The sequence below is a fragment of the Sceloporus occidentalis genome, unplaced genomic scaffold (assembly GCF_023333645.1).
Source record: "Sceloporus occidentalis isolate IW3139 unplaced genomic scaffold, rSceOcc1.0.p SCAF_29, whole genome shotgun sequence".
Classification (NCBI taxonomy): Eukaryota; Metazoa; Chordata; class Lepidosauria; order Squamata; family Phrynosomatidae; genus Sceloporus; species Sceloporus occidentalis.
Window position 1 is genome coordinate 11,279,418 of NW_028317009.1, and position 71,266 is coordinate 11,350,683.

General features: G+C 47.8%; 3 protein-coding genes across 6 annotated transcripts; all 3 read right to left on the minus strand.

Annotated features, from left to right (window-relative positions):
* Positions 1-1,446: 1,446 nt before the first annotated feature.
* Positions 1,447-25,439, minus strand: LOC149299354 (protein MTSS 2-like). Of its 4 annotated transcripts, XM_089486379.1 has the most exons (15): positions 25,371-25,439; positions 13,859-13,920; positions 13,320-13,393; positions 12,945-13,029; positions 12,494-12,585; positions 12,271-12,345; positions 11,466-11,474; positions 10,525-10,682; positions 10,137-10,244; positions 4,111-4,208; positions 3,629-3,824; positions 3,309-3,383; positions 3,037-3,198; positions 2,511-2,676; positions 1,447-2,201 (listed from the first exon to the last, which is right to left on the minus strand). In XM_089486379.1, the coding sequence occupies exons 1-15, from the start codon at positions 25,437-25,439 to the stop codon at positions 1,447-1,449; spliced, it is 2,184 nt and encodes a 727-aa protein (XP_089342505.1). The 4 variants fall into 4 exon arrangements, with proteins under 4 accessions (XP_089342505.1, XP_089342509.1, XP_089342508.1 ...); XM_089486383.1 differs by lacking the exon at positions 11,466-11,474 and having other exon boundaries at positions 3,629-3,755; XM_089486382.1 differs by lacking the exon at positions 11,466-11,474 and having other exon boundaries at positions 3,267-3,383; positions 3,629-3,755.
* Positions 25,440-28,492: 3,053 nt separating this feature from the next.
* On the minus strand, positions 28,493-42,005 carry LOC149299355 (protein VAC14 homolog). The gene is made up of 18 exons (XM_089486360.1): positions 41,902-42,005; positions 41,293-41,443; positions 40,581-40,748; positions 40,321-40,383; positions 40,005-40,112; positions 39,809-39,918; positions 39,509-39,615; positions 38,894-39,028; positions 38,549-38,692; positions 37,208-37,377; positions 37,042-37,107; positions 35,452-35,572; positions 32,163-32,325; positions 31,913-32,087; positions 31,608-31,726; positions 31,406-31,485; positions 30,752-30,902; positions 28,493-28,652 (listed from the first exon to the last, which is right to left on the minus strand). Exons 1-18 carry the CDS (start codon positions 42,003-42,005, stop codon positions 28,493-28,495), a joined length of 2,295 nt encoding a protein of 764 aa, XP_089342486.1.
* An 11,234-nt stretch (positions 42,006-53,239) lies between these two features.
* On the minus strand, positions 53,240-59,982 carry LOC149299356 (phosphatidylcholine-sterol acyltransferase-like). The gene is made up of 6 exons (XM_089486361.1): positions 59,820-59,982; positions 58,050-58,206; positions 57,384-57,499; positions 56,889-56,984; positions 54,445-54,669; positions 53,240-53,766 (listed from the first exon to the last, which is right to left on the minus strand). The coding sequence occupies exons 1-6, from the start codon at positions 59,980-59,982 to the stop codon at positions 53,240-53,242; spliced, it is 1,284 nt and encodes a 427-aa protein (XP_089342487.1).
* Between the last annotated feature and the right edge of the window lie 11,284 nt (positions 59,983-71,266).

The window sequence follows — 71,266 nt, forward strand, 5'->3', positions numbered from 1 at the left end:
GCAGCACATGGAGTGAAAGGATTACAGGAAAGAGGAGGGAGCCACCGAATGTGGTAGGCTCATTGGGTTGGGGGCAGGAAAGAGATGCTTAGGCCTCCAAAGGCATATCTGAGGTTCTGTGCATCTGCCCACTTTGTCCTTCGTCTTGGTTAAACTGCAGAAATGCAAGTTTCTGACCCTTCCCTGCTGGTGTCGGCGGGAAGTTCTCTGAGCGGTAACGTCACTGAGGTGCAGAGATCCGGCGGCCTGGGACTGTGTCGCATTGAGTAGTCTGGCACTGGAGCCATAGAGGCAGTGTTTGCGGGCATTATGCATCGCCTCACTTTACTTCTTAAATCAGGGGTACACTTCAAACAATAATAGAATAAACCCATTGAAGCAAGAATGTACTTCCACCCTTTTTAGAGGTAAACTCTTGGGTATCTGTAAAGGACATAACATCTGGGGTATTATTTATGTTTGGGGTACACACTTTCTTAAAGCGTGAATGCTGTTGTGTAGCAGAGGATTTTGTTTTGCGTGGGGTGGCACGTCTTATTATCCGGCCTTCCAGATTTAACAGAACTGATCACGCTAGTGCTTCAATGGAAAACATTTCATACAAGAAAAGAGTGATCCTTTCAGGCCAAGCGGGGTCCCAGATTGGAGGGCATTAGTTTGTCACTCCAGGCTTAAGGCAAATTTCCTGACATAGATGTTGACAATTTTGTGGTGGTCTCAGCGTTACATAAAGATTGCACCACTGTTAGACTCTGGACTGTTACATATTTTTGGAACCGTAATAAGCCTGGTTAAAAATCCATTTGGGAAGGATATTATAGTGGAAGAAACAGAGCCTGTAGTACTGTTATATACATTTGGACCATAAAGCACTGTAGACCCCAAATGGATATAGGTTATTTTCTCATTGGTTCTCTGTAACCAAATCGCATAACATTTCATATTGGGATCCTCTGTTTCTGTTGCATAAAATGATTGTTGCACATTATTTTTAAGGTCTAGTCCGCTGTTTCTTGTATATTCTGGTGTGCTGCGCATAGACCTGGACCTCTTGTAGTGTGAAGAGCTGTGAGACACTCGAGAGGTGGCGTTCATCACAGAGAGTGTTTGACTTGGTCCCACTAGCTGGGCCTGCCTGGATCTACAAGTATCAGACCCCTAGAGATCTGGATGATAATGTGATGGGCTTCCTGTCTACAGGCTACATTTACTAAGGACACACTACTGCACATAAGGGAAAGGACTGCAAGATGTCTCACATGTACTATGGCCTGGTGTTGTGTATATTTTTCCAGCATGGAATAGATTGAATCCATGCTCCTGCATAGAAAGGGTTAAGCACTCCCACACCTCTATATCAGATGTCCCCTCTATCACAGTATTTGTCACTCCCCTCCCCCTCGGAGCACCAATCCTCCATCGCATTACTAACCACACAAACCCAAATCACAAGATACGGGGTGCTGAACGGTCATTAGTGAGGGTCCGGCGTAACCGCACGCCTCTGCGTATGGATGCCAGCATATCACCTGCTGGGGGTTCAGATCCGGTTCTGCCGCCCCCTGGTGTAGGGCCTAGACTCCGATCTGGGGCAGAAGGGAAGGGGAACTGCCCATCTCCTAGAGCATGTGCTCCAGCTGCTAATTCTCCAATCTTCTCCACAAGGCTGTGCCGATTGGCGGCAAGGAGTCCCCCTCCCATTTCTTCTTCGTCACATCCTCCACCACCGTACACAGACATTTCTCCGTCTCCTCCCCAGGCTGCATTGGGAAGGCTCAGACGTTTTGGGGATGACTTGGCATAGTCAAGGGAACTTTGATCATCGGCTCCCAAATAGAAGACACACTCTTCACTTCCCACTCTGGAACGGCTTCCAAGACCTCCTGGAGAATCTGGAACTGTGGGTGTCCTCACTGGCACTATTGGAGGCCGACACGGAATGGGACCGGCATTGGACAGTGTGCGTCTGACGGTAGGCTTGGTGGAAGGGGTGCGTCTTATTGTTGCGACTCCGGGAGTGGAGCCAGGTGGAGGTGTGGTGCTGGGTAGACCTGCTGTAGAAGCTGGGCGCTTGGTCTGAAGCAGGCGACGATAATTTTGGGCCAGGCTACTGCTCCTGGGGACTGTGGAAGATCTGTCAAATTCGCCAGACCCCTCTGCGTCCCCATCGCCATTAACAGAGTAACAGTCGTAATCGGAACCTGCGAGAGGACCAGGAGAACAGCTGATTACGATTTGGCAGCTTAAAAAGAAAATTTGGACACCTTTGCATATTGTGAGTGATCCTCAGCAAGTCAGGATAGTCTAAAAATAACTTTTGTCTTTTTAAAAAGCGTTTTTACTTCTCAAGGAAAAGATATTGGCAAATACTCTGTGGGACATTTTAACAGCCCTTCAAATGACAAGGCAGGTTTGTGGTCTGTCTGTAAAACTGATGTAAAGTCCTGTATCCATCAGCGAATGTAGTTGGAGTGTTTGGCTAAAATGAGATAAAATTACATTTTATGTACCTTGGGAAGGAATGGTATCCTCCGAACACGAAGGAGTTGTGGTCTGTGTGCTATATCCACTTGAGTATTGTAAGGAATCTCGACTGTTCTTCTGATGCTCTAAACTCAAGCCTCGTGTTAAAACCATCGCCAAGTCGCTCGCTGCAGGAGACACGACTTCTCCATGCTGCAGAAGCACATGCAAGTGCATTAAAAATGCGTCACCTTTAAGATTTCAATACAGTGCATGATATAGACCAGTGAGTCAAAAGGATTTCTGTCTTATTTACTGTGTAAATGTGTGAATCCACTTCTGACACATTTAGCATGTGTGTAAAATAATTAAAAGTGAAATTCTGAAGATTCTGAAAACCCTTCTTATGACTTTGCCTGCTATATGCCCTGAAATATGCCAAACATCTGATTAGTCCTGCCTGGTGGGATCCAACCGCACACTGCAAATGGCTTTTACGTTAACTTTTGGCGTAACAGACGTGACTCTTCTTTTCCCATTTGTACTGGTGCCTGCAGTACAGAAAGAGCCTACCTTGGCTGCAATAACTGCGGGGGACATACGAGGCCGGTATGGGTCTTCCAGACTCTGATACCCTGGGCCAAGCTCTGCCTCACGCAGATGTTCCACGCGGTCCTTCCTACGTTGTAGAGAACTGGCAGGAGGTGTTTCGTAAGGACCGGAGCGGGACCAGTCCTGTAAAACAGATATGGAATTTGAAGGCTACAACGTATGCACACTGTTTATATAAATGTGCATTTTACTTTCAATGGCATACGATTATAACAGAAGAAGGAAGTACTCACTGAAGTGGGCGAACTACACTCACTGACAGACTGACATGTCTCAGACGCTTCTGAAGACGCAGAGCTGGAGGATTTCTGAGGTAAGCCAAAGGCAGCGAATATGTTAATAGGATGTGGAATAACGAGAGAAGGATCATATCGCAAGTAAAGGATAAACAATTATTCCTATGAGGACCATCAAGCGGAGCATCTTTGATGGTGCTCAGTTTGACTATGCATCATGCTAAATGCATGTTGTCATTGTTTAGCCTGTACAGGAATTAGGAATTTACTGAATATCTATTTAAACGCGTTTGAAGAAGACATAGATAGTTATTTACCTGACTGGTGATATCCGATGGCATTGGTGATGGAGGCTTGGAGTAACTGGCTTCATGTGAGCTGCATCCGGAATCGTGGGAGGACACACTTATTAATCGATGAGGGCCCCCAGTGGGCTGCGGGAGGCTGCGATAGCGACACGCGGAACCCGGTGAGTGGGGTTGCGTGGCAGCTGACCAGGAAGGGGTCTTTGTACTGTGATGAATGGGAGGGGAAGGGCACAGGAGTGAGGGGGTGAAGTGGTCAGATGGAGGGTTTAAGAAGACTCATGTGGAGGAAGAGACTGTTTAACGCAGTGTGGATGTGGTTAGGTATGTGCATATGCTTTTTATACGAAAACATTTAGTAATCTGAAATCATTTATCTTGAACGCATGTGCTAGTGACATTGTAATAAATCCTCATACACTGTTGGTCACATGCAGTGGAGCAATACTGAATAGGAAGTGCATAAGAAGTACCTACAGGTACCAACTACTTACCTACACATGCTGGATTTGCGTGAACAGGAGCTGTTGGGAGATGATGGTGGTGTCTGATAAGACCAAGAGTAATCGGATCCTTTCAGGTCCTTGATGACCTGGAAGAAAAAAAAAACATTGAACACGGTCATGAATTTGGCTTCGATGCACTATATTGTTCTGCATAGTTTGTAGTATTATTGGAATTAGTATGTTGGTTGTCCATTTGGCCTGGATTTGGGTACTGTTGGAACAGATCAGGGCATAGTACCATGTTGGGGTCATTGTTTGGCTAGGATATGGTACTACCGCGATGGGCTGGGTTGTTGATATTGTTGAGCTGAAGTATAGTAATGTTGGAAGGGGCTTTGTCCTAGAATCACACTAGGACCGCATCTAGGACTGGACTGAGTTGTGTTGGAGATTTCTAAGCCAAGTTGTTATACAGTTAGGCTGGGCTAGGTTGACATCATTTGCTCTCTCAAATGTACACTATGGACGGTTGTCGCTGGCAAGAAGCGTAACACGTCAGAGTTGATGATGATTTGGTGCCCACTTTTTCCAACACATAAAAGGCTTCATAGAGGACCCATTAACTACAACACCATGCTACTTCTTCCAGAAGTCCTGCCAAGCAGCCTAACCAAGATGAAGGTAGGAGATTTTGTGGGTCTGTATTGCTGCACATGGATGTCACCCGCACACCAGCAGTTTCACCCATACAGCTGGTCGTGGCGAACACTGAGTGAATAAAAGACCCCCCTCGACTTGCATACAGACAGGGGAGGCATCCCAGGGAGCTCCGGTGCCATCTTGGATGTCCGCGATGCTCTCTCCAACCATCCCCAACCTCTGACAAGCCGCCAGAATGAATGTGCGACTGAAGGAAGAAAGGTGTGGATTGGCCAGAAACACACAGTAAATCTTAAAGGGGCCTTGCATATAATTAGTACTTTTTTTGTTCCGTCTCATGGAGGCGGGGAGATCCTTGGAGAGATATTTTAACCTTATTTACGATCTAACCAGTGCCTTTGATTATTTGATTCTTCTTTTTTGACTGTGCTTGACCTCACTGTTGGATTTTCCTATGGTAAATACACCCACTGCCACTTTATTATGTACACCTGTTCAATTGCTTGTAAGCACAAATAGCTAATCAGCCAATCATATGGCAGCAACTCAATGCATTTAGGCATGTAGACGTGGTCAAGACAACTTGCTGTTTAAACCAAGCATCAGAATGATGAAGAAAGGGGATTTAAGTGACTTTTAAGGCATGATGGTTGTTGGTGCCAGACGGGCTTGTCTGAGTGTTTCAGAAACTGCTGATCTACTGGGATTTTTACGCACAACCGTCTCTAGGGTTTACAGAGAATGGTCAGAAAAAGAGAAAATATCCAGTGACGGAAATGCCTTATTGATGTCTGTCGAAATGACAGAAAGGCAACAGTAACTCAAAGAACCACTCATCACAACCAAGGTATGCGGAATACCATCTCTGGATGCACAACATGTCGAACCTTGAAGCAGATGGGCTACAGCAGCAGAAGACCCCGCCGGGTGCCAGTCCTGTCGGCTAAGAACAGAAAAACTGAGGCTACAATTCGCACAGAATCACCACAATTGCACAATGGAAGACTGGAAAAACGTTGCCTGGTCTGATGAGTCTCGATTCCAGCTGCGATATTCAAATGGCAGGGTCAGAGTTTGGCATAAACAACATGAAAGCATGGATCCATCCTGCCTTGTATCAATGGTTCAGGCTGGTGGTGGGGGTGGTGTAATGGTGTGGGGGACATTTTCTTGGAACACTTTGGGACTCTTAGTACCAATTGAGCATCGTTTAAACACGGCAGCCTTCCTGAGTATTGTTGCTGACCATGTCCGTCCCTTTATGACCACAGTGTACTCATCTTCTGATGGCTACTTCCAGCAGGATAATGCAGCTCATATCGCACGGGTGCCTTAATTCACTTTGGTGGCAGCGTTTTTTTCTTCCCTGTCTTCTCTTTCTTCTCTATTGACAACCACCTGCAGGTACCCTTGAGGCTCGAACTATTGGCTTCTTATTCCACACAAGCAAAAAACAGATTCTACCTCAGATGGAGCAATTCTTCACCTGGATCCAGTCCTATATGCAGATGTCAGTAGCCCAAGCTGCTCTCAAGACAGACTTTCCATTCAGCTAACTTTTGCCTCAGCACTTGTCCCCTTTGGCTTCAACCACCTCAGAACAGTGTTTGACAGACAAAAGAAGAAATATTGGATATCAGAGGGAGGGGGAAGCCTCTGCTTTGACTCCTAGGACTTTGAAGAAAATCCCACCCCAGCACAGACCTCAGTAAACATAATCCTAAATCAGATGTTGTCAACCCTGGTAATATCTGGACACCCTTCTTTTGTTTTGAAGGCAGGGAAGATCCCTACATCAACTGCCCCTTTCCAGTACAGAACTCTCGCCACAATCTGTTAGAGTGACCTTAGGCTTGTCATGTTGGCTAGTTTAAACATGTGGTAAGGTTTAGCTGCTCTGTGGTTGTAATGTTGGGCTGTTCTAGGTCAGTGGTGTTATTTGTGCTATTTTGGATGGACAGTACTTTCTTTTTAATATTGGTACAATTTGGCTGGGCTTTGGTACCATTGCACCTGGTTTCGTTGGTTGTACTGTTGTGCCGTGTTATGAGAGATTTTGTCGGCTGGGGTATGTTATTGTTGAGCCTCCATTCACTACATCTCCCCACTTTTCTCAGGGCTCGGCCGGTTTGTGTTCTTGGGCTGAGCTGAGTATTTGTTGTGTTCCTTGGGGCTATAATATCATTATGCTCCCTCCTGTTCTGCGGAATGTGTACTTTCAGCACTTCTCCTCTCAGTTTCGGGGAAGCTGCTCCCGCCGGTGGGGATGGTGGTTTTAAAGCTGGTGCCTCCGGCATGTGAAAGGCTCCACAAAGGACAAGACAGCTACATCTCCCAACATTCCTGGCAGGATGCCTCATAATCGATTCCGTTGAGGGGCGCTAAGGCAAGATAAGGGAAAAAACAATAATAGTGTAGGGTGTATACAAAAACAACAAAAATTTTATATAGCGTCAGTTGCACTCACAATAGTGCCGGAAATACTCTTGCATTTCATAAAGTGTTGTGTAGCTGAAAACAGAAGAGACACAACCAATAGGGTAATATTGTTGATTACAAGCTTATGAGAAGGAATGCAAAAGAAAGCGCTCACAAGATTCCATGCACATCCACCTATGTGCAAAGGAAAGGGTTCCTATATCCTCCCCCCTGAGCGCCCTTTGCACATAGGTGGATGTGCATGGAATCTTGTGAGCGCTTTCTTTATGAAATGCAAGAGTATTTCCGGCACTATTGTGAGTGCAACTAAATAAAATTTTTGTTGCTTTTGTATACACCCTACACTATTATTGTTTTTTCCCTTATCTTGCATGAGCGCCCATCAACGGAATCGATTTTGTATTAACACCTGGAGACAGGTGCTTTTAAGCTGCAAGAGATAAAAAGGAAAGTATTGAATTTTAATTACATTTTTTTCTCACACTGGAACGTACTAAGCTTTTCCCAAACCACTCTTTAGATTTAGGATGCATCATAATCCAGAAAAGGTAGGATATTTCTGTGGGGCAACCCATGTGGTCTTCCTGTGGTACAACAGTGACTTCTCTTACTTCTTCCTGCAGCTGCCATCTTAGACAAACGCTCCTCTGTGTCTCTCACCTCTTGTTTACACTGGTGTCTTGGTAAATTTTTGTGATCGTCATTTTCCTGCAGTGTTTTATTGAGGTTTCACCTTTTTGATAACTACGTGTCATTATGTCTGCAGGTACCATTGAGATGTCACAGAGAAAAGAACCTGCGGATCTTCCAGGGCTTGCGTTCTACTAGGGATTTTGTTGTCTTTGCTGTATCAGTGAACTCGGGGCAACCCCTTGAATTTTTCCCACAGAACAATGTGACTTTGTCACCCATCATCTGGCATCAGCCATGTTACGTGCAAGTGGCAGTCTTGCTAAATTCTGCGTTTATTTGGGGTCTTGACATGTTTTTTTCTCTTCATTTTTGGCCACGTTAATCTTCCTCTTTGTTGTTTTTTTCATTCAGGTTTTATCTGTCAATAACTACTTGTTGATACAATTGCAGGTACCCTTAAGGCTCCAAGCACTGGACTATTGGTTGCTTCCAATTAGGAGCCTACAGCCACAATTACACAATTACAAAGGTACAAACCTGCTAGACTTCTTGCAGTAAAGGTTCACTTCTTGTGCTCATGGTCATTACACACATGCCCCTGCCTCCTGATTCTGCCAATCTGTCCTCCTATACCTGAACAGGCAAAACTAATTCCACCCCAGATGGAGCAATTGTTTGGCTTGTTACGTTCATTAGCTGAGTTCTTCTTCACCTTTTCAACTGCTACAGATCCTAACTGACTTCTCTTTTGCCTTGTACAGTTTTACCCAGAACTGGGTTTTGCAGTAGCATCAGAGAAAGAAGCTACTTCTTCCGAGTTGGAAGCCATTGACTCCAAACGAAAAGAGTTAACCTCAACACACGCTTCTGTAAATAAGCTCCTGCATTTGATGATGGCAACTTTGGACATATAGTAGAAACACAAAAACTTTCAAGCAGATAAGATCCTCAAAGGTCAGCAGCCTTACACCAGTCGTTTCTTGCTGTTATATGTGTTGGGTTGGGCTAGGGTAGCACGTGCCTAGACTTAGTTTTATTACTCTTGGGCTGGACTCTAGTAATGTTGAGGTGGTTATTTTTATGGACTGTGGTTTGCTTTTGTTTCTGATCTTGGCCTAATTGCTTGGATTAGTGAGCTGTGGTAGGCTGCATTTTACTTCAAGCAGGTGCCACTGGGATGCATGGGAGCTCGAGACCTGCTGCCCCTGCATATAAAAGACTTTGTGAACAACTTCACAGCAGCCTTTGTTTCCTTCAAGTTGATTTTCCCAACATTCCTGCTTTTAAGAACAACTGTGACTGTTGTGTTATTCATTCAGGTTTCCTCTGTTCATAACTACATGTTGGTATGTCTGCAGGTACACTTGGCATTGCGGTACAGTCCATGTAACCATGGCCCCTAACATGAAAGCTGAACCACAGGTGTTTCTCCTTCCAGAAGGGACCTAATCTTCCAGCTGTCCTCGGCTGCACCAACAGGTGAGACGCTTTTCATCCCATCACTCTGAGCTTCATTTTTTTGGTGCTTGGACCTCATGGGCTACAACAGCCAGGACCTATTTCAAATCAATGAGCTCTGAAAGCTTCACCAGGCCCTAACCTTCATGAACTAAGGAGCTTTGTATATGATTTGATCCCTCTAACTATTCCTGTTTGGTCTGAGCGCACATCTTCGAGTACACACTTCTAGTATTTCCCTTGGTTATCAAGCTGTAACGTCGGTTGACATTTGGTCCTTAGCACTGTCCTATGGTTCTGTTGGGATGGGCTAGGGTAACTTTGGGCTTTGGGTGGTACTACTGGGCTGGGCTATAGCAACTTTAGACTAGTTTCAGTTGCAATTGTTTTTTAATCCGTTGTAATGTTTGAATGTGTTGGATATGGTATTGTTGGGCTGTTGTACTCAGCTGTAGCACTATTGGGTTTGGCTAGGATAACTGGGCATTTTGTCTCCGAGTTGGATTGGGCAGGGACAACGTTGGGCTGGGTTCATTTTCTGTACTGTTGGGATGGATGTGTATCACTTTTGGCTGGGCTCAGTTGAGATGGACTGGATATGGTACACTTGGGATAAGCTGGACTACCTTAACTTTGGGCAAGGCTCGGTTGTTCTGCTGTTAGGATGCGCTAGCATAACTTTTGTCTGTGTTTGGTATGTTTGGGCTGGTATATGGTAAGTGGTGTGGTGCTGTTAGATAGTGGTAACTTTTGGGCTTTGTTTGATTGTTAAATGGTCCTGACATTGTACTGTTGGGATGAGCTAGGGTGTCTTTGGTCTGGGCTTGGCTCATTTGGGTTATGGTGCCGCTGGGCTGTCCGTACACTGCTTTCACGCTGCTCACCTGTTCACTGGCCGGTGGCAGTTTATGAGGTTCCTTTGTTAGCACCATCAGATCCTCAATGATTGCTTGCAGGTGGGTGACCTCTCCCAGCATGTGGATCTCTCCGGTCTGCAAGGCGGAAAGCACAGCATCACAGGGCAGGTCAACAGAAGAAAACATGGCGGCCATCCTTTAGCACTATGTGCTGTGTTCTCCAGTCACATGTTTGCTATGAGATGAACTTTCTGGTGTGTACTCAGAACTGATTACATCTAAACACTTGGTAAAACTGTGCTAAATATATTCAGTGCATTAAACTTTAATTGACTTAACTGATTGAGCTATTTGGTTTGTGTCATCATACAACAGGGGACATCCTGCAGGCTGTCTACTACTGGGACCCACTTACCACCACGGGCTGGAGTAAGGCAATGAAGGTGCAGAAGCGTCCTCGCTCTTCTATCAGAGCCCTGCGCACTGCCTGTTTCTCTGTCTCTTCGAGGAGCAGGTACATGTCATTAACGTCCTGCAGAGCATGGTCCAGCTGGGGCTGCAGTTCTCCCTTACCTAAAAGAGAGGAAAGCTGCCTTTGGTACGGGGTAAGGCATGTGTGCAGCGTTTAGGGTAGGTAAGCACAGGACAGTTTATTAGCCCTCTAATATTTACCCTGCCTGACCTCTAGAGGGCAGTATAAGTCATGTAATGCTTTCACACTCGAGGGCACTGTCTCTATACCCCTGTCTCAGTTGCAGTGGTCTGCTTACCAATGTTCACTCTGCGCACACGTTTTGCAACCAGCATACAAAGGAAATGTATGTGCGCACAAACGGTTGGTTTAGCGTACGGTAAAGTTACTGTATTTTACGGGAGAGTGTGTTTTTTCTAATTTTGTTTTGCTCAAATGATAATGATAATTAGAGGAAACATTGCGGCTCACGCTTTGGAACAAACTGTGTTTTTATCATGCTGAACTCCAGGTGTCACTGCAATGAACCAATAGCAATTCCTACTAACACAAGACTTAGAAACGTCGTAAGAGATAAAATTAAATTCTAATTAAGATTTGTAAGGATAAAAGCTACAATTTCATGTGAATGCCTGTAAAGTCGTATTCTGTGTATTTAGTGCTTTTGTAGTCACACTGATTGCAGTACCCTACTGTGTGCCGATGTTCTTGGCAGGTGTGTATTTGGCATGGAATTGACTTATTTCACTTTTTTAAGGCAGGTTTAAAGGGTAAACGTGTTTGGGTAACTGCGCTGTTTCTTAATTCAGTAACACATAGCATCTGGTCGCTGTCCTGTATTGCTTTTTGCGTATCTGTCTTCATGGCTGTTTGTTGCTACTTACCGAGGACTTCTACAGGAATGCAAGAAAATCATCGAGGTGATTAAGGGATGGAGGAAGGAGAAAAGAAAATGAGAGACATTCCATGAGAGATGGTAGAGGAGAAATACCATCCACCCCCAGCAACCCAACACTATCTATTCCCACCAATACGATCATGCAGTAAGTACTTGAAGCTATTCAATCCTTGCAGTTAGCAGCTCATCTCTTATAAATCTTTTACATTACAAAGAAACCACATAGCTATCTCCATATAACCCTTAAAATGTAATGTTTTCTTGTAAAATAAGTAAATCCCCTCTTAAACTGAACATGAAGGAAGCTGGCAGGCGAGATGTTGATGAGCCCTGTTTACATTGCATGGAGGGCCCCTGTGCATTCAGTATAAGTGACAGGACACTTGCGGTAAGTCATTTCTGTGTTTAGCTATCAGCGGCTAAAATGGCAGGCATAACACTTAGTACCCGGCATCATCACGTGTTTAATTTGTTACTCCCTGTGTTCTCATTTAACAATTTTCTGATTGTCACGTGTATCATGACTTTCAATGTACTGTACCCATACTCATGACTTTTAACTGACCACCTTGTGGTGGCATGTGCTACATTTTGCTACGTCTTTTAATATTTATTAATCTAATTTATTTAGTGTATGGTTTTGACGTATTCATTACAGGGATTAAAGTCTCAACCCCTTTCCTATTTTAAGGGTTTATTTAATTCTGTCTTGAATTCATGCAGTTCTGAGAGGTTTGCAGATGTTAATGTCTCAGCTTATAGGCTCTGTAAAAAAGGAAGGAGAAAAGCACCTTTGCGAGCTTTCTTTTGCAGCTTCAGCGTATCTGAGGATTTTTTCTTGATTTCATGGCGGGCTCTTTTATATTCTGCAGGGATTAAGAGGAAAACGTTTTTGAGAGATGCGCCGGCACCAGAGGTTATTACGAGGTTGGTGTTTGTCGGGTCCAGCAGTACGTGTTAAAGTGTATACTCTGGACATGCTACTGTACAGGCACAGAAGGCCACGTGTCTTACCTCTCGCATGCTCTTTGTCGAGTGTGTTTGCGGTCTTCTTCCAGTCCTCTATTCTCTCCTGGAGAGGGTTTATTAACGTTTCCATGAGAGCACTATGAGGAGATAGGGAGAAAATTGAGGTATCGCTGGACAAAAAGCTAAACATAATATATCCCTTATTATTCCATAGCTTCAATGGAGGAGCAGAGTTCACGTAGCAGGGTTTGTCCTGACTTTACTCTTGTCTGTGGGAGCTCAGTGTTTGCGCATGCTTTACCCGGTCATAACTGATTTAAGCTTGGTTTATTCTAAATTAGAATCGGTGGTGGATAAGTCACAGATAATTCAAGCTTGACCTTAACAGGCACATGTTATGGCAGGTTAGTGCTTGACTGCTGGATAGTTATTTCCTTTCGTGACATTAGTACGTTTCTGGATTAATATGGATCAGATTGACACACTCCATACTCACTTTGTGAAGTGCCTCAGTTTGCTCTCGATGCTCCGATGTCTCATACACATCCTTGTTAGTGCTGATCCAATGTCACGTGTGGCTCCTGCAAAACACTGCAGAGTTACATCTGACCCACAAAGGACAAAACTCTACAGCCTAGCTTTCAGCTTGTCCCTCCTTCGTTGGATTTCTTGCATGGTACTCATGCTTATCCCTGTACATATTCTGGTTTCTTCATGGGATCTGTTACAGGCCAGATATATTTGTAGTCCCAGCCTCCAGACCAACTTGTATTGTACCAGTCAGCCTGGAAGGAACAGCTCTATATCTATATGACATCTAAAATTATATAGAACATTGCTTAAGAAATGGCTCTCCATATCTAAATCTTACCTCTGGTATTGGTTGCCATGTCTGCCACTTTCTGGAAGGCATCAAGAAAAGCGACTGCTGCCAGCACAGTGGTCCTAAGGTAGAGAAAACACTGTGTCAGAAGCAGGTCCAAGTCACTGAGCAGGTATTGGCAGGTGCAATGTTGCCCAAACTAACCCTTCTGACTAATGGATCTTTGCTCTACTTGTGGGGGCGAGCCTTCTGACTAAGGGATCCTTGCTGTACTTGTGGAGGTGAGCCTTCTGACTAAGGGGTCCTTGCTCCACTTGTTGTGAGCCTTCTGACTAAGGGGTCCTTGCTCTTCTTCGCTCCGCCTGTGTTGGGCCGCTGGACTAAAGAATCCTTGTCCCACCCAACATCATCTGCAGGGTTCTACTGACAAATAGGTGTATTGGTAACCGCCGTAAAACTGACCAGGATGTTTTACAGACACGAAAACAGGTGATTGCATTTTACTTGTTGAGTCCAATATAGTATGTTTTACAGAAAAACCTAGAGAATACATTCTATTCAAGTCATCCACGTTCTAGCAAACTCACCTGAGCTGCGAGTGCAGTTTTGTGGCTTTAGAGTTAAAATCCTCCCAGATTGGATAAGAACTCTGTGAATGGCAAATAGTGACATTGTTAGAAAAAAATCTTGCAGCCGCGCTTCATTCCAGAACCTGACTTAGTCCACATGAGCTACTCATTTTCTACATTTTATTTAACCCAATGCGGGTGGGTTTATGTACATTGTTTGGAAGGGTTGGCACATCTATATTATGGATAACCAACGTTATTAAATACTTCTTCATATATAGGAAAGGCTGAACTTGATGGACGCATGTCTTTTTTCAGCCTATATAACCATGTAACCATGTAACTTAATACTCTCCCATTTATCTTCTGCCATTACGTTCAGGGTTAATCATCTGTTCTTAGATTATCGCATTGTCTGGTGATATCTTGGGGTTTGTATTTTGGGCATCTCCCTTACACAATGCTTTCATTTAAAGGAAGCAAAATATCACATGATTCCAGTCACCGATATAGTATGACCAAGGCGCCATGCCTTATTCTAGGGGCCCTGAACCGATCCACTGCTCCTTGGAGGCCAGCTGTAGGACACTGACTGCTCTTATGGGTACAGTGTGTGGGACCACATCCTGAATAGTTGGGCAGCCTATGGTACTATTGTACAGATCTAATTTTCTAACAAAACAATTAAAGCTCTTTTAAAATGTGGTTCACTCTAAACATCTAAGATCTCATCTTCATGTGTATTTTTCCCTTAGTTATGATTATTATGCTTTATCTGTGCCAGTAGTAACAGATGCCTTTATGTGCTAATTATCTGGCTTGGCTGTGTATGCAGAGACAGGACAAACAATGCATTATCTGCTAGTGACACATACTTGGTATTGGCGGCTAGATCACTGCACACATGCATAGCTGCAGGGGAAAAAAACTCTTCCCATACCCGATCCAATGGCTAGATTGAGCTGAGGACTCCTTAAAGGTTCAGTGTGATTGTCGGACAAGCGGCGGGAGACGGCCTGAAGATGCAGTGTGGGACAGACGGTGAGGGGGGTTTCTTGAAGGAGCAGTGTGAGCGCGGAATAGGCAGCTTGGGATTTCCTGAAGATGCAGTGTCGGACAAGCAGTGGGGGAATTCCTGAAGATGCAGTGTCAGACAAGCAGTGGGGGATCGCCTGAAGGAGCAGTGTGAGTATGGGACAGGCGGGGGAATTCCTGAAGGGGCAGTGTAAGTGGATGACAGGCGGCGAGGGACCTCCTGAAGGAGCAGTGTGTAACAGACAAAGAAGGATTTCCTGAAGCTCCAGTGCGAGTATGGGACAGGCGGCAGGGGAACTTCTGAAAGTGCAGTGTTAGTGTGGGACATGCGGCAGGGGAATTTTCTGAAAGATGCAGTGTCGGAAGGCAGCGGGGGAATTCCTGAAATTGCAGTGTCGGACATGCAGCGGGTGAATTCCTGAAGATGCAGCGTTGGACAGGCAGCAGGGGAATTCCTGAAGATGCAGTGTGAGTGTGGGACAGGCACCGGGATCGCCTGAAGGAGCAGTGTGTAACATGCAGCGAAGGATTTCCTCAAGCTCCTAAGCTCCAGTGTGAGTTTTAAGTGTTGGTATTTACTGCAATGTGAGTATGGGACTGGTGACCTGGGATTTCCTGAAGGAGCAGTGTGAGCGTGGGACATGCGGCGGAGGATTTCTTGAAGATGCAGTGTGAGTGTGGGACATGCGGCGGGGGATTTCCTGAAGATGCAGGACAAGCAGTGGGGGAATTCCTGAAGATGCAGTGTGAGTGTGGGACATGCGGTGGGAAATTTCCTGAAGATTTAATGTGAGCGTGGGACATAAAGCGGGGAGTTCCTGAAGATGCAGTGTGAGCGTTGAACATGCGGCAACGGATTTCCTGAAGAGGCAGTGCGAGCGTGGGACATGTGGCAGGGGATTTCCTGAAGAGGCAGTGTGAGCGTGGGACATGCGGCGGGGGATTTCCTGAAGAAGCAGTGTGAGCATGGGAAATGCGGCGGGGGATTTCCTGAAGATGCAATGTGAGCATGGGACATGCGGCGGGGACTTCCTGAAAATGCAGTGTGAGCGTGGGACATGCGGCGGGGGATTTCCTGAAGATCCAGTGTGGGCGTGGGACATGCGGCGGGGGATTTCCTGAAGATGCAATGTGAGCATGGGACATGCGGCGGGGACTTCCTGAAAATGCAGTGTGAGCGTGGGACATGCGGCAGGGGATTTCCTGAAGATCCAGTGTGGGCGTGGGACATGCTGCAGGGGATTTCCTGAAGAGGCAGTATGAGCGTGGGACATGCGGCGGGGGATTTCCTGAAGATGCAATGTGAGCGTGGGACATAAAGCGGGGAGTTCCTGAAGATGCAGTGTGAGCGTTGAACATGTGGCAGGGGAATTCCTGAACATGCAGTGTGAGCGTGGGACATGCGGCAGAGGATTTCCTGAAGATCCAGTGTGAGCGTGGGACATGCGGCAGGGGATTTCCTGAAGATCCAGTGTGAGCGTGGGACATGCGGCAAGGGATTTCCTGAAGAGGCAGTGCGAGCGTGGGACATGTAGCAGGGGATTTCCTGAAGAGGCAGTGTGAGCGTGGGACATGCGGCAGGGGATTTCCTGAAGAGGCAGTGTGAGCATGGGACATGCGGCGGGGGATTTCCTGAAGATGCAATGTGAGCATGGGACATGCGGCGGGGACTTCCTGAAAATGCAGTGTGAGCGTGGGACATGCGGCAGGGGATTTCCTGAATATCCAGTGTGGGCGTGGGACATGCGGCGGGGGATTTCCTGAAGATGCAATGTGAGCATGGGACATGCGGCGGGGACTTCCTGAAAATGCAGTGTGAGCGTGGGACATGCGGCAGGGGATTTCCTGAAGATCCAGTGTGGGCGTGGGACATGCGGCGGGGGATTTCCTGAAGATGCAATGTGAGCGTGGGACATAAAGCGGGGAGTTCCTGAAGATGCAGTGTGAGCGTTGAACATGTGGCAGGGGAATTCCTGAAGATGCAGTGTGAGCGTGGGACATGCGGCAGAGGATTTCCTGAAGATCCAGTGTGAGCGTGGGACATGCGGCAGGGGATTTCCTGAAGATCCAGTGTGAGCGTGGGACATGCGGCAAGGGATTTCCTGAAGAGGCAGTGCGAGCGTGGGACATGTGGCAGGGGATTTCCTGAAGAGGCAGTGTGAGCGTGGGACATGCAGCGGGGGATTTCCTGAAGAGGCAGTGTGAGCATGGGACATGCGGCGGGGGATTTCCTGAAGATGCAATGTGAGAATGGGACATGCGGCGGGGACTTCCTGAAAATGCAGTGTGAGCGTGGGACATGCGGCAGGGGATTTCCTGAAGATCCAGTGTGGACGTGGGACATGCGGCGGGGGATTTCCTGAAGATGCAATGTGAGCATGGGACATGCGGCGGGGACTTCCTGAAAATGCAGTGTGAGCGTTGGATTTCCTGAAGATGCAGTGTGAGCGTGGGACATGCGGCAGGGGAATTCCTGAACATGCAGTGGGGGATCGCCTGAAGGAGCAGTGTGACTATGGGACAGGCGGCGGGGGATTTCCTGAAGTTGCAGTGTGCGTGTGGGACATGCGGAGGGGGAATTCCTGAAGATGCAGCGTCGGACAGGCAGCAGGGGAATTCCTGAACATGCAGTGTGAGTGTGGGACAGGCACCGGGATCGCCTGAAGGAGCAGTGTGTAACAAGCCGTGAAGGATTTCCTTAAGCTCCAGTGTGAGTTTTAAGTGTTGGGATTTCCTGCAATGTGAGTATGGGACTGGTGACCTGGGATTTCCTGAAGGAGCACTGTGAGCGTGGGACATGCGGCAGGGGATTTCCTGAAGATGCAGTGTGAGCGCGGGACATGCGGCGAGGGAATTCTTGAAGCTGCAGTGCAGACAGGAGGGGGCTATGCGTGTTCTAATGCATTCTATATACTGGGGTACCGTACTTGTTCTGATGCCCTCTATATACTGGGGGACTATGCGTGTTCTAGTGCCTTCTATATACTGGAGGGGATATGCGTGTTCTAATACCCTCTATATACTGGGGGGATATGTGTGTTCTAATGCCTTCTGAATACTGGAGGGCCGTGCATGTTCTAATGCCCTCTATATACTGGGCGGGCTACGCGTGTTCTAATGCCTTCTCAATACGGGAGGGGGGTATGCATGTTCTAATGCCTTCTAAATATTGGGGGGGGGCGTGCATGTTCTAATGCCTTCTATACACTGGGGGCCGTGTGTGTTCTAATGCCCTCAATATACTGGGGTGCTATGCATGTTCTAATGCCCTCTAAATATGGGGAGGCTATGCGTGTTCTAATGCCTTCTAAATACTAGGAGGCAGTGTGTATTCTAGTGCCCTTTATATACTAGTGGGGACTCAATGTGTGTTCTAGTGCCTTTTATACACTGGGGCTATGTGTGTTCTAATGCCCTCTATATACTGGGAGGTTGTGCGTGTTGTAATTCCCTGTATATACTGGGGGGCTATGCGTCTTCTGATACCCTCTATATACTGGGAGGGGCTATGCATGTTCTAATGCCTTCTATATACTATGTGTATTACAATACCTTCTAAATAGTAGGGGCTGTGAATGCCGTGTGTATATTCTGGGGGGCTGTGCATGTTCTAATGACCTCTATATACCGGAGTGGGGTTTAGCAGCAATGCTTGTTTTAATGCCTTCTAAACACCGGGTGGCTGTGTGTATTCTAATGCCCTCTATATACTGCCCATGCGTGTTCTAATGCCTTGTAAATACTGGAGGAGGGCAAGCATGTTCTAATACCCTCTTTATAGTGAGGGGCTGTATATGTTCTAATGCCTTATATATTGTGGGGCTGTGCATGTTATAATGCCCTCTTAACACTGGGGGATATTAGTGTTCTAATGCCCTCTGTATACTGGAGGGGATATGTGTGTTCTAGTGCCCTCTATATACTGGGGATATGCATTTTCTAATGCCCTCTATATACTGGATGGGCTATGCATCTTCTAATGCCTACGGAATACTGGAGGGCCATGCGTGTTCTAATGCCCTCTATATACTGGGGGGCTATGCGTGTTCTAATACCCTCTATATACTGGGGGAGGCTATGCGTGTTCTAATGCCCTCTATATACTGGGTGGGCTACGCATATTCTAATGCCTTCTAAATACCGGGAGGCCGTGCATGTTCTAATGCCCTCTATATACTAGGGGGTGATGCGGGTTCTAATGCCCTTTATATACCAGTGAGCTATGCATGTTCTAATGCCCTCTAAATACCGTGAGGCTGTGCAGCGGGGGAATTCCTGAAGATGCAGTGTGAGAGTGGGACATGCAGCAGGGGATTTCCTGAAGATGCAGTGTGAGCGTGGGACATGCGGCAGGGGATTTCCTGAAGAGGCAGTGTGAGCGTGGGACATGCGGCAGGGAATTTCCTGAAGATTTAATGTGAGCGTGGGACATAAGGTGGGGGAATTCCTGAAGATGCAGTGTGGGCGTGGGACATGCGGCGCGGGATTTCCTGAAGGAGCAGTGTGAGCATGGGACATGCGGTGGGGGAATTCCTGAAGATGCAGTGTGAGCGTGGGCCATGCGGTGGGGGATTTCCTGAAGATGCAGTGTGAGCATGGGACATGCGGCGGGGGAATTCCTGAAGATGCAGTGTGAGCATGGGACATGCGGCGGGGATTTCCTGAAGATGCAGTGTGAGCGTGGGACATGCAGCGGGGGATTTCCTGAAGATGCAGTGTGAGCGTGGGACATGCGGTGGGGGATTTCCTGAAGATGCAGTGTGAGTGTGGGACATACGGCAGGGGATTTCCTGAAGATGCAGTGCGAGCGTGGGACATGCGGCAGGGGATTTCCTGAAGATGCAGTGTGAGAGCGGGACATGCGGCGGGGAATTTCCTGAAGATGCAGTGTGAGCGTGGGACATGCGGCGGGGGATTTCCTGAAGATGCAGTGTGAGCGTGGGACATGTGGTGGGGGATTTCCTGAAGATGCAGTGTGAACGTGGGACATGCGGCGGGGAATTTCCTGAAGATTTAATGTGAGCGTGGGACAAGCAGCAAGTGAATTCCTGAAGATGCACTGTGAGCGTGGGACATGCGGTGGGGGAATTACTGAAGATGCAGTGCAAGCATGGGATTTCTTGAAGATGCAGTTCGAGCGTGGGCCATGTGGCAGGGGAATTCCTGAAGATGCAGTGTGAGCGTGGGACATGCGGCGGGGGATTTCCTGAATGAGCAGTGTGAGCGTGGGACATGCGGCGGGGATTTCCTGAAGATGCAGTGTGAGCGTGGGACATGCGGCAAGGGAATTCCTGAAGATGCACTATGAGCGTGGGACATGCGGCGGGGGATTTCCTGAAGTAGCAGTGTGAGCGTGGGACATGCGGCAGGGGAATTCCTGAAGGAGCAGTGTGAGCGTGGGACATGCGGCGGGGGATTTCCTGAAGATGTGGTGCGAGCGTGGGACATGCGGCAGGGGATTTCCTGAAGATGCAGTGTGAGAGCGGGACATGCGGCGGGGAATTTCCTGAAGATGCAGTGTGAGCGTGGGACATGCGGCGGGGGATTTCCTGAAGATGCAGTGTGAGCGTGGGACATGCGGCATGGGATTTCCTGAAGATGCAGTGTGAGCATGGGACATGCGGCAGGGGAACTCCTGAAGGAGCAGTGTGAGCGTGGGACATGCGGCGGGGGATTTCCTGAAGATGCAGTGTGAGCGTGGGACATGTGGTGGGGGATTTCCTGAAGATGCACTGTGAGCGTGGGACATGCAGCGGGGGATTTCCTGAAGATGTGGTGCGAGCGTGGGACATGCGGCGGGGGAATTCCTGAAGATGCAGTGTGTGCGTGGGACATGCGGGTGGGCGATTTCCTGAAGATGCAGTGTGAGCGTGGGACATGCAGCGGGGGATTTCCTGAAGATGCAGTGCGAGCGTGGGACATGCGGTGGGGGAATTACTGAAGATGCAGTGCAAGCATGGGATTTCTTGAAGATGCAGTGCGAGCGTGGGACATGCGGCGGGGGATTTCCTGCAGATGCAGTGTGAGCGTGGGGCATGCGGCGGGGGATTTCCTGAAGATGCAGTGTGAGCGTGGGACATGTGGTGGGGGAATTCCTTAAGATCCAGTGTGAGTATATGAAAGATTATGGGAGATTTTCTGTGATAGGCCTGGGATTTCCTGAAGGTGTAGTGTGAGTGTGGGACAGGTGGGAGGGGGCTATGCATTTTCTAATGCCTTCTATATACTGGAGGGGATATGCATGTTCTAATGCGTGTTCTAATGGCCTCTATATACTGAGTGGGCTACACGTGGTCTAATGCCTTCTAAATAGTGGTGGGGGCGTGCATGTTCCAATGCCTTCTATATACTGGGTGCCATGCGTGTTCTAATGCCCGCTATATACTCGGGGGCAATGCAGGTTCTAATGCCCTCTATATACTGGGAGGCTATGCGTGTGCTAATGCCCTCTATATACTAGGAGGCGGTGCGTGTTGTAGTGCCCTCTACATACTGGTGGGGGCTAGATGTGTGTTTTAGTTCCCTTTATACACTGGGGCTATGCATGGCCTAATGTCCTCTCTATACTGGGTAAGGCTATGCGTGTTCTAATGGCCTCTATATACTGGGAGATTGTGCGTGTTCTAATGACCTCTATATACTGGGTGGTGATGCGGGTTCTAATGCCCTTTATATACCAGTGAGCTATGCATGTTCTAATGCCCTCTAAATACCGTGAGGCAGTGCAGCAGGGGAATTCCTGAAGATGCAGTGTTGGACAGGCACCGGGGGATTTCCTGAAGATGCAGTGTGAGCGTGGGACATGCGGCGGGGATTTCCTGAAGATGCAGTGTGAGCGTGGGACATGCGGCGGGGATTTCCTGAAGATGCAGTGTGGGCGTGGGACATGCGGCGGGGGATTTCCTGAAGATGCAGTGTGAGCGTGAGACATGCGGAGGGGGATTTCCTGAAGATGCAGTGTGAGCGTGGGACATGCGGTGGGGGAATTACTGAAGATGCAGTGTGAGCGTGGGACATGCGGCGGGGGATTTCTTGAAGATGCAGTGCAAGCGTGGGCCATGCGGCCGGGGAATTCCTGAAGATGTAGTGTGAGCGTGGGACATGCGGCGGGGGATTTCCTGAAGATGCAGTGTGGGCGTGGGACATGCGGCGGGGAATTTCCTGAAGATGCAGTGGGAGCGTGGGACGTGCGGCGGGGAATTTCCTGAAGATTTAATGTGAGCGTGGGACATGCGGCAGGGGATTTCCTGAAGATGCAGTGCAAGCATGGGATTTCTTCAAGATGAGGTGCGAGCATGGGACATGGAGCAGGTGAATTCCTGAAGATGCAGTGCGAGCGTTGAACATGTGACAGGGGAATTCCTGAAGATGCAGTGTGGGCGTGGGACATGCGGCAGGGGATTTCCTGAAGATCCAGTGTGAGCGTGGGACATGCGGTGGGGGAATTACTGAATATGCAGTGCAAGCATGGGATTTCCTGAAGATGCAGTGCGAGCGTGGGACATGCGGCAGGGGATTTCCTGCAGATGCAGTGTGAGCGTGGGACATGCGGCGGGGGATTTCCTGAAGATGCAGTGTGAGCGTGGGACATGCGGTGGGGGAATTCCTTAAGATCCAGTGTGAGTATATGAAAGACTATGGGAGATTTTCTGTGATAGGCCTGGGATTTCCTGAAGGTGTAGTGTGAGTGTGGGACAGGCGGGAGGGGGCTATGCATTTTCTAATGCCTTCTATATACTGGAGGGGATATGCATGTTCTAATGCGTGTTCTAATGGCCTCTATATACTGAGTAGGCTACACGTGGTCTAATGACTTCTAAATACCGGGAGGCAGTGCGTGTTCTAATGTCCTCTACATATTGGGGGGGGTATGCATGTTCTAATGTCTTCTAAATAGTGGCGGGAGCGTGCATGTTCCAATGCCTTCTATATACTGGGTGCCATGTGTGTTCTAATGCCCGCTATATACTCGGGGGCAATGCAGGTTCTAATGCCCTCTATATACTGGGAGGCTATGCGTGTGCTAATGCCCTCTATATACTAGGAGGCGGTGCGTGTTATAGTGCCCTCTACATACTGGTGGGGGCTAGATGTGTGTTCTAGTGCCCTTTATACACTGGGGCTATGCATGTTCTAATGCCCTCTATATACTGGGGGAGGCTATGAGTGTTCTAATGGCCTCTATATACTGGGAGATTGTGCGTGTTCTAATGCCCCCTATATACTGGTGGGAGCTCGATGAGTGTTCTAGTGCCCTTTATACACTGGGGGCTATGCGTGTTCTAATGCCTTCTATATACTGGGAGGCTATGCGTGTTCTAATGCCCTCTAATACTGGGTGGGCTATGCGTGTTCTAATGCCCTCTAATACTGGGTGGGCTATGCGTGTTCTAATGCCTTCTGAATAGTGGAGGGCCGTATGTGTTCTAATGCCCTCGATATACCGGGGGGCTATGCGTGTTATAATGCCCTCTATATACTGGGGGGCTATGCTTGCTCTAATGGCCTCAATATACTGGGTGGGCTACGTGTGTTCTAATGCCTTCTAAATACCGGGTTGCTGTGCGTGTTCTAATGCCCTCTACATATTGGGGGGTGTTATGCATGTTTCAATGCCTTCTATATACTGGGTGCCTTGCGTGTTCTAATGCCCTCTATATATTGGGTGTTATGAGAGGGTTCTAATGCCGTCTTTATGCTGAAAAGGCTATGCGTGTTCTAATGCTCTGTGTATTGTGGGGGGTTGTTTGTGTTCAAATGTCCTCTATATTCTGAGGGGGTCTATGAGTGTTCCAATGACTTCTATATACTGGGGAGATATGTGTGTTCTAATGCTTCTTAATACTGGAGGGCTGTGTTTGTTCTGATGCCCTCTATATACCGGGGGGCTATGCATGTTCTCATGCCCTCTATATACCGGGGGGGCTATGCATGTTCTCATGCCCTCTGTATACCGGGGGGGGCTATGCATGTTCTCATGCCCTCTGTATACCGGGGGGCTATGCATGTTCTCATGCCCTCTATATACCCGGGGGCTATGCATGTTCTGATGTCCTGTATATACTGGGAGGGTGGTATGCGTGTTCTAATGCCTTCTAAATACTCTGGGCTATGCATGTTCTAATGCCTTCTAAATACTCTGGGCTATGCATGTTCTAATGCCCACTATATACTGGGGGCCATACATGTTATAATGCCCTCTGTATACTGGGGGGGTGCATGTGTTTAAATGCCCTCTGAATACTGGAGGACCATGCATGTTCTAGTGCCCTCTGTGTACTGGGGTGCTGCGTGTGTTCCAATTCTTTCTATATACTAAGGGGTCATGTTTGTTCTAATGCTGTGGATGTTCTGGGGGGTTGTGAGTGTTCTAATTTCGTGGATATACTGGGGGGCCGTGAGTGTTCTAATGCCTTCTGTATACTGGGGGGATGTGCATGATCTAATGCGCTCTATATACTGGGGTGGGGTGTTTTAATACCTTGTGTGTACTGGATGGCTGTGCGTGTTCTAATGCCATCTATATACTGGCGGGCCGTGTGTATTCTAATGCCATTTATATACGTCGGGGCTGAGCGTGTTCTAGAGCCGTCTATGTACTGGGGGGGCGTGCATATTTTTTTTGGGTTGCAGCAGACGGCTGAGTTTGGGTATTGAATGCATACATTGAGTTCCACCGGTGACCTTGGTCTCTGCTCATCAGTATGGCTAGCTGCGTTTCGGTCGGTCGGTGGCATATTTCTGGAGGTGCTACTGATATGCGATTAGATTGGGGAGGAGGCATTGTGTCTGGGGGAATAGGCTAAATGCTTCTCGTGTCTGGCAGCCAGCACAGGCCAGCGATGTCACTTATTGCTTTTGCGTGTAAAGCCACCAGTTCCCCAGTACGGACTGGCCCTAGCAACACGCAGACCAACGGGACAGGAATGCTAAGCGGTGGCACAGGCTGCATGGAAACCCTGGACACTGGCACAATTAAGCTGATCTTAAACGGACCTTGCAAAATGTGCGCTTTGCTGTAATGCCATCATTGACCTTGCGCAACAACAGACATTTTGTGGGATCCCTGCGGGTTATCACACTGCAAAAAAAGCATCAGCCGTGCCATTGTGTATCTCATGGTAGGGCTGGCTCCCTTTGTGGTCGCTGAGCCTTCCTTAGCATTGTGTTGTTGTGCTAGTCAATGCAGTGCGGGGATCGCTGAGCTTCCCCAGATTGCAGCATTCAGTATCTGCCGCAAAACCCCTGGCAGGGAAGCTCTCCTTCCCTAGTACCCCACACACCGAATAATACAGTCATGATAAATTGCATGCGATCACTGCACAGTATGACTCCTTTGTAAGCCAGTGTTTACCGTATTACACCAGCAGTGCAGCAAACTGAGCACAAGAGCAGACATCGGAGCGAGCGCCCGATTTATTAACTGGGAGCCACCTGAGCGGCGCGCCTCCTCCTCTCTACTATTGCAATATTAACATGCAAGCTAATGAGTTACCTTCATGTCATTGATGATGGCCTGGAACAGACCCCCTAGCGCCCCACACTCCTTGTCCACTGATTCCATGATGCACCCAAAGTGGCACAGGCTTGCAGGAGCCCCTCAGTCTAGGGGGTAAAATCCAGCTTCCAATCCAGATGGGAGATCAGAGTGTGAAAAAGATGGCAAATTCCAGAGAATTCAGCAGTGCTGGGACCTCCTCCCCTGTGAATTGGTGTCACCCACCTCCCCCCACCCTTTCCCTTTCTCCCCCACTTGTTATTTCCCCCTATTGAACCTTTTCTAGTGGATGTCAGTCTCTGCATTCAGATGCCCCATGTCCAAGGGGAAAACGAGCCAGACACTACCTCCCAGAACCATCCCTGCACAGGGGAGGGGGTAAGCGGTCCTGGGAATGGCATTTACCAGAGCTGTGCAAATTGGTGACAGACAAGGCACCACCAAGCGAGAAGTAAATGCAGCGGAGAGCAGATCTGCAGCAAGCCTTGTGAGTGTGGAGGCTGCAGTGCAGCAGAGGAGGCAGGAGACTGGAGGGGGAGGGAGGCAATGATCTGTCACACGGAGGAGGGGGTGAAGGAGGGAGCCAGTGTCTGTGTTAAAAAGCTCACTATGTCTAGCCCCCCCATTTATCCTCACTAAACTCAAACCCCACTCAGCCGAGCACCCCCACACCTTTACATTGCCTGTAATGCAGACCTGCCTGAGGGTGCAGTACGTGACAGTGATAGCTATTCCTGAAATATTAAAAGTAGTGGTTACCCAGCTGGAAATGGATCCAGTGTGGTTAATACAGCTAACTGCACTCTATAGATTTTGTGGTTGGCTCTGGGAGGTCTATTTTTTCTCATGTTTCTTTGTTTGTACCGGGTGATGCCATATCCCATTTGGTCTCTTTAAGAGTGGTGGTTGGTATGATCAGTAACACGGCATGTGTTTCTTGCTTATTTTGCTTTTAGGATTGGGTGTCTTGGACGTCTCTCTCTGCTTCACGCTGCGATGGACAATGTTGTGTCTGACACCTCCAGCCCCTTACTGTATAATACACGATGTATTATTGTGTTAGCTCACCTTTCTTCCTCGTTTCAGTGGTCTATGAAGATCTGGAGGATTTTCTGTCTGACCATATGGGTTGTCATACTCTCAGGTCAGTGATACATCAAGTGTTCACATGTATTGTGCCCTTACGTCGTTTTTTCAGCCAGGAAACAGTTCAATCTCAGATCACATTGTCGCAGTAGCTCGACTTTGCGTCTGCTGTCTCCGTATTACTATATACATATACATTTGAATTTGCAATTGCTTTTAGGCTCAGATATACAATAGGGACTTTTCGGCATGATACTATACAAATCCACCGTATTGGTTATTATAGGTGCTCCAGGCATATTCCGTGACAGTGTTTACCATAACAGTCTGGTCATCGTTATTTAGGCTATTAAAGCCAACTCACCCTCTAGTGGCCCCTGACTCCTCTGAAGAAATAACTGACGGTGTGGCAGATAGATGTATATTTGAAGTCACATAGTGACAGCTTCCCTGGTCTCCTGCTGAGCCCCAAATCCACACTAAACTATTCTGAGTTCCCATGTGTAGAAAGCGGGGCAGTAAACCAAAGCCGACTCCACTACAGTTGCGGCGTTCGCACGCATCTTGATTTTGTTAAAGGAGGTGTTAGGAATGGTATTGAGGTAGGCAAACTGTGACGCCCCAAAGCACTGCAGATAAGTGCAATCCAGGTATCTAGTGTTCCTTTAGCTCTTCCATGTTAATCTCCTGGTATCCACCATACCTATTCGCAGAAAACCATGTCAGAGAGCTCCGACCACTGACTATACCGGGTCCCCGAGAGTGAGATAGCAGCTTCTTAAGGGGAGCTCACATATACCTCCCAGAGCTTAGAAATTAAATTAGGTGGTAAATTATGACCTAATTTGTCGGTAAACTGAATTGCGTTTAAGTGGAAATCTGTCCTCTCTGCTTCCAAATTTGGAATTTTTGCAATTTTGCAATGGTCGGATAAAAGGTTAAGTGCCTTCAGAGGGTTAATAAAGAGGTTACTGTAAACACATGCACACAATGACAGTCACCCAGCACTCTCCAGAGTAAACGCTCTACACAAAGCATTCCTGAGAGAGCTGAGCTCTAGCATCCGTGAGAATGCTGGTCCCAGCCGTGGGAACCAGCTCCCTCCCTCCCAGCCCCTGACCCTTCAACATGTGAAAGGCATCACAAGCCAAACGGAACTGGAGGAGGCTCTGCGTGGCCTGCTGTACACCCCAGCAACTGGCTCTTTAAAGCAGCCAAAAAAAGTCATGTGATTAGCCAGAGAGGCACAGCTAGGCATACCGAGTGGCAGCTGAGCCTCTAGACGTGTGTGTATAGTGGGAGATTTCCTGCAGTCAGAACACACACAAGCATGGAAGTGAATCACTGGGACTGTCTGAGAGGTGGTCTTTCTAATGCATGTAATTCCTCATAGGTTATTATTGATTTCATTCCCACATCTATCTTTTGAGGAGGGAGAAAATATCTTCTCTCGTCATTATGATATGTGAATCCGTAATGAGTGGTATGGGGGGGAGCCAAGTGTATGGCAGCTAGCAGTTGTGTTTGCCGCTCTAGCACCCCCCAACTCTGAGAAAAAATATTACTGGAAACCAGTGGTATGTGATGACACCAATCCCACACGGATAAGCCACTTCCTACTGACCAAGGACGGCACCCGCCAGCATTGTGCCCCCCTTCACGTGTGAATATGAAATAATGATATTTGGAGAAACACACACACACGCAGGCTGACAGTCATGAGGAAATGCCTTAATTTATTACAAAAACCCAACAAAACATCGTTCGATTGATTTTTGGTCCGTTGTGCCACGCTGGATCCAGTGTTCAAACAAACTCAAGGGAAACTGGAAATGCTGACTGCACTGATGACAAATGTCCCTTATCCACTACTTCCATGGGCATGCGCTCTGTGAACTTTATGTATATACGATCCTGGCCAGTATCAGTGTGACCAAGCTGGGGCACCTTCACACCAGCCTGATTAAAAGGCTAAATCACGACAAGGCTGGATATCTTCACAGACAGGTACCTAACAACATCTGCTATCCTGATTACTGACCCAGACGCCGCTCCAGTATGTCACCAGCCACAGCCCTCTGGTGCCGGATTTCCAGGTGCTTTTTCTGGACCGTCTCAAAGTGCTTAAGAAGCTCTGTGTAATCAATCCCAACTGGGTCTTCCTTGTGAGACTCGAGTGCTGGCTGTGTGTTCCTGGGGAGGACAGGAGAGAAGACGCAGAAAACCATCAATAGACACTTAAAATCATTAAGACTTTTGTGGTCTAGAAGGTCACACTCATTCTCTACTTTTACAGCCCAGCTTCATAGAAAGGTCTTTATATGAGACACATGATGCTGCCCCCACTCCAAAAGGAGAAAAGTATAGTTAAAATGATACCAATTATTAGCTAACTGAGAGTTTGACCAATTTGTCACGAACGCACTCTACTCCAAGCGTGCGCGTGACTTGGTTCTGGTGGTAAAAGGGTTAAAATTCACTATCTGTCTGCACTAGACCGAAAATAGTGATAAAAATATAAATATCCACCCTTAATACCACCCGCAATTAACTATAATGATATAACAAATATCAAAATAACGCTGCCGCCACCACCAAGACAATTTAGAAATGGGGTGCCTTGGTACCCCAAGTGAATCAGACTAAAAAAACCCACACAATATATTTTAACACAATAATTATGTGATTTCAAATTACCGATAAAATGGTCTAATCAGGTAAAGCGAGTCTTTACCAGACAAAAGCAGAACTTAATAAAGGAATATTTATTATGAACAAAAAAAGATGATAAACAGATTATTTACACCAACAGATAAAAATAAAAAGGAGAAAATTACAGAAAATCTAACTACTCACTTGAATGGTAAAGTAACAGTTTTTCTGTCCGTAGGGCTCCGGCAAGGAAAGATGGCGACTTACTCAAAATTAGATCTTGGCCCCTAGTAAGCACACTCACCAATCTTCTTTCACTAACTTTAAGAATGCAAACTGTGTTTTTCACTTGCTTGGTCAGAAATGCTTTTGACTTGATAAAGGGAGGACTCCCGAAAGCTCGTCTATTATTTTAAATACTGTTAGTCCAATAAAAAAGGTATTACAAGATTCTGCAACATTCTGTTTTTTTGCATTCTTATACACTGGACTAATACGGCTACCCCACACTACTTCACTAACTTTACACTCTTTCCCAGTTCATATCGAGTTTCCAAGCCGGCCCAGAGGTGGTATAAGCGGAGGGAAGGTGTACCCTTAAGTGACCTCCCCCTTGTGTGGTGGAAACATATCAGTCAAAATAACTTATTTTCATTTTATCGTCCCTCCTGTGCTCGCCACAGTAATAATTCATGCGTTTATGAATTTCTTGTAATTTGTGAAGTCCACAGATATGTCACACTTGCCACTTATGACTGAACATCATAGACTTCACAATTCCTTCCAAACTGGTTAAGTGGCACCGCCATGTTTGTACTCTTTTTGTAGGGTGTGCTTTCCCCGTTCTAGGTATGCACAGAAGGAGGTATGAAAATTAATATATGAGTTATTATTGATATGTGTTGGATATGACCTGGATATGAGATGGTTTTCCTGACTGCTAGTGGTCACTTAGCATATCAAAGAATCCAGTATCTATGAGGGGATCCAGGCATATGGTGAATGACTCAGCTAGCAGACTTAAAGGCACCGCCTCCCCGTGAAATTTCACACCTGGCAGAGGGCCTTGGTTGGAGGCTTCAAAAGACCAGTTTATCTTAAAAGACCTTTTGGCTCCACATGCCTATACAATCGAATTAACCCCTCACATACTGAAATTAGCCATGCCATCTCTACCGGGCAGCCAGTCCATGTATGTACTACACCGGTTGGTGTGACACCTCCCCCAAACTCTCAGCTAATAAATGGTATCATTTTAACTTTTCTCCTGTTTTCTCAACGGCTAACACGGTACAAAACCCACTCCAAAAGCAAAGTATGGAGGAGGATGTGGGACATTTGGCACATTTAGGAAACTCCTCCACGTTATGGCCTGTAACTAGAAATGCTATAAGGAGCAGGGAAAGATCACAGAGCCGTATGATGCTGGGGAAGAGCCAAGTACAGACAGAAGACCACAAGCCAGCATGGTGCTCTGGAGTTTACATCAGGAACCATGGCAACAGAATACTAAAATGTATTGTTACAGCTTAGTCTCTCCTGTCCAACAAGTTAATTACCCATCTCTGCTGTGTGACCCCATGGCATTGTGTTACATAGAAAGTCATGCTGGTTATACAGTAGTAACATGCGGGACTTACGCTGATCTCATAAGCTGAGGGTTCGGGACACACTGCAGACGGTGGGACAGGAGCTGGAATGCACTGCTCTGCGGCAGGAGCATCAGTAAACCATACAGCGCACGGATCAGGTACGGGTGATTCTCCACATCCAGAAGCTGAAGCCGCAGATCTAGAAGGAAACGCACGGTGTGAACAGAAGGTACCACGGACTCGTCTGATGAGCTCACAACGTGATCTTTGTGTCGGCCAGAACTCCAATGGCAGACTGTTGCAAATCCTTGCTGTGTAGGCACCCTAACCATGGTGTTACAATCCCATAGTACACACCACTGGCTTGATTCATAAGACAATCCATGACAAAAGGCCCTAAAGCTGACTCACCCTTGACTACACATGCAAAGGAGGGAGAAAGCAAATCTATCTTTTTTTAAAAGTAACTATGACTCGAATGATGTCTTCTCCTCCAAGACATATCGGACCAGACAAAGTACCCATTACCGTTGTTTGCACATGCTGTTGCCGCTCTATAGTATGTCAGTACCCTCCGTGTAGGCGTGCTACCCTGCAGGCCAACTCATCACTTCTGCTCTATTTCCCTCCTGCAGTGCTAGGGGAGCGTATAACCAGGACATACTCACAACACCACACGCTGGGGGATCTGGGCACACTTACATGTGAAGATCGGGCACTCAATGAGCTGGACCAGCTTGTCCACTTCTGTAAGAAAATCGACAGTCACCTCTAGATTGCCGCTGAATGTACGAGTCAAGGAGCAGAACCTTCTTTGTGGTGTCTTATCACTTCTCGTGCAGCCAGCCTGTAACATGGGGTGTTTTTGGGCCAGCTCTACAGACATGTTTGTGACTAAGGATACAACTTCTGGATCAGGCGGTAGGCGTGCTTGTAATTCTGTGTCAGGAAACACAGTGACACAGTGGCTACAGGATTGTGACACCATGAACGGTACAGGCAGCAGAACAAGTTACGGCTCTCCTGAAAAACACAAAGCAGAGAAGAAGCGTAAAATTTCCAAGGGGAACCGGCGCAGAGCGGTGCGAGAGATCCCTCCTGTTTCCTGTCACCCCTAAGCTATCAGGCCACTCAATGAATGTGGCACGATCACTCAGACATGGCAGATGCTGGAATTTACCAAGCAGGGTGGTGATTAGCTTTACATACCAGTGTCTGTAGGTCGTTCAGTTGACTTCTCAGCTGGAAGAGCTCAGATGAGGTCAGTAAGATGCTGTTTAGATTTTGTACCATGGTTGATGCAAACTTTAAATCTTCCTCTCGAAGCAAGATGTCCGCCATCGAGTGAAATATATTCTCAGCATTTAGGAGCAGGCAAAGCTGTCTAAGGACATAGGGCACGTTAGTAACGGACGTCGCCAGGAGCTGGCTTCCCTCTGCCCTGTGGCTCTAGACTCACCGGATGATGAAGGCCCCCCGTGTCTCCAGGAGCTTCCTCTCACTACTGAAACGTTTAAGTAGGTTTATCATGAAACGGTGGAAGTAGGAGTTCATGGTCGGCGTTGAGGGGGAGATCTCGTGACCGCGAGGACCTGAATCAGACAGAATGTCAGTGATAAGAGACATGTTCCAGAGGGATGCAAGGCAAACAAGACCCCATACACAACAGATGTACAACGTAATCAGCACGTAAATCTATTCCAGCAGTGCATGGAGCGCACTCCGGGAAGCACACAAACAGGCCTGAATCCTTAAACTCTGGCCCCTTTGCACTCAGGCTCGCTCCCTTTCTCTATACTCTCGACTCTCATACCCAGCACTCTCTGGCTCCCTTGCACTCTGCAATATGGGGGAACATCTGCAGTCTGGCTCCCTTGCACTCTCTCTCTCTGTACTCTCAGACTTTTGTTCTCTGGCTCCTTTGCACTCTGCACTGATGTTCTATTGAAATCTGTAATTGTTAATCTCTTGCAATCTGGCACTTTCAGGCTCCCTTGGACACTCACTCTCTTGTACTCTGGCTCTCTTTCTCTGTATCTCACTCACACTCTGAACTCTCAATCCCTTGCACTGTCATACACTGAGTCACGCTCTCGCTCTCTCTGTATTCTCGCTCTCTGACTCCTTTGCACCCTGGTGCTCTGTCTTCCTCACTCTATGCATTCTCTATCTCTTGTATTCTCACACTCTGCACGCTCAATCCTTTGCATTCTCGCTGTCAACCTCTGCACTCTTGCTCTCTGACACTCTTGACCCCTGGCTCCCTAGCACTCTCACTCTCGGACTCCATTGTATTCTGCACTTTCGATCACTTGCACGCTCTCTGTTCCTGGCTCCCTCGCTCTGTGTATTCATGATCACTCTCAAGCTCCCTTGTACACTCGCAGTCACTTTCGCCATCCGGCTCCCTTGAATCCTGGTTCTCTCTTTCTCTGTACTTATGTGTTCTGGCTCCCTAGCACAATGTGCACTCTGGCCTCCTCGCTCCCTTGCACTCTCTGCACTCTTGTTATCTGGCTCCCTCACTCTATATACTCTTGGGGTATACATCTCTGGCTTCCTGCCACTCTGCAATCTTGATCCCTTGCATTCTCATACCCTATCTCTCCCTCAATTGGTACTCTCACTCTCTTGCTCATTTGAACTCTTGGGTTCCCTTGCATTTTACTCTTAATCTCTGCACTCTGGCTCTCTTACACTCTTGCTCTACAACCCCATTGCATTCTGCACTTGCACTCTCTCGCCCTATACATTGTTAATCCTTTTTACTCTCGCTCTTAGGCTTCCTCACTCTATGCATTCTCTATCTCTTGTATTCTAACACTCTGGCTTTCTGACCCTTTGCACCCACCCTGGCTCCTTTGTATTCTCGCTCTCAATGTGCACTTACACTGCACTCTTGCTCTCTTACACTCTTGACTCACACTCTCAGTCTCTGAGTCCACTGCATTCTGCACTTTTGATCAATCCTTTGTACTCTCACTCTCACTCTCCGCACTCCTGATTCCTTACACTGCACTCTAGATCTCTGGCTCCCTTCCCCCTCTCAGGTTCTCTCGCCCAATACATTATTAATCCTTTGTGCTCTCACTCTCTAGCTCCCTTGCACCCTGGTTATCTCTTTATCTGTTCTCTTGCTTTCTTGCTCTCTCACTTCCTTTCCAACTGGATCCCTCTCACTCTTGCACACTCTATCCATTCTTGATCCCTTTCACTCTTTCCTCCTTGCAGTCTCACTCTCAATCTTTGCACTCTGGCTTCCTCACACTGCACTCTCACTCTCTCAATCCCACACACTCTACACTTCTGACTCCCTTGCACTCTCAGGTTCCCTCACCCTATGCATTCTTAAACCTTTGTACGCTCTCTGCCTCCCTCACATTCTGCACTCTAGCTCTATTGCACTCTAGCCCTTAATCTCTCCACTCTGGCTTCCTCACACTCCATTCTTGTTCTCTCAATCCTACACACTCTGCACGCTCGATCCTTGGCTCCCTAGAACTCTAGCTTTCTGAGTCTTGCACTTGCACTGTCTCGCTCTCTGCCTCCATTGCAATCTGGCACTCTAATGCTCTGGCTCCCTTTCCAACTGAATCCCTCACACGCTCGCTCCATGCATTCTTGATCCCTTTTACCCTCTCACTTACTGCTCTCTTGATCCAATGCACTCTGTACTGTTGATCCCTTGCAATCTGACACTTACTCTCAGGCTCCCTCATTCTCTACACTCTGGCTCTCTTGCTCCGTTGCACTCTCATCCTCTGGCTCCCTCGCTCTATCCATTTTACGCTTGCGCGCTCGCTTTCAATCCTTTCACTCTGGATTGCTCACACTGCACTCTTGTTTTCTCAATCCCACACACTCTACTCTCTTGCTGTCTGGCTCCCATGCATTCATACTATCTGGCTTTATTGCACTCCAACCCTCAATCTCTCCACTCTGGCTTCCTCACACTCCATTGTTGCTCTCTCAATCCCACACACACACTCTCGATCCTTTTTTATCCTCACGCTCGGGCTCCCTGGTTCTCTCTCTCTTTGTACTCTCACTCTGACTCCATTGCATTCTGCACTTTCAATCACTTGCGCTCTCAGCTTCCCTCGCCCTATGCATTCTTAATCCTTTGTGCGCTCGTTCTGTGGCTCAGGTGCACTTATTCTCCCTGGCTCCCTTGAACTTTGCACTCTTGTTCCCTCACACCTTGCACTCTTGATCCTTTACACTCTAGCTCTCTCATACTCTGCATTCTTGCACTTTTTCTCCCTCTTGCACTATAGCTGCATTGCACTATCCACTCTTGACCCCTTGCTCTCTGCCCCCCCTTTGGACTCTCACATTCTCGCTCCCATGCACTCTCGCGGTTTCGCTCTCTGCATTCTGGCTCCCTTGCACTCTTCCTCTCTGGCTCCTCCATACTCTAGCTCCCTGGAACTCTCACACTGTGCACTCTCAAGCCCTCTCTCGCACTGTGGCTCTCATTCTTGATCCCATGCACTGTCATTTCCTTACGCTCGTTCGTACTCTTACGCTTTGGCTCCCTTGAGCCCTGCAGTGTGGCTTTATCTCGCACTCTGGCTCTGTCACATTCTGCACTCTGGCTCTGTCACATTCTGCACTCTGGCTCTCACTCTTTGATATCCCTTTGTGCCAGGGAGCGAGAGTGTGAGAGAGCGGAGTGCACAGTTAGAGGCACACAGCTTTGACATTTTCATGTAACAGGAAATATTACTCACCATGGCCGCTGGAGTGGCTTGGAACATGGAGCGCTAATAGTCCAGAAGGAAGGTCAGTGCTGTCACTGGAAGAGTCTGTTTGTCCCGCTGGAGAAGAGGCAATTTCTGCAAGAACCTCTAGATCCTTCAGGATTACCTTAAGGAGGACAAGAAGGAAGACCGGTAAATGCATTTATAGGGCCGTGGAGGACGATAGTGCTAGAGAGTGGAAGCAGCAGCTTGGAAGTAGTTATAACACAACAAATGATCCACACCGACACAACACTGCATAAATCTGTGGAATGGACAAGCAGTGCCAAACACAGTAACAATGCACCCCCCATCTTTCCAAACTGCTGTTTCTGCGCCCAGATTCCTTCTGTCCCTTGGAAGCAGACAGCACAGGGGTTCAGAGTCAGGTGCAGTGCAGGGATGTGTTATTACATACACTTGCTTTGACACGTCAGCCCACCATGTGTCTCTTTGTGTCTTTGGCTGTACACTGCCCAACCTTATTTCCCACCTAGACCCAGACAGCGGGTATCCATGTGTGTGCATTCTTCTGGCCTGGTGCACATTACAGCACCTGACCCAGCAGCCAAATACCGCAGTGGTTATTTGTTAACTTTCCAGATTATGGAATGGCTGCTGCACATTAGCATGCGCGAGGCATTGTCTTAAGCATCTCCTGTGCACCAGAGCTCTGGACTTCCCTGTCTCCATGGAAACAAGCCCTGCAATTGCACGGCTCCGGTTGAGATCTACCCGCCAGCACAGAGGGGGCAGCGTGTAGCTCCCTTTCATTAACTCCTTCCTTGGTAATTCCAAATGCTTACGTAGGCAGATATCTCACCGGAACAGGTTCCTGCAAAGGGGGCTCTGTCCCCTGTCCAGTGAATTGTCACAATGCCAATCAAGATAAAAGTTTACCGTCCAAGGCCCATGAGCATCTCCAGGTCTCCCACAACCCTTCATGCCATCTTCTGAGGCATGCAGGACTCTCCGTTCTAAATTCTAAACTTAGATTCTGCTGGTAGATCAGACCCATTCGGACCTTGGAGTCTGTCCGTTATTCATGAAGATCAGTCTTTGGTCTGGTGCCATAGTGAGGAAAGCTTCATTATATATGTTTAAATTCCCTCACTGTATTAGCCTCCACCACTTCCACTGGGAAATTGTTCCATCCATCTATCTATTACTCTCATTAAAGTAAAACTTCCTTACGTTCCATCTAAACCTCTGACCTTCTAGATTTAGATTCTGGTCTCTTGTTCTAACATTTCTCCTCCTTTAAAATAATTGTCCCTCCTTTGTTAAATTCCTTCAAGTATTTAAATGTCTCTAGGTGAGGTCTGAGAACTGTAAAAGAGCAGGATCACCTTTCTTTTTCTACTAATACCCCTCCTTTTCTACATTCTATGCTTTCCTTTAAGCCGTCAGAAACAATAACTCCTACGTCTCTGACAGAACTGTGTCCCCCCCAATGCTATCTTCTGCGCTGGGATTTTTATGTCCCAAGTGCATTAGTTTACAGTTATCAACATTAAACTGTAATGGACCTGCTCTCCCCCATTCTACTAACGTTAAACCGTTGCTGCCGTGCTCTACCCCATTCTTTTCAATTACCTCATCAGACTCATCAGAGAGGGTCTTCAGTAAGATGGGGAACAGGCCGTCCGTGTGCCGGAACATCTACAATAGCAAGAGCGTTAGTGTCTGCGTCTACAATGCTATCAGTCTCTCACTGCACCACGGGTGGAACTGTCTAACAGTCCTGCTTTCTTTTAATCACCTTGCGCGGGGTCTTTATGTACAGATGGTAAAGCCACTTCAGCACACTGATGCGGCTCATCATTCCAGTGGAGGACTCGTGCAGGTGTCTGTCCAGCACATGAACAATCCCATCCAGATTTAGCGAGATGCCGCCTGCTGTCTGAGAGCTGCTGGATGGCACATACACATCTATGAGGGCAATTTAATACAGCCTCTGGTACTTAACCACATGCATGTCTAATCTTGCTCATACATACTACATACATGGTCGTGCACAGGCCATTTCTAAATTCGCATAGCCTTCAGTGCCCATCAACAAGGGATGAGGGAGAGTCGGGTGACGTTACATGGTAATCAGGTGCAAAGCATGCCACATCCAGAACTAAGGAAAGGACTAGAATCTGTCCAGGCTAAACTTGGTGCTGATGTCACCAACACAATGATTAGTGTCTATGGGAAGAGAGGTTTCCACTAGGCGCTAGCGGCAAAGGGTTAATAAGGCAAAAGAGCAATGGGCATTTTATCTGGGTATTGTTATGCTAATAGGATGCCATGAGAAGCCTGAGGCACAGCGTGAGCAGGAGCGTGCGCAGACCGATCCGCGATCTCACTCCAAGCTGTAAGCAAGAGATTAACACAGAACAAACCAACAGGATTTGGCAATACTGCCCAGAGGCACAGAACACAGGGTATTAAGGCTACACACAATGAGCACGTGGGCCAGTAGATCTTACATAAATTAGGCAGAGATTATCTACGCTCACTATTTCCCTGAGTGTTATAGGGGACCTTCTGGAAGGTGCTACAGTGTCCCCTGGTGGTTAAGTGACTACACTGCAGTTTTCACGTTAATAGCCCATGAGCCTCATGGATTATACAGTCTGACAAGGCCTGGCACAAAGACGCTGCCCGTACCGATACTATCTTCCCACACCATCCAGCCATGCACCAGACTCACACAGAAGGGACGGTACGCACGATATTGGATTCATGCAGCGTGTGACAGACTACTCTCTGCCTGTCTGACCTGGGTAATTAAAGGAGGACTAACCTGTTTGGAGCAAATGTCTTGATGTTGTTAGGGTTGGAATCTGCTGTGTTATCTAGGGTTCCTGTTGAGAGACGGAATGTCAGTGAACGGGTATTATCATTCTCATGTATGACATGGCCCGATCAGCTATTAAGGGAAAGATATATATACCAACAAGTCCAACGCCACAGCTGGGTAAACATCTGCACAAAAATGTGTCATTCCCATGCGATCCCGCAGAGAAGAGTTGCATACTCCTCACTAGGTCCGAAGACGACACACTGTTGGAATACACTTCTAGGACTGAAAAGGATCGTTAAAGGGACTCACTGTGTGTGGGGGGCTCCTGATATGATGCAAGGTCCTCATCCAACTGCGAACCTGTCAGTGACTTCACATCCTCTGTTTCATCATCTTCAGGCGTCACCAGCTTCATCAGACTTTGGTTACACACATTAGCAACCTCTTTAATATCTGGGGATAGGGGGTTTAAGGAGAAAACAAAGAATGACCATGATCCTGAGGCTGAACCACAACAAGGAGGAAGGTTTAAGGCATGAAGCAGGAACTGTGTGCCACGTGTGAACATTAGGTGAATATAATCCATTGACTCCCCTCAGGCTTCGGAAATAAAAGCAGCGCGTCTGTCAGTATAAGCGGACATAAAAAGGATACTCCTTTTGCGGTCATCATAAGAGAGACAGGGCAATACAGCAGTAAGGATTCCTGATGCGTAAGGGAGCATTATCCGGCCAGCAAGCTGCAAGAATTCCCGCATCCAGGACATGGCTGTCAGCTGAATTAACTCATCTGTGAGATGGAACGAGAGCCACGGGTGAATGATTGCACCAACAACCACAGGCAAAGGTGTCGCCCCATCTGGGGGACCTACTATCCACATCAGCGCTTGTCTCCGCACTGTTATTTAGCTAACAGCGACAGGTCGACTTTATTACTAAACACAATAAAAAAAAAAAAGAGGGGACCTCTACAAGTCACAGCATTTGCCACCGCGGTGATCTCAGGGAGCTTCAGTCTTGCAGCTGTCCTTGTCTCAGTTTATGCGAGAACTAACAATGACCTTACTGAGGACAAACCGGTCCAACAAATTGCTTCCACATCCTCCTAGGTTAGTTTTAAAATGATGTTCTTTGCGGCAGGGTTATGAGGATAATGCTATAATGAAAGATCCACTGCAATGGTACTAATTAAAGTGTTTAATTCACCATCACTTAACCATAAACATGAAATAAAAGGTGACGGGTTCTACAGACTGCCCACAAAACTCACCAGTTGACTGACAATGAATGACCAAAATGTTAGCCATTTCAGCAAACTTAACACTTTCTGGCATCTTCTTGATCTCCTTCAGAAACTCGCCAAGTGACACCTCACACCTGGTGGAAACAATACATCCAAGGAGATCAACTCAATAGGCCCAGTCACAGGAAAGCAGTGCAGAGGGCTGCACAAGCACAGCATTATGTATCTTGGCTCCAAGCAGAACCTAAATGCGCTGCTACACACGGGTATGAGATAATGGCGCCCGTTTACCTTGCAGGGCTGCCACTCGCAAATCCATCAACTCACATCTTTCTGATCTCTTTGCTGCTATCCCCAAGAATCTGGAAGAGACCATCAAGAATCTCTGGGAGGTAATCCAGCAGATTGATGTCAGGAACTGATTCAAGCACCAGGATCTGAAACGTGACAAAAATTACCTTTTCTTAGAACGCAGATATGGGGCACAGCTTCAGGAGGACTAAACCAAAGCCCATTCACTTACCCAGGAGATAATAAACTGCCGGGCATACTGGTTGTTGGAATAGATCCGCTCACGAAGAAGAGGGACAAAGCTGACCAAATCAAACTTGTTGCTTTCCGTCACAATGTCCTGACAGCAGAAGACATGGACTTGTTATCGACAGTAGTAAGAATGATGGATAATCAATGCCTTGTTATACAGACACACTATACATTTGAATCAATCCCTGCTCTCCTATTCACACAGATGTACAAATCGGCACCTGCTCAGTCAGGCTCTACCACAAGGGCTAGACATTAACTGGACACAACATCATTGCAACCAAACAATGGCCTACCTTCAGCAGGCGATCCAGCAACTCCGAGCCACTCTTCACATTGGGGTCGGGGTCAGCGGCAAGCTGTGACAAAGATATAGGGTAACAGTACTGCAACAACTACCACAGCTTGAAGTAAAGGGCGGGCCCAAAACCAAGGGACAGGGAGTGCCAGCATCAAATGACAATAATAACATGAGCCAATTACATGCAGTGCCTCTGAGGGGTATACAAGCAGGAAAGCGTCGCAAAGAGGGTTAAAATATAAGATGCGGGAATACCTTGCTGAGTCCATCGAAGAGCACATTGAAATGAGGAAGCACCGAGCCTCGAGCCACCTTCACAATGTTGTAGAGAGCCTCGCAGGCGTAGTATCTAAGCCGACTGTCCGCATCATTAAAACACGTGAGTACCGGTTCGATGAGCTCCCTCAGGTACTGGCCGGAGTCCTGCATATACACACACACAGCTCAGCCAGTGAACACCCTGCATACACCAATCAGGCGCAGCCCTGCCAGCGAACACCATGCATACACCATTCAGGCGCAGCCCTGCCAGCGAACACCATGCATACACCATTCAGGCGCAGCCCTGCCAGCGAACACCCTACATACATCAATCAGGCGCAGCCCTGCCAGCGAACACCCTACATACACCAATCAGGCGCAGCCCTGCCAGCGAACACCCTACATACACCAATCAGGCGCAGCCCTGCCAGCGAACACCCTACATACACCAATCAGGCGCAGCCCTGCCAGCAAACACCCTGCATACACCAATTACACATGAATGAGCACTTGTCCTGTGACTGTCACATCCTGTCAACATAATTAATCTAATTTAATATGGTTCTTCTCTTTTCGGCTCACGTTACGTGGCGTTACATCTGAATTTAGTAAAACAAACCCGGCTTTTTTTCAAACATTTTGGACTTCGTCATCCTAGACGTTGAGGAAGCGCACAGTAAAGCGTACAGCACCATGAGTACCTTACCTTGCCCAGCGCGATGGAGCAGGCAGCCAAACCAATTAGACCGCCTTTCCTGCTGTGAGGATGCTGGGAGAGCGCAAACTCTTGCGACAGAATCAAGATCACATGACGGATCTGACCAGTATTATTCTGGGCAACAAACTCCCTCACCAACCTACAGAGTGAGAGAGAGAACAGCAATAGGTGGCAGAGAGACACAGGGGCAGCTAGAGGCGGCCGAGAGGCACACGGTGGCCGCTATGGGTGGCCGAGAGACACACGGTGGCCGCTATGGGTGGCCGAGAGACACAGGGGGGACAGCTATAGGTGGAGACACACACGGGGAAAGCTATAGGTGTCAGAGACAAACACAGGGAGACAGCTATAGGTGGCAGAGACAGACACGGGGACAGCTATAGGTGGCAGATTCACAGGGAGACAGCTATAGGTGGCAGAGACAGACACGGGGACAGCTATAGGTGGCAGAGACAGACACGGGGACAGCTATAGGTGGCAGACACACACACACGGCCCTTTGGTCTCACGCCTCGTCCTTTCCCCTCCGAACTCTTTCCCCCTCAGCTCAGCCTCTCTTAGGTTCCCCCCACAGTTGGCTGCTGACCGGCTTCTCACTTCTCTATTTCCAGGGCCGCCACCTTCCGCTTTTCGTACATCTTGTCATTCAGAGCCCGCACTATGTTCGGGGTGAGAGGCGACAAGTCTCGCTCGGGGTTCATGCTGCCGCTCGAGGCGCCGCTTCTCCTCCGGGTACCCGTCACCAACCAGCAGAGCAGCCGGAACCGTCACGCACCTCCTGTCATGTGGGAGTCACATGATCGCCGCGCTGCCTACCGGGAAGTGTAGTCCTGCAGGGGAAACTGGGGCAGCAGAAGCAGGTATGGCCCCTCTGTCACCGGGCAGCTGACGGAGGGCAGCAGGAGCATGCATGGCGCCTCTGTCAGTGGACGGCAGAAGCAGGGAGGGGACAGCTTGCAGCTGACAGAGGGCAGGTAGGACATACAGGATGCTGAGATTCAGATATTCTTCAATAGTGTCATGCATGTGACAAACACCCCAATGGAGGCCACACCGCAGACCGTTGTGGCTGCAGGGCTGAACTGGGAGTTAAAAACAGCCCTGGTAAGAATTGAATGCCAGCCACATCTTCCATGGTACCGTTTTTGGGGACACAGCGCATGGCGGGTTCTGGCCCCAATATTTCATGTTCAGAATAGGGGTAAACCCTGTATTTTAAAGCGGGTGTATATGTCACATTTTAGGGTGGGTGATTGTGATTATATGCAGAGCAGACGGGCACTCTGTCTCATGCCAGCTGGTGGGGTAATGGTTATAACGTCCGAATGGTTGGTGGCAGTTACCCCGTTGACTGTTGCGTTATGGCGGCTGTGAGTATTTCTAATGTTTTTGCACTATATGTGGAACGGGCAGGCATCATATATCCATGGGGAGGAGGAGCGTCTGACTATCTTGTGGCACAGTGGTTAGCTGGCTAACCTGAGGTCCAAAAGGTTGCCGGTTCTATCCCCGTGTAAGTATATAGCGCTATAGGTGCTGTGTGTGTGTGTGTGTGTGTGTGTGTTTATGTTTTTAGAGCGGCGGATTTGAGGATATCTATCACGGACGAGACCATTTGGGTCGCTGCTATTGCGGCTCGGTGCTAGGCACTTTGCCTGCCATGTAGTTGGTCCCTGGTTCTCATCTCCATGAGTCCGGGTGGGTGTGGTGGTGTGTGAACAGAGTATGAGTATGAGTATGATCGGTGGTGTGTGAATGAAGTGCGGGTCGGGACAAATGGGACTTAGAACCAGGAGGCAGAGCACCTAGTTTTTTGTCCCCGAATGTAAATATAATTAATGTAAAATTATAACACTTCACCGTTTATTTTCAGGTGGCAGGAATCAAACCTTTGCTCCGCAGCACCGTAGGTATCACAGCTACCCGCTACGCCACCAGGCAGCTTGACTGTGTGGTTTCCCGCGTACATATTATGCCTGACCCGCGAAAACTTTAACTATACAGATGGCCTCCATAACAGCATCCAGCACTCAGCACTCAGCAGGAAATAGAGCCAACAACCTGCTGGATGTAAATTAACACAATTACCCTCTACGCCACCAGATAACTAGACTGTGTGCCTCCTCCTCACTCACATACACTCAAAAGAACCCACTCTGTGGACGTGGAACATACAGGCATAATATGGGCGCGGGAAGGCAGAAAGTGCAGCTTCTTGGTGGTGTAAAGATTATGCCGCTATCTATAATATGCAGCTGAGATGATTCTAACCCTCTTGCTGTCTCCATAGGTGGCAGAGAGAGAGACACACGGGGACAGCCATAGGTGGTAGAGAGACACACACACAAGGAGAAACCTAGAGGAGGCAGAAAGAGACTCACTCACAAGGAGACACCTAGAGGAGGCAGAGAGAGAGACACACACACGGAGACAGCTATAGGTGGCAGAGAGACACACACAGAGACAGCTATAGGTAGAAAACTTGAATCTGTGAAATAATTCAGTGAGTCTCTCTCTCTCTCTCTCTGTGCCAGTGTGTGTCTCAGACTCTCTCTCTGTGCCAGTGAGTGTGTCTCTCTGTGCAAGTGAGTGTATCTCTCTCTCTGTGCAAGTGAGTGTGTCTCTCTCTCTGTGCCAGTGAGTGTGTCTCTCTCTGTGTGCCAGAGTGTGTCTCGCTTTGTCTCTCTCTGTTCCAGTAAGTGCGTCTCTTGCGCCTCCGCTCAACTCTCCTGCACATCATTTTTTAGTGAATAGACTCATTTGTTATAGACTAAATGCCATGTCTGTAATTGAGACCTTCACAATGTATATGAGAATGTGATAAAATAAAGCAACAGCTGTATATGTTTCAAAATAATAGTAATAATAATAATATTAATAAATGAACATAACGCATGTAATATATCTGGAATTGCAATTAAAAATCAGTTTTGTTTTTTTTTCTTTAACTTGATGTTTATACTGTTTTCTTCTTCTACAGTCTATCTCAACCACTCACAAAACATTAACTTTTTAGTGACATGGGTAGATTAATAGATTACGTCCTCATGGTGGCGGCTTTTTGGAATAGGAGCCAGGCATAAGCTGTTGCCACGGAGTATTGCCAAGCGGACAAGTGCAAAGGTAGCGGGAACAGCTCAGCTGTGTGCGTCAGACCGCCATACACAAGGGAGAATATCCAAGAAAGGCTCCATTGGTTGTGTCTTTCTCCTGCTCAGGTGATTAGGGACCACACAGGGTTAAAGTGTGAATCCAGGACAGATGGAAGACAATTGGAGTCATAAAAAGGACACATCGGTACCCATTAACACAACAATTATTATTAGGAATATCTATGGGTGTGTTATGAAACCGCGTTAGATTAAATAAAATCTAATAGACAATGTTTCTGCCTTTTTGTTTCTTGCCTTTTTGACCATGGAAACAAGATTTCTCACTACGAACTGTCTAGTTCCTATCCCTGTAAGGGACCTGTGTGAGCTGGAGGTATGAAAGTCCTTTAGCTGGATAGAAACTAGATTTTTCACCGTAAACCGTCTAGTTTCTATCCCTGTAAGGGACCTGTGTGAGCAAGAGATATGAGTCCCTTTGCAGTATAGGAACTTATAGGAATGTTACCTGATGGTATAAAAGTCCTTTAGCTGGATGGAAACTAGATTTCTCAGTATGAACCATCTAATTCCTATCCCTGTAAGGGACCTGTGTGAGCTGGAGAGATAAGGGTCCTTAAGCTGGATGGAAACTAGATTTCTCACCATGAACCATCTAGTTCCTATCCGTTAACAGGACCTGGCCACGATGGAGCAAAAGGTCCTTTACAGGGATAGAAACTAGCTCTCTTTCCATGAGTTGGATAGTTCCTATCCCTGTACAGGACCTGACCACTAGGGGGCAAAAGGTAATTTTGCTGGATAAAAAATAGCTCTCACACACTGAGCAAGCGATTTCCTATCCCTGTAAAGGACATGGTCCTTCTACCGGATAGGAACTAGTCGCAACCCTGGTCTCATGCCTCTGCAGGGAGGCCATTCCAGAGGTGTGCGAGACCCAACCTTCTTTTACATTAGCCTGGCCTCCTCTACAAGGGGCAGCGCCCGGCCCCTGACATTAGCCTGTTCTCCTCTACAAGGGGCAGCGCCCGGCCTCTGACATTAGCCTGGTCTCCTCTACAAGGGGCAGCGCCCGGCCTCTGACATTAGCCAGGCCTCCTCTACAAGGCCATGTTTCCCTGGACATATCATTTTTACATATTGGATGTATGGACTCAGGGAAGGGAAGCAGTCAGTTATACATCATCCATACTGCAGGGCAGTATATCATATGGGCTGGTCAGCAACATGTAAAAATTATATGTCCTGGAAGGCATGGCTGATGTGGTCACCCTACTTGCCTTTAATGACTGGGGCAGCGACCTGTGCCCAGAGGAAGCTCATTCCACATAAAGGGCAATAATCTGAGGTATGCTAGGTGGGTGTAGGTGAGGCATGCAGGGGAAAATAGTCCGGGGCATGATAGGGTTAATAGTCCGGGGCATGCTGGGAAATGTAGTCCGAGGAATGCTGGGGAATGTAGTTCAAGGAATGCTGGGGTAATAGTCCGGGGCATGCAGGGTAATGTAGTCCGAGGAATGCTGGGGGTGTAGTCCAGTGAATGGTGTGGAAGTAATTCATCAGAAAGCGAAGGACTCCATTTCCCTGCGTGCAATGCACCAGCTTCCTCTGCTGACAGGAAGTCGCCTTTTGATGACATTGCTTTGCGGGAACTAAACGTGAGTATTTTCCTGAGTTACTATCAGAGAATTGTAATACCTTTCACTCCAGCACACAACGGGACAGGCGGCAGGGGAGCCGCACCACAACCACCCAACTCACACAGCATACTAATAACGGGACAGGCGGCAGGGGAGCCGCACCACAAGCAGCCATCTCACACAGCATACTAATAACGGGACAGGCGGCAGGGGAGCCGCACCACAAGCAGCCATCTCACACAGCATACTAATAACGGGACAGGCGGCAGGGGAGCCGCACCACAAGCAGCCATCTCACACAGCATACTAATAACGGGACAGGCGGCAGGGGAGCCGCACCACAAGCAGCCATCTCACACAGCTTATTAATAACAGGACAGGGGAGCCACACCATAAGCAGCCATCTCGCACAGCCTATTAATAACAGGACAGGCTTTGCTGAAAGCTGCTCACCTGTGTGATCTCTATGTGTTTGTTGCGCAGATAAGAGACATCACCGAGTCGTCTCGTGCGATGAGACCACGAGATGAAGAAACAGATTAAGAATAGATGCAGAAACAGGACTGCCGGAGGCCTGGAAACGCTGCAGCCGTGTCCTGGCAGTGAACCAGGTCCAAGCGGGGCCCTGCAACACCTACAGACTCCCGAGATAGTCGCATCACCCGAGCCGGAGAGCCGCCACCCTGCGGTGCGCGTCCTTTCCAGCCGGTCACCGGAGGAGGAATCCTGGAACGGACGCTTTAAACCAGCTGATAACGAGATGTTTGGGACGCGAGAAGAAGGAAACACCTTTCAGAGACACAGAATCCGGTACAGAAAGAGCGGAGGGGTGAAATTCACCATCGAAGCCAAGTCACTGATAATCAGCGTGAGTAACGTGGACGGCGAGTGTGACCGGGCTCTAACACGGCTGGGACTCGGTGAGGCCCACGCGGGCGTTGCTGCTCTGGAGCGGACAGTCTGGTGTGGTGTGTCGCACGCGAGGGATTTGGATTCAGTGCCCGCGTTGTGTGGGTTTGGTTATGGGCAGGCTTGTATAATGAATGAGTTTTCGTGTAGTAAACATGGTGGCGGTGGAAGGAAGAACACGCCTGAGGTGGCTGCCGTCACGGAAAACAGAGACTTCATTACAGAAAAAAACACATGTCCTGTTCTCACTCTCTTCACGAGACCGGAAGCTCGGGATTCGAAAGCGGAGCCGGGAAAAAGTGACACGTCCCAGAGACAAGCGAATAGGGAGTGTCCGCGTGCCTCGGCCGCACCGCTGAGGAGGACGCACCCGGCGTGTGATGTCAGCAGGAAGACATCAAAAAGGCAGAAGAAGAGAGCTGTCTGGACATCTTATGCCTGTCCGGGATGCGGCAAAACGCTGTATGCGAGCAGAAGGCAGCAGGAAGCCGCGCCGCGGCCCGCGAGGAAACCGGTACATGCGCAGCACGGACGCCTCTGCTTTCTCTGTCTGAAAAAAAGGAAGCTACCAAACAGCAACGTGCGGGAGGCGCATATCTGCGTGGTGTGCGGCAAGCACTTTGTGCAGCAGGCGGTGCTGGCGTTACACCTGCAGAGCCACATACAGGATAAGCGCTGTGTCTGCGCCATCTGTGGGAAGGGGTTCGTTCAGCAGTCGCTGCTCCTGATCCACGAGAAGACGCACGTGGAGCCGCAGCCTCACCGGTGCCCGGCCTGCGGACAGACGTTTTATGTTAAAGAGCTGTTTGACGCGCATCAGAGATCGCACAGAGAGAAGAAGCCGCATCGCTGTAAGCACTGCGGGAAATGCTTCGCGGATAAGACCAGCCTTGGGATCCACGGCCGGATCCACACGGGAGAGAAGCCCTTTCCGTGTTCGGTGTGTGGGAAGCGCTTCACTCAGCACTCCACACTCGTGTCCCACCAGAGGATCCACACCGGGGAAAAGCCCTTCGCCTGCACGGAGTGTGGCCGCCAGTTCAGGGACCGCTCGGCATATGCCAGCCACAGGAGGACACACACAGGGGAGAAGCCCTTTAGCTGTGAGGTGTGCGGGAAGAGGTTCGCTCAGAGCTCCAACCTGCGCAGACACGAGCGCATCCACACAGGGGCCAAACCCTAAGCTTGCAGCGTGCGCGGGAAGACTCATTGAGAATGGCAAGCTTCAGGCCCATGTGAGCATCCACCTGTCCAGCCATTCAGAGCGCCTTTCCCTGACTCCATCCCAACATCTACGTGGTATATTTTTAATGTCTGACAATCTTTATTAATAAACAACGATACATTATGCGGGGCGGCTCGCTGATTTATCTATGCATTATACAGGGCCGGCGCGCTGCTTTAACTATACATTATACAGGGGGGCGGCTTGCTGATTTATCTATACATTATACAGGGGGCCGGCTCGCTGATTTAACTATAGATTATACAGGGGGCCGGCAGCATCTCCTGAGTACAGCGATACCTCACATGAATGATTTCGCCTGGCTGTTTGGAGGGAAAAAGGGCCACGTTTGGGGCATGCGCATTTTTCAGTGTTGAACTTTGGCATTTGGGGATCCGCAGCCCATGCCCTATTTGGTACATCTTTGAGCCGGGCCATTTCAGTGTGCCCAACAAAACCATATATTTTTGAAAACTAGACACTTAAATGCTGGTATTTTAACTCTTTGCACGCGTTTTACCACCAGCATTTTTTCAAAGTTTGCAGTAGTATTTTTGTGTGTATTTTCCCCCCACACACCTACTTTATGTATGAATTTACAGCTCCTGGTATATGCCGCTGTCACACGACACCCCAATATGTGTTCAGCAACATCTCCTGAGTGCAGTGATACCCCACATGCATGGGTTTGTCATTTTTTGGGGGAACTAAAAGGCCACATTTGGGACGTGTGCATTTTTCTAATTGGAAATTAGATGTGTGGCCATCCTCCCCCCCGTGTTAATTGGGACCTTGTTGAACCCGGCCCATTCAATTTACCCCATCAAATCATACATTTTTTAAAGTAGACACCCCATGGGCATTTAATATGCCAGTATTTTAACTCTTTCCATGCGAGAATTCTTTTAAGCTAATGTGCTAATTTTAGTACTTGCTCACAAAAATATTTTTTTATAATTTTTTTTTTTTGCCTTTTTTTTATTTTTTCTTAATTTTTTTTTTCCCCCAAAACTGTTTATTCAAGCACAGCGTATACAGCAGTAAAACATTTGAGTTCAACATGAAGTAAATGTATTGAGATTCCAGAATGAGGAAATCTGGTAACAGTAAAGTTGAAGTTACAGCTGCTTGGTGTCGCATTGCAATTACAGGGTCAAGGCATCACATCATGTATACAAATAATGGACAGTGGATTCAAATCGCAGTGTAACTCATTGTAGAGATAAGACTATACACTCGTGCTTGTTTTTTTTTTTTGAGAAAATAACAAAAATTAACAAATACAAGAAAGGAAATGAAAAATAATAGTAAACGAACGAGACCGAGACCAGGAGAGGTACATTCAAGTATCACGCTTCGTCCGACCATGGGGTTAAGTGACAAAAGCCATCGTATCGCATGTATATTATATTTCACAACATAGCGATGGAAGACAAGACATATACACCATTAGTTAGGTAGAGGTCAATACCCGCGAACAAAACCATGCAGTATGTTGAAAATTTTATTTTTAAATTTATTTTTACTAATCACACTGTGATTAGAAAGCTGGGTTCCATTGTCTTGCATGGTTGAATGCAGTACCTGTATTCAACCTGCAAGTGGAGCCAGAGTTCTCTAGAGGGTATCTAGTGAACTTTTTCAACTTGATTGCTTTTTTTTACAGAGCACCCGCCATCTTGCGGATGGCGAAGATCTCTTGCAGCGGCGGCTGTGGGGTAAGCCCGTCCTGGGGTAAGTGTTTGCTGTTGCTGAATGCCTCCTGAGCGAGGTATTTCAGCAACACCATTGAAGTTTCGTTGATCGCCTCCTAAACCCGTTTAAAACACTTATGGCGTATGTTGATGCCCTGGGGAGGGGGCAGACACGGCCCCTGGTGCCGATCGCGGTGTTGCTGAATGTCTTGAGGTCGAGAAAGCGAACGTAGATTGCTTTCTGCACCCGTTTAAAGTCAGGACGGTCCAGGCACGAATCGTAGAAAGACTTATACGCACGTTAGGGAAGAGAATTAAAGCAGCTCATTTGGAGAATATACCATTGAAACAGGGACAGGCGGCAAGGGAGCCACACCACAATCAACCATCTCGCACAGCATACTAATAACGGGACAGGCGGCAGGGGAGCCGCACCACAACCAACCATCTCATACAGCATACTAATAACGGGACAGGGGAGCCGCACCACAAGCAGCCATCTCACACAGCATACTAACAACGGGACAGGGGAGCCGCACCACAAGCAGCCATCTCACACAGCATACTAACAACGGGACAGGGGAGCCGCACCACAAGCAGCCATCTCACACAGCATACTAATAACGGGACAGGGGAGCCGCACCACAAGCAGCCATCTCACACAGCATACTAACAACGGGACAGGCGGCAGGGGAGCCGCTGTGACAGGGCCAGGCTAGCTGGCTCATTAAGAGCCCCAGCCAGATTATAGGATCATCTCTTTGAAGGCTGGGGCTGAATCCACATCAGTCTCTGGGCCGGTTTCACAATAAACACAATATAATATATTACCGGGTCATGGTATACGGAACCGGACACAAAAGTGCTCCGTGACCCGGCTAAACTTCATATGACACATGAGCCAGCTAGCCTGGCCCTGTCACAGATCTGTGACAGGGCCAGGCTAGCTGGCTCATTAAGAGCCCCAGCCAGATTATAGGATCATCTCTTTGAAGGCTGGGGCTGAATCCACATCAGTCTCTGGGCCGGTTTCACAATAAACACAATATAATATATTACCGGGTCATGGTATACGGAACCGGACACAAAAGTGCTCCGTGACCCGGCTAAACTTCATATGACACATGAGCCAGCTAGCCTGGCCCTGTCACAGCCGCACCACAAGCAGCCATCTCACACAGCATACTAATAACGGGACAGGCGTAGGGGAGCCGCACCACAACCACCCATCTCACGCAGCATACTAATAACGAGACAGGCGGCAAGGGAGCCACACCACAATCAACCATCTCACACAGCATACTAATAACGGGACAGGCGGCAGGGGAGCCGCACCACAACCACCCATCTCACGCAGCATACTAATAACGGGACAGGCTTTGCTGAAAGCTGCTCATCTGTGTGATCTTTGTGTTTGTTGCGCAGAGACGAGACGTCACCAAGTCGTCTTGTGAGATGAGACCACGAGATGTCTAATTGGGCGACGGGTTCTGAGACGGACATTTTCAGGGTCCCCCGGGTCTGCATCTGGTCACAGAATAGGTGGCTATGGGAGAGAATGGACCGGTGCCCGCCAACCAATCAGAATAGATGCAGAAACAGGACTGCCGGGGGCCAGAGATGTACCTCACGTGGCTTGATGGACGCTGCAGCCGTGTCCTGGCAGTGAACCAGGTCCAAGCCGGGCCCTGCAACACCTACAGACACGGGCTGGCCCTGGGGACCCTGTGACACTTAACCAGGTCAGTAGGAAAGTGTCCACTCCAGTGGGGCCATTGGAGTCATGTGACTGCAAAACCAAAGTGTTCCATAAAGTGGGGGCTGAGGAGTCATGTGGGCAATGTTTATATTAGATAATTAATTAATTTACTACTCTGCTGCCTGGCAACATTTATATTAATGCAGCTTACATGCGATACAGAGAATTCTGGTGCATGTGAAGCCTCTATGTTTTGATTCATATTGTGCTATCATAGTCTGCGGGGCTGTACATGACACTGTCTTCGCTGCTGGTCTCCACATCTCCTGAACCACTAGACCCTCTTCCTCCGAGCCAAGCCGGGTTCGTGGGGAGCATCCAGGGTTAGTTCACACGTATAAGTGGATTATATAGAAAAGCACGGGTTTTTGCTCTGTTGCTGTAGTGAGCTCACACACACACACTCACACTCACACTCACACTCACACTCACACTCACTCTCTCTCTCTCTCACCAAAGGTGTAATTAGTGCTCTTAGATACCCCTGACAGGCATGGTATTCGCCCTTTGTTTGGCAGCAGAGGGGCTGCGGCCCCCTGAACCTGTTGCCCTAGGCTTAGTTGACTTGGGGTAGAATGCTCCACTAAGACTAGGTCTCCAACAAAGGGACAAAACCCACAGGGGGCCTTAACCCCTTCAGTCCCAGGGTTTTTTGGTACCTTATAGGTGGGTTTTATTGAGATTCCCCTTTTTCTGTGTTTGATGAACCCGCACAAATTACACACCCATTTTTTCTGCACAAATAGGACCTTCATTTAAGACCATAGAAACATGCAAAAAAAAAATAATTCTGAGTTCTAGTATCTGTTTTTTTTTGCAATTTTCTTTAGGTGCCGCTGCTGAAAAATGAGCAAATGTTCTGCGACATCCCCTGATTACAGACATACACCACATTTTATGTGACCTAGAGGGCCACATCCGTCTCTGACAGAGTACCCGCGAGAGTAATCATTTTATGTTATGGGTAGTGAAAGGGTGCGGAGGGGAGAGCTAGGGCAATGGGAGGTGATGTTTTTCTAAATAATAATTTCATTTTTAAAATTGTATTTATTGCACTGTAATATGTTTTTATGTGTGTTTGATATGAGGGTATCACAGGGTTCCTCAGCCCTAAAAGCCCCGATAATGTGTATAGAAACAGCAGGAAACGGCTGCTGCGGGCCGTGAGTCGCATACAGAACTGCACCACGCTGCTGCGGGCCGTGAGTCGCATACAGAACTGCACCACGCTGCTGCGGGCCGTGAGTCGCATACAGAACTGCACCACGCTGCTGCGGGCCGTGAGTCGCATACAGAACTGCACCACGCTGCTGCGGGCCGTGAGTCGCATACAGAACTGCACCACGCTGCTGCGGGCCGTGAGTCGCATACAGAACTGCACCACGCTGCTGTAGTTTCATACATGTAGTTGTATTTAGCTGCATGTCTCGCATGAAATTCCGCGTCTGCCACTACCCAAGTAGCTTGTTAGCAACCGTTAGACAGACTGGATGCCACTTGCTCCTGAAATCCCGGCTTTATTAGCACTCCACGAGTTCTAGCACTGTTGGGTTAGGGAGCTGGGATCATGCACGGTATATAACTCTCTGCCTGCTGAATTATGGCAGACTCTTCCCTAGTAAGATGTCATTGATTAGAGTCAATGTCCGATTGCTGAACACTATTCCAAGATGATCCATTCCCTCCAGTTCCATAACATGGACTTTCTCTTTCTGTTGGTCATGCCAGCGATTACATAGCTCCATGCTTCTCTTATGTACCGTGTCATCACCGTCCGAATATTTGATCTCTAGAGGGGGCTCGTTGGGGAATCCGTCTCCATAAACGTAAGACTCCGCGGTGGGGTGTCCTGTCCCATAGATGCAGTACACTTCCACTCCAGGAGGGGGCAGACCTTCAAGAAGCCCTTTGGTGTCTTCCCACATATACCAACCGTCTTCAAACTCAATGTCCTGGAAAAACTGCTTGTAATCCCGATAGGTGTAATTAAACCCGGGGGTAGAAATAAAGACGTGGGATTCGGGCCAAGCCAAGTTTGTGGGGAGCATCCAGGGGTTAGTGGTGGTCATGCGCTGCTCCTCGCGGATCTTGATATTAGAAACCATTGGGAGTCCATGATTATCGCCTGCAAATAGACAAACAGAAGGAAGTCCTCATAATGTAGGTTATACCATTACATTTACAGGTATTATTATCAATCAGGTGGCCCAATCATTTTCCTGCCTGTGAGCCACTAAACGGTCTAGAACACGGCGGAGCTCGCTCGTCTGGAGAAAGAGGGACGTGACCTTCAGTGCATTTCAGGAGTTGCCGTGTGTGTGGATAGTTCGATTGGTGAGCCGGCCCTGTATAAAGTATGGTTCAATCCGTGAGCCGGCCCTGTATAAAGTATGGTTCAATCCGTGAGCCGGCCCTGTATAAAGTACGGTTTAATCCGTGAGCTGGCCCTGTATAAAGTACGGTTTAATCCGTGAGCCGGCCCTGTGTAAAGTATGGTTCAATCCGTGAGCCGGCCCTGTGTAAAGTATGGTTCAATCCGTGAGCCGGCCCTGTGTAAAGTATGGTTCAATCCGTGAGCCGGCCCTGTGTAAAGTATGGTTCAATCCGTGAGCCGGCCCTGTATAAAGTACGGTTTAATCCGTGAGCCGGCCCTGTATAAAGTACGGTTTAATCCGTGAGCCGGCCCTGTGTAAAGTATGGTTCAATCCGTGAGCCGGCCCTGTGTAAAGTATGGTTTAATGTAATGGTCCTCCATTAGAGAGAAGGGCAGACACATCTCCTGGAGAAGGAAAGCCCCGCTTACCTGACATGAGAACCAGCAGGGGTTTGACGGCCCCCCCCCAGGGTGCCCCCAGCGATATGAAGCCTTTGACGTGTCGGTCTTTCCATGGCTGCGGCTGCTGATTGAGGAAGTAGAGGAGGTAGAGGTTGCCCAGGCTGTGACCGATGAGAAAAACGGGCATGTCGTGCGCGGCGCTCATCTCCTCGATCAGGAGCTTCAGGTTCTCGAAGTATTCCTTCTGTCCGTCTGCCAAGGAGACAGGACAAACAACTATACATTATCTATACATTATACAGGAGCCGGCATCTCGCTGATTTATCTATATATTATACGGGGGCCGGCATCTCGCTGATTTATCTATACATTATACAGGAGCCGGCGTCTTGCTGATTTATCTATACATTATACAGGAGCCGGCATCTCGCTGATTTATCTATACATTGTACAGGGGCCGGCATCTCGCTGGTTTATCTATACCATCGCCCCCAACATTTCGAAATGTGAAAGAGGGACACTTGTTTTTTTTTTTTAAATCGCTCTCGCGGAACCAATACAAGCATTGCACTTTACGACGTCACGCTCGCATCACCACGCTTCATTTTTGTCAGCACAGTCATGCATATTAAACATAACCAACCAACCGAACCAATTTACTAAAAAAAAAATATCTTATGAGCCTTAACACTACTACTAATCCATGCTACTTACGCTGAAAATATTTCTCAGCAACATGCATTATCTATATCAGAGCCCCAGCCAGGTAATATCACACAGCAACATGCATTATCTATATCAGAGCCCCAGCCAGGTAATATCACACAGTAACATGCATTATCTATATCAGAGCCCCAGCCAGGTAATATCACACAGTAACATGCATTATCATATATCAGAGCCCCAGCCAGGTAATATCACACAGTAACATGCATTATCATATATCAGAGCCCCAGCCAGGTAATATCACACAGTAACATGCATTATCATATATCAGAGCCCCAGCCAGGTAATATCACACAGTAACATGCATTATCTATATCAGAGCCCCAGCCGGGTAATATCACACAGTAACATGCATTATCTATATCAGAGCCCCAGCCGGGTAATATCACACAGTAACATGCATTATCTATATCAGAGACCCAGCCGGGTAATATCACACAGTTATATGCATTATCATATATCAGAGCCCCAGCCAGGTAATATCACACAGTAACATGCATTATCATATGTCAGAGCCCCAGCCAGGTAATATCACACAGTAACATGCATTATCAATATCAGAGACCCAGCCGGGTAATATCACACAGTAACATGCATTATCATATATCAGAGCCCTAGTCAGGTAATATCACACAGTAACATGCATTATCATATATCAGAGCCCCAGCCAGGTAATATCACACAGTAACATGCATTATCAATATCAGAGACCCAGCCGGGTAATATCACACAGTAACATGCATTATCTATATCAGAGCCCCAGCCAGGTAATATCACACAGTAACATGCATTATCTATATCAGAGACGCAGCCAGGTAATATCACACAGTAACATGCATTATCATATATCAGAGCCCCAGCCAGGTAATATCACACAGTAACATGCATTATCATATATCAGCGCCCCAGCCAGGTAATATCACACAGTAACATGCATTATCATATATCAGAGCCCCAGCCAGGTAATATCACACAGTAACATGCATTATCATATATCAGAGCCCCAGCCAGGTAATATCACACAGTAACATGCATTATCATATATCAGCGCCCCAGCCAGGTAATATCACACAGTAACATGCATTATCATATATCAGAGCCCCAGCCAGGTAATATCGCACAGTAACATGCATTATCATATATCAGAGCCCCAGCCAGGTAATATCACACAGTAACATGCATTATCATATATCAGAGCCCCAGCCAGGTAATATCACACAGTAACATGCATTATCTATATCAGAGCCCCAGCCAGGTAATATCACACAGTAAAAACCTGCATTATCATATATCAGAGCCCCAGCCAGGTAATATCACACAGTAACATGCATTATCTATATCAGAGCCCCAGCCAGGTAATATCACACAGTAACATGCATTATCATATATCAGAGCCCCAGCCGGGTAATATCGCACAGTAACATGCATTATCATATATCAGAGCCCCAGCCAGGTAATATCACACAGTAACATGCATTATCTATATCATTGTCTTGATCCTTACAGGAATTGTGCGTCTCCTCGGCACTCGCTCTCTCTGTATATACTGTAACCCCGCGTGTTGGCCTTTGGCAGCCTCCATTTTGCGCTTGTTATCGGCACCACCTGGATTTAATCCCTTTACCCCCAGACAAAGGTGTGTCGGCCCCATGGAAACCTCTTTTCCCCACATATGTCCCATGTGTGACTCGTGGCACATCACACGGCGGGTTGATGGGGCTTATGGCAGAAGGAAGGGTACTCACTGGGAGCGATCCGCCAGTCGTATGGAGCCGCTCGCACGCTCTGATCTCTTACGTAGCCGTTATTCACCAAGTTCTGCACAAGGGTGTGCAAGTAGCCTGTTGGACCCCAATGAAAAATTAATTACGTCATCGAGTACAGAAGGTTTAAGGGGACGCTGGGTCTGCACCCCAGATTCTTGTAGACGTATTTGGTGGGATACAGTGCGGGGGAGGAATCAGATCAGCACCCTTTAGTATCCAGTGAAATGGTCTGATCAGTTCCATTGGTTGCTATGGTGACAGCACCTTTTTTGAAAAGTGTTGCTGTACATTAACCACAACGGCCCCATGACTTTAATTTCTTTAAATAGAGCAGTGAGCGGGACCTTGTGACATCACCCCATTGTGCAGCGCTGTGGAATAGGAGGGCGCTATATCCAAGCATAAATAATAATAATAATTACCCAGATGCCCCTGTCAGCCCCAAAAAGATTGTGAATGGAATGAAGCTCCTACCAGCTAACTTGCCCTGATCCAGGTACTCGACCGAGTATGTCTGTCCGAAGCCAGGGACGCGGATGTCCACCCCGGGTGCATTGGAAGCTGTCCGCGTTGTCTTGTTGTAAACAACTCTAATCGCATCAAAAAGATAAGATAGAAAGAAAGCGCAGAGAGGCCCTGTTATATGTATAACACAATTACCCTCCCTGCTTCTAGATCCTAATCTATTGATCACTTTGATGGCTCTTCTGTCATCGACCAGCCCCAGCGTGAACCTCCTGGCAGTTTCTCTTTCCTTGATGCCCTCCATTCTTTCACCTCTGCCCTCCATTCTCTTACCTCCGCCCCCCATTCCTTCACCTCTGCCCCCCATTAATTCCTTTCCCTAAACACCCCCCCCCCCCAGCCATCAAGCTATCGACCCGACTGTCTAACACGCTTTCTGACCCGGTTTCTGCCAACAACCTGCCCCCCACAGAAAGCATCTGTCCTCCGCGCCTTCCAGATCTCTGCCACTGACTTCTCCACCTCATCCTTACCCCCAGCAGTCCCTTCTCTCTCTAGTAGAGCGCAAGCTCCTGGGAGCAGGGTCCTCTTCTCCTTGTGTTATTGGCCATAATGCTGTACATGCTGGCTGCATTGTTTGCCCAGATAACATGCCGCTTAACCCTTGCACAGTACCTGATATTATCTATCCAGCAGTCTACCCCCAGGGGCAGGAACATATTCATATTCAGCCATACTGTAAAGTAATCGTCTGTCTTTCGATAGCACATCCAGTTAACAACGTCTTCTTTGTCGACCTTCGCTTCTAGTTGGTTTCCAAAGCAGCCGGGAACTGAGTGAAATTAAGAAATATAACGTATGATAAAGCTATATATAAGAGGGATAACTGGAGGGAAGGTCTTGCTTCATCATGCAGAGCAGTCTCTTCTCTAAAGTCACTTGCTTTGGAACCACGCAAGTCTCTTGTTCAGCAGTAGACAGGATCTTTCTAGCGGCATCAGCTGCACCGTGGTGATGTACGAGATGGCCGAGATGCTTAAGACTCAGACCACTGGATGGCATTGCTGTAAATGCTGCTGGCGCCGCGGCTCTGGGTGCAGTATACCCTGATGGCGATAGGGGGCGCACACGGGTATGCCTTACTGAGACCGGCTTCTGATGGGTTAGCTCATTGCATGGCACTACGTGGGGTTTCTAAACCTGCGCGGCTTGCTGGCGCTCAGTGCAGCTGGAGGGTCGCAGTAAATGTATATGGAGTATGTAAGAGTGGGTAACATTTACGGTACCCCCCCTGTCGTTTCTATGTTTATATTTTATCAGATCTTTCTGTCTCCACATCCCAGAACCGCAAGCATTTATGTTACGTTTACCCCCTGCACACGCGCTCACACAACTGTGCTCTGGAGGGTACTGCATATAAACAAGAGAGGGTTCTGTACGCCCCTCCCTATACCGCGTGCCCCTCCCTATACCGTACGCCGCATGCCCCTCCCTATACCGCACGCCCCTCCCTATACCGCGCGCCGCGGGACCCTCACTATACCGCCTGACACCAACCATTGCACCTCGTAGAAACTGTTCCTGAGCGTTAAATTGTTTCTGGTAACGTATACTGGCTAATAAAATACTAATAAAATCTAGAGAAATGCGGTCATCAGGTTCTTCGGGTTTAGTTGAAGCATCGGGCTGGTAACGATCTCCGGGAGTGGATGGCCGGACGGATATTACTAAGTGTTCTCGCAGTATTTGGGAAGCTGCTAATCATTAACGGCAGTTACGAGAGGTTATCTGTGGGCTGAAGTCCAGCGTGGGTCTGGGTTCAGGCCAATGGCTTGAGATTCCTGGCAGAAGCATCGTTACCGGGAACACCATCGCCGTGCTGCACACTTTTTACTAAAGGGGTTAAATTGTTCTGCGTAGCCTGCCTATTGGCCTTTATTTACCAGCAATAAGTATATTCAGGGAAATTAATCCTATGTTACAATCCCCTTATATACGTCTAAAGTCCGCACATTTTCCTTAAATACCCCGAAGACCGTAGCCATGGGCAACCTAAATACCTCCAACGTCAACACATTTTTCTTAAATACCTCCAACGTCAACACATTTTCCTTAAATACCCCATAGCAAGTAGCCATGGGCAACTTAATACCTCTAACGTGGGCACATTTTCCTTAAATACCCTGTAACCAGTAGCCGTGGGCAGCTTGGCTCGACCACCCAGGATGAACTTCGGAGATTTTCTGCCCAAACCTTGCAGATTTCATCCAAACGAAGTGTTCATGAACCTGGTGTGAGCCGGCAGATCTGCTTCACAGCGAGTCCCTTCCGAGGCTCGGGGCGCTTGGGACGGTAGAAAACATGTCGGGGTCCGAGTGGCGAGAGGATGGTGCGAAGGAGATCGAGTCGGCCTACCGTGTGAGAAGATGGAATACAGCGTCTTACCCAGTACGACTGGAGGGGTGCTGTTGGTCATGGCTGCCTTTGGTGTATTGCTAGGAGGGAACAGCACATCCAAGAGCCAAAACGCGTTGACAGCATGGGGCAGAATAAAAGAAAGCCCCAGAAGCAAGGTCCAGACACGAGAAAAGCCCACATGGTTGTCCATGGCCTCCTGCTTTCTCCTGTGTGTGAGGAGCAGAGCTGCAGGTAAAGTGAGGAGGTCAAACAGGGAGAGCGCAGAGTGCACCAAAAGCACGTGTACAGAGTTAATAGATAACACGTCTAACACGCCCACTGAAGCCGCTGCGTCCGGCAACAACGCATTTCTTCTCTAGGAAGATCTGGGACTTCACAGGGTGCATTTTGACGTCACTGAAATAATAGTTCTACTCTTTTCATTTACAGATTCTGCATACGGCCCCGGCACATCCCGTAGCGCTGATACAAAAGGGAAGCGGAAACCAAAGGGAATGGAATGGACAATACGACCAACACACACCGCAGATACCAAGTAAGAGATGCGAGAGGTTGCAGTCAAGTGAGTTGGTGGAGAGACGAGGGGACATCAGAATCTTTGGTGACGGGAGTGTTACAGGGTCTCCGTACCCAAGGCTGGGGACCCCTGTTTGAGGGCGGAGGAATCACCAGTCAGTCCCTCATACGAAGCTCCTGCTATCCACGGATCATCCAGACCACCATTCGTAGTAATACAAGAAGAACTCTTTTTTATTACAAACACACAGAATTTATACAGGGCTGTGCTGGCTGATTAAGAGCCCCAGCCGGGTTACCTGATTGTCTCTTTGAAGGCTGGAGCTGCAGCCACATCAGTCTCTGGGCCGGTTACACAATAATACACAACATAAAATATTACCGGGTCACGGTATCACAAACTGGACACAAAAGTGCTCTGTGATCCGGCTAAACTTTACATGAATATATGAGCCAGCTAGCCTGGCCCTGTCACAAGGAGGACAACGTTAGCTGAGGTGGCTGCTGGCAAAAAGAGGTACCTTATGAGTATGTTTCCCCTGATGCAGACACATCTCTAACTAATGGGATACTTCAGGGATCATATAAAGGTCTGCATCTTAATGTTGAATGGGGGAGAGCGCGGCGGCTGCAGTTTAATGTTAGAAGAATGGGGAGAGAGCGGCGGCTGCAGTGTAATGTTAGAAGAATGGGGGTTCTTCCACGTTGGACTTCCAGGTGCTTCTTCATGAGAAATGGCTGCTTCGTGCAAGGGCGCTGTTCTACATCTGTAGTTCCAGAAGCTTCTTTTTTGCTCTCCTCTCAGCCCCTCAAATAATCACAAAGCTGCTTTGAGAAGGTCCAGCATCGTTGAGGGAATGACAATAAACCTCTATCCAAATAAAGACCCTGAGTGCCCTCATCAGATCATCGGGCAAATCACATAAACAATACAAGGACTCCTCCAACACGGCGCTTTCCACAACCCACCGGCCCGTACCACAGCCTTGTCTGCTGGAGACTGACACCTGACTATCGAGGACTAAATCGAGTTGCGGGCCCACTAGCGCCCGGCACAGACTGTGAGACATGGGCATGCTGTGATTCATTTGGCAAATGTCTTTTTCTCCTTTCCATTGCACCTAAATGCAAAAAAAGTGTCGTTCCCCAAGGATACCTACACCCTCTCACTGTGGACTGGAGGCCAGGGATCTATCAGCAATGCCACCCATTACTTGTAGCGTATCCCTATATACATCATGATATAGAGAGACACGTCTGAAAAAGTGCAAAAGGATATCAAAACTTTGATTAGATGGATGAAACGTTGGGCAATTAACGACAACAAAATACAGGGGCCTGTTTTCGGGCACAATGTGGCGTGGCTCTCAGAAAGTAATCCCACAGCCCTCTGCACACTGGGTCAATCCAGTTGTAGCCTCCGAGTACCGCGATGCTGCTACATGCTTGTGGTGGTGTGACCCGGTGACAGTACGAAGTGATCTACCTTTAGGTATTTGGGTACGTCAAGAAGGCCTCGTGGCTCGAAAACAAACATGACAGAAACGGAAGAGGTATCTGACGGAGAGAGGCGATCTATCAGGTGAAGACCCAGCTGATATCAGACATACCCCATCTACCGGTGGAAGGCACTAGCATTGGACCCCCGATCTACAGTAAAGCCCACAACATTTCTATCGGCACTGATAAACGAAATCATTAAATAACGAGCGCTCAAGGTTTCCATGGGGACCGTTATTAGAGCCGTTACGGTAACAGATTGGACGGGTCACTGCATAGAATCTTCGTGATGGACTATTAGAAGGTTTTGACGCCTGTATTTTTATACCTGAGCTCTCCGTTAGCGGGTGGTGCTGCTGGAAAGAAGAGCCAATCAATAATCAATTGGGAGAATATTATGTGCAACTCAAATCGTCTGACTACAGAATGCGGCCATAGCTTGTAATAATATTTGGCATTAATTTTATCAGTAAAGCTGCTATGGCGTTGTCATTTCTTATCCTATATCGCCCTCGTGTGGACATACTCTGTAATTGCACCCCGTTTTTAAAGCGCTGCTGCACAGGGTGTAGATTTAGTGTAATCTGTGTCTAGGATGGCTTTTGTGACATTAAATGAGCAGCAATGTCCTGCATATGTTTATTTAGCTGTTATATTATTACATCACAGACCCGACGAGCGAAATAAAATAAGTAAACCACATATACCATCTCAGAACACCCTGTTTCCATCGGCCATCTTGGAACACCCTGTTTCCCTCGCCCATCTTGTTCCAGTCCTCCGTCTTGGAACACTCAAGTCACAGAGCCGTTGTGGAAGGAAAATGAATAAAATACATATGCTCTGGTGGATTAATAAAGCTTTTTATTCACTGGGGGACGATAGTGACAGCATGAGGAGAAAGCCGTAAGCAAGGGATTGTATAATGTGAGTGACAGCAAGAGAGTGGACACACAGGGTGTGAGCAAGGGGACGCAGGGTGTGAGCGAGAGCATGAGGGAGGGGACGCAGACAGCACCCAAGACGGATGGAGTGGCACATGAAGTTTCACAAGTTTTTCTGCCTTTGTGGGGAGGTAACTTTTATGGTTCAACAAAAGGAATGGATGTAGAAGAGGATAAAGGTCTCGCCGACGGCCTCAATGAATATTTCTGTTCAGTTTTTACAAATAAAAATGAGGGAAAGGGGCCTCGGTTGGGAAAAAAGACTGAATCATTTGGTATATGTGAGTTTATCGAGGCGGAGGTTCTAAGGTAAAGACAAACAAGTCGATGGGGCTGATGGTATTCACCCCAAGTTATTAAAAGAGCTCGGGGGGGGGGGTTCTAGCAAAACTGTTAACTTATCAATAAACTGCAATCTCTGGGTTTAGATCACAATGTTGTTGAATGGATCCGGCAGCGGCTGAGTGACAGACAACAGAGGGTTACAGCGAATGGCGTATATTCAGAGCAGGGTCTGGTTACCAGTGAAGCATTCACTCTCATAGTTTTCCGCATACTAAGCTTTCCAGAAGGTGACAGTAATGGATTCACGTAATATATATTGTGTCCGCAAGAGGGCAGCAGAGGATTAATATAAATGATGGCTCTGCTACATACATTTTGCCCGCATGATGGCAGTAGAGTGATCATTTAAATGATTGCTCTGTTTTATACATTTTCTCCACTAGATGGCAGCAGAGTATAAATGGTAAATAGAGGTCTGTAATGCACCGTTCCAGCAGGGTATTAATGCCAAGTAATGGGAACCGATGCTGTCGCTCTCAGGTCTCGCACAATGCTTTGCAAGCCTACAAAATCATGGTTTTGAGTTCTGCTTTTTTTAAGGAAACGGCTACATTTGGAATTTTACTTACTCAACCACAGGAGAGCAGCGCAACCCCCACCCCTGCACCACAGATGAAACAGCCCCGCCACTAAAGCCGCTAAAAAAGCACGCATCACGGGAACGCTTACCATGGAGACGGAGGAGGAAAAACTAGCAAAAACTAATAAAAAAAAATGGATGAAAGTATTCTAGAGTCCTTGCATGCAGACAGCAAGGACATGTGGTAAAACATGCACCAGGAGGAAAATCAGTAGAAAGAGGGCCCCTGTACCCACTTCCCCGAGAACAGAACCCCTTCTAATGTCAGGGCCCATTGTCAGCAGGCAGGAGGCTAGCCATCAGTCCCCTCCAAAAGCCCCAGTGACGGAAGGTTCAGTCACAAGTACTAATCGCCGAGCGTCTCAACTATATAAACTAGTTATAAAGTAAAGTTATATTACTGTATACAGCACTGGGGGTTATATTACTGTATACAGCGCTGGGGGGTTATATTACTGTATACAGCGTGGGGGGTTATATTACTGTATACAGCACTGGGGGTTATATTACTGTATACAGCGCTGGGGGGTTATATTACTGTATACAGCACTGGGGGTATTACTGTATACAGCGCTGGGGGGTTATATTACTGTATACAGCACTGGGGGTTATATTACCGTATACAGCGCTGGGGGTTATTACCGTATACAGCGCTGGGGGTTATTACTGTATACAGCGCTGGGGGTTATATTACTGTATACAGCGCTGGGGGTTATATTACTGTATACAGCGCTGGGGGGGGTTATATTACTGTATACAGCGCTGGGGGTTATTACTGTATACAGCGCTGGGGGTTATATTACTGTATACAGCGCTGGGGGTTATATTACTGTATACAGCACTGGGGGTTATATTACTGTATACCGCGCTGGGGGTTATATTACTGTATACAGCGCTGGGGGTTATATTACTGTATACAGCGCTGGGGGGTTATATTACTGTATACAGTGCTGGGGGTTATTACTGTATACAGCGCTGGGGGTTATATTACTGTATACAGCACTGGGGGTTATATTACTGTATACAGTGCTGGGGATTATATTACTGTATACAGCGCTGGGGGGTTATATTACTGTATACAGCGCTGGGGGTTATATTACTGTATACAGCGCTGGGGGTTATATTACTGTATACAGCGCTGGGGGGTTATATTACTGTATACAGCGCTGGGGGTTATATTACTGTATACAGCGCTAGGGGGTTATATTACTGTATACAGCGCTGGGGGTTATATTACTGTATACAGCGCTGGGGGTTATTACTGTATACAGCGCGGGGGTTATATTACTGTATACAGCGCTGGGGGGTTATATTACTGTATACAGCGCTGGGGGGTATATTACTGTATACAGCGCTGGGGGTTATATTATTGTATACAGCGCTGGGGGGGTTATATTACTGTATACAGCGCTAGGGGGGTTATATTACTGTATACAGCATGCGCTAGGGCCGCAGGTAATGTAAGTGAAAGATCTTGTCATTTTGGAGAATAGTAACGATTGAGCTATAGTAAAATGCAGCACGAGTAATGAGGACGTTGATACATTATTACACAAAGTGTTACATCCCTAATACATTCCAGCATCTATTATTATTACTATTATTATTGTTATTAATAATATTACTATTATTATTATTAATATCATTACTATTATTATTACTATTATTATTGTTATTATTATTATAGTTATTAATAATATTATTATATTATTATTATTACTATTATTATTGTTATCGATACAATCATTTTTTTTTTTTAAATATTGCATCATTGAATATATTGGTTGGCAATGAACCCCATTAATTTTCCGGTGCCCCCTGAGGCTGGGGTGAGGATGAACAGACGCCATGTCTGAAACTTTCTATAAAACAAACTATAGTCCAATCTTATAGCATAAAGTGCAGATATTGCCCCGTTATACATCGTTCACATAATAATGATTATTATTGCCCCTCTCCATGCTGTAGGTGCCCTGTTACGGCTCCTGTAGCTGTCCTCCGATGAATATCACGGTTTATTCACGTATTGTTACTGCGAGGTCTGCCCCCCGCAGGCTGTCAGGATCTCCTGGTAGGAATGGAGGAGGATCTTGCAGGTAGAGGGCGGCCCTGATTGATCCACCTGGGTCAGGACTGCTGGGCTGTTCAGTGATTTCCAAAGAGCTGCTTTGATGTTGCCGCTTAATCCACTCTTTCTATTAAGAAATGGAGACCCAAAAGACCCCACAAGTTTGCGTGGGGGGCTGCTGTCAACTTTCTGCCCCCTGAAAAGCCTGTTTGGGGTGAATTGGGGAATTATCTGCTCAATCAAGCAACAGGCCAAGGCCCTGGAATATAATATTGGTTGCAGATCGGCAGAGGTCTGGATTATTACACCAAAATCTACCCCATGGAGGGATTGTTTGGACTCCGGCTGAACTGTTACAGTAAGGACACGGAGGGCCGGTGAGTGGCTTGTTTACAAGACAAGCATGTGGTTTTATTTATCAATAAATAGTTGTTTTTTTTTTAAATACAAACTGGGCCGAAAGGGTTAAACCCTGTGTTTTATGCTGTGTAATGTAGCGTCTGAGATGTTTGCCGCTCGCTTATATGTCTTTAACAAGACGATTGTGTTTGCCTGGCGATGGGCCGCAGGCCGCTGTGGCACACAGAGGGTTAATATTGTAGCGCTGTTTACTCTTTGTGCAGAGTTTATGTCCATGGTCTGGGGTTTGATTCGCTCGCTGGGCCGCGGCGTGCCGGTTCCCCTCTCATGTGTGTAAAGCTCTTGGTGCTGATACGTTGTATATATTGTGTATATAAGTAATAATAATAATAGTAATAATGCCGTTTGCCATTTTTGTTTGCTATGTGTTATTTAAAGCCTCCTGCACGCCCCTCGATGCCCCTCGGTTCTCTGCCGTGTTCTGGACGTTCCGTGTTTAATTGCCTGGATAATTCTGACTTCGTGCAACAAATGTGATATTAATGGCTGTGGGTAGTTGGCTCGGCCACGCGTTACTTTCACTGGATTTGGCTCTTTATATCGTAGCCTTATATCTGCAGATCCGCGTCTTTATATTATAACTTTATATCTGCAGATCCGCGTCTTTATATTATAACTTTATATCTGCAGATCTGCGTCTTTATATTATAACTTTATATCTGCAGATCTGCGTCTTTATATTATAACTTTATATCTGCAGATCTGTATCTTTATATTATAACTTTATATCTGCAGATCTGCGTCTTTATATTATAACTTTATATCTGCATATCTGTGTCTTTATATTATAACTTTATATCTGCAGATCTGCGTCTTTATATTATAACTTTATATCTGCAGATCTGCTTCTTTATATTATAACTTTGTATCTGCAGATCTGCGTCTTTATATTATAACTTTATATCGGCAGATCTGCGTCTTTATGGTTTAACTTTATATCTGCAGATCTGTATAATTTGCGCCGATACTGGATGGAAGAAATCCACTTTGGAATGTTGATTGGAGGGAAAGGGGCCAGGGAGGAAAACTGGGAGCGTCCAAGGGGTCACATGGAAAGGGCCGGCCCATGACCGAGTAATGAGGATCCTGGTCCTGAGCAGTCTTATAGACACGCTTGCCTTGGTGCCTTCTCGTCCCGGCCGTAAAGAGAAGGGATGCGTACCCAGTGGCGTGTATTCCCCGTGGGAATCCTACTGCCGTAGAACGTGCATGCATCCAGTGCCATGGTGCCAGTGCCCGCGCGTACCAGACGGCCGTGCCCGCGCGTACCAGACGGCCGTGCCCGCGCGTACCAGACGGCCGTGCCCGCGCGTACCAGACGGCCGTGCCCGCGCGTACCAGACGGCCGCCGGGTTATCTCATGTGCATGAAGTACAGAGCCTCGCGGTGTATGCTCTGCGCCTTCTCTCTGATTAGTATTAATGGTGTAAAGTTTACATTAAATTGTCCCCGTAGTAATAAAAGTCACTTTGTAGCAACGATACCCTGGGGATAGCAGCAGATTTTTGGCTCCGGCTTCCCTGTTCTATTTGCATAGTCTAATAGTTAAGATCATTTTTATGTTCTCTCTGTCACGATGAGAATAAGCACCGCGCACGTTATAAATGAACTCCTATAAGATTCATATAATGAGTTACAGAAATACTGCTTCGGTTTCAGAGATGCCCTCAGATGTGCAAAGTCAGAAACCAACCCCAAAGACAAAAAAATCCCCCCGGAGAACCATTCGTCAGCCTGTGTGATCTTAATGGTACAGAGCAAGAGCCAGTGTGATGGAACCTGTTGGCCGCTGGGGTTGTGATGATGTACAAAGAAAAATAGACAAACCCTACGGCTGCTGCGGATCTTCTTTGGAAGCTAAGGTGTCGATGGCAGCAGAAGGGCAAAAGTTGGGTTCTTAAGGGTTTTCGATGTTTTATGCCTGCCGGGCATTGAGATTGTCATCATGTTCACCAACCAGACAAACCCTACGGCTGCTGCAGATCTTCTTTGGAAGCTAAGAGGTTGATGGCAGCAGTGGGCTACAAGTTTGGGTTCTCGAGGGTTCTTATTGTTCTACCGCATACATGTTGGGTTCTAAAGCATTTATCCTGCTGGCTGTTGAGTTTGTAATGATGTACCAGACAAACCCTACAGCTGCTGCAGATCTTCTTTGGAAGCTAAGATGTTGATGGCGGCTGTGGACTACAAGTTGGGTTTCTCAGGATCTGCAGCAGTTATGAGCTTTACAAAGAGGATGGTTGATGAGGGACAGTTCTGCTTGAGTTTGCATGAGCTCTGAGGTCTTTATGGATACCCCACGTTGACCTCGCCGAGTGGGATTGTAGATTTCATTGCCTTAGATATCTATCTGTTGCCCCCTCTGTCTCTCTGTCCCCCTTCTCTCTCTCTGTCGCTCCCCCCTCTCTCTCTCTGTCGCTCCCCCCTCTCTCTCTCTCTCTGTCACTCCCCCCTCTCTCTCTGTCGCTCCCCCCTCTCTCTCTGTCGCTCCCCCCTCTCTCTCTGTCGCTCCCCCCTCTCTCTGTCGCTCCCCCTCTCTCTGTCGCTCCCCCTCTCTCTGTCGCTCCCCCCTCTCTCTGTCGCTCCCCCCTCTCTCTGTCGCTCCCCCCTCTCTCTGTCGCTCCCCCCCTCTCTCTGTCGCTCCCCCCCTCTCTCTGTCGCTCCCCCCTCTCTCTGTCGCCCCCCCTCTCTCTGTCGCCCCCCCTCTCTCTGTCGCCCCCCCTCTCTCTGTCGCCCCCCCTCTCTCTGTCGCCCCCCCTCTCTCTGTCGCCCCCCCTCTCTCTGTCGCCCCCCCTCTCTCTCTGTCGCTCCCCCTCTCTCTCTCTGTCGCTCCCCCTCTCTCTCTCTGTCGCTCCCCCTCTCTCTCTCTGTCGCTCCCCCTCTCTCTCTCTCTGTCGCTCCCCCTCTCTCTCTCTCTGTCGCTCCCCCTCTGTCGCTCCCCCTCTGTCGCTCCCCCTCTGTCGCTCCCCCTCTGTCGCTCCCCCTCTCTCTCTGTCGCTCCCCCTCTCTCTCTGTCCCTCCCCCTCTCTCTCTGTCGCTCCCCCTCTCTCTCTGTCGCTCCCCCTCTCTCTCTGTCCCTCCCCCTCTCTCTCTGTCCCTCCCCCTCTCTCTCTGTCCCTCCCCCTCTCTCTGTCCCTCCCCCTCTCACTCGGTCTCTTTTTTTTGCCACTCTCTCTTTCTCTTTTTTTTTTTGCTCTCACTCTCTCTTTCTCTTTTTTTGCTCTCACACTTTCTCTTCTGTCGGTCTTACTCTCTGTCGCTCTCCCTCTCACTCTCTCGCTCTCCCTCTCACTCTCTGTCGCTCTCCCTCTCTCTCGGTCTCTCTCTTTTTTTTGCTACTCTCTCTTTCTCTTTTTTTGCTACTCTCTCTTTCTCTTTTTTTGCTACTCTCTCTGTCTCTGTGTCTCTCTCTGTTTCTCTCTCTCTGTTTCCCTCTCCCTCTCTTTCTCTCCTTTTTTCTCTCCCTCTCCCTCTCTGTTTCTCCCTTTCTCTCTGTTTCACCCTTTCTCTCTGTTTCTCCCTTCATACCAGATACTTCATACATTCCTCAACTATAACGTGTCGTGGGATCGCCTCAGACGCAGAGACAGCACATTGTGTGGCCCTTGTCAGAGCCCCTAACCCCACGCATCAGATTGTGTGGCCTTTGTGTGACAGAGTGTTGTGATCTATACTGCCCCCCGCAGGCCGGGGTAATGGTGCGCACGCTCTGCGAGGCGTATGCCGTTTCTGTTGTCCTGTATGTTGCACTCAGTATAGTCCTGATTGTCAGAATGATTGCAGGACCATTAGTCAGTTTAATGAGTGTGAGATGGTCGTTTAAAGAGAGGCGTCTCGAGGGGCCAAAGTTTGTTTTGTTTTGTCCATTAACGCAGCTCGGAATCCTTTCTTCTCTCCCTTCTTCTCCCCCATCACAAAAGTAGACGTTCTGTGACCGACACATTGTTGCCCTACTTTTTATTCTTTAAAGCCTCCTTGGTCTTGCGAGACCTTCCCGCGAAGTATTCCAAACTCCCATCTTTCTCCCCGTCGGCACTTTATAGCTTTAAAACTCGTTAGACCGGAGGAAAAGACAGGGGCCTTGGGCTATAATTTGTTGTCGAGCGGCGTCGGCGTCCCTCCAGCCCGGTGCATTAAACGAGGGATTCCCCGATAATCTCCTCTCCGGTCTCCTTGGAATTGCAGCCGTGTGATCCGGACAGAGCAGGCGTCTCGGCGTAATGGCCGCTGGTTACCCTTTTTTCTCATTCAGGGTTTTCTCATTTCATATTTCTTCCGCTTGCCCAAATTCATTTATCATAAAGTCATGCAATTAATTTTTTTATTTTTTAACCTATTATAATCGATGACATGTCTGTAATTCCCGCAATTCTCTGGAGACGAGAGCGCGATACGTTTTAAAGCCGGGCATAGAAGGTCTATTACGTCTCTGCCGGGGAGAAGGTTCTTTATGCCGTAAGATATTGTAGCCGGCGTATCAGCTTCACTCCCATAACCTAATCAGGTCTCTCCCAACGAAGGCTCGAGAGTTTCCCCCGATACGATCCATAAATGAAAGGCGACTGTCATTCTATAACGTCTCACAAGTGGTTTGCCGGGGCCGGTCGGACTGGGGTGAGTTTTCGGCTCAGAAGACCTATAGGTTTGGTGTTGGCCGAGCCTCGGGGTAGGAGGTAGCACTGAATGGTTCTATGGCAGCGTTTCTCTGCGGAGGGACTTGATTATGGACTCCGGGGACTGTTTTCCAGACACAGAACGTTTGTATCGGAGGAAGCGGCTCCCAACACCCTGGTTGCCGCCGTAAATGCCTTTGATCCAGATGGAGATCATGTGACTTACAGCATTTCGGAAGGAAATCGAGAAGGAAACGTTATTAGTGACCTCGAGAAAGGTACGTGGAGCTTTCTTTTGTAAAATACCACCGATGCTTTTTACAGATACCGGACGATTTCTTGCATATTCTGCTACCTTAAGAAGAAAATTCAGATAAAATCAAGTTACTCCCCAGAACTATAACTTGACATTCCTATGTAGTTGAGTAGGGGGTATCGCTTACCCTGGGTTAAGGATTTGTAACAATGGGACTGATTTATCCTCAAAC

Bases quoted from the DNA above. Each gene is read 5' to 3' on its own strand.
- LOC149299354 (XM_089486379.1), bottom strand. From the start codon at position 25,439: ATGGAATCAGTGGACAAGGAGTGTGGGGCGCTAGGGGGTCTGTTCCAG. The intron at 13,921-25,370 runs GTAACTCATTAG...TGCCATTCACAG, and splicing joins CCATCATCAATGACATGAAG to AGTTCTTATCCAATCTGGGA. The intron at 4,209-10,136 runs GTGAGCAGCGTG...TTTTTCTTCCAG, and splicing joins TGCCACCGGCCAGTGAACAG to GTCATCAAGGACCTGAAAGG.
- LOC149299355 (XM_089486360.1), bottom strand. From the start codon at position 42,005: ATGAACCCCGAGCGAGACTTGTCGCCTCTCACCCCGAACATAGTGCGG. The intron at 40,113-40,320 runs GTAGGCCATTGT...TTCTGCTGTCAG, and splicing joins TGCTGGATCGCCTGCTGAAG to GACATTGTGACGGAAAGCAA. The intron at 31,727-31,912 runs GTATGTAAAGCT...TGTGTTTTTCAG, and splicing joins TGAACGACCTACAGACACTG to GAGAGCCGTAACTTGTTCTG.
- LOC149299356 (XM_089486361.1), bottom strand. From the start codon at position 59,982: ATGGACAACCATGTGGGCTTTTCTCGTGTCTGGACCTTGCTTCTGGGG. The intron at 58,207-59,819 runs GTAAGACGCTGT...AATTTCACTCAG, and splicing joins CACCCCTCCAGTCGTACTGG to TTCCCGGCTGCTTTGGAAAC. The intron at 53,767-54,444 runs GTAAGCGGGGCT...GTCTATTTGCAG, and splicing joins CCTGCTGGTTCTCATGTCAG to GCGATAATCATGGACTCCCA.